This window comes from Cupressus sempervirens, chromosome 1 (genome assembly GCF_028749045.1).
Source record: "Cupressus sempervirens isolate cs-2001-9-10 chromosome 1, ASM2874904v1, whole genome shotgun sequence".
NCBI lineage: Eukaryota > Viridiplantae > Streptophyta > Pinopsida > Cupressales > Cupressaceae > Cupressus > Cupressus sempervirens.
The window spans coordinates 295,845,490-295,917,578 of NC_143118.1; the positions used below are offsets into that span (position 1 = coordinate 295,845,490).

The 72,089-nt window shown below is 33.8% G+C and overlaps 1 pseudogene; it reads left to right on the forward strand.

Annotated features, from left to right (window-relative positions):
* The first annotated feature begins 28,230 nt into the window (after nucleotides 1-28,230).
* On the forward strand, nucleotides 28,231-29,728 carry LOC149577280 (uncharacterized; annotated as a pseudogene).
* The last annotated feature ends 42,361 nt before the right edge of the window (nucleotides 29,729-72,089 follow it).

The following is a 72,089-nucleotide window of genomic DNA, read 5'->3' on the forward strand; positions in this document are numbered from 1 at the left end:
AAGCTATAAGGACAACTATCTATACCTTGAATTGATCATAAGTCAAGAAAGGTAAAAAATCCACACCTTTTGAACTATAGTATGGAGAATTGCCTAATGTAAAATATTTTAAAGTATTTGGAAGAAAGCGTTACATTCTTAAGGACAACAAAAATGGTAAATTTGATGCTAAAAGTGAAGAAGGTATATTCCTAGGCTATTCCACAAGAAGTAAAGCTTACAAGTGTTTAAATACTAATACTAACAAAGTTGTGGAAAGTAAAAATATAAAATTTGATGAATATACATAGGTACATGAATTTGAACCTAAGAAGGAACTTGAAGAGTAAAAAACCTTGATATACTAATATGAAGACATGAATGTTGATGAAGCTATGAACCAAATTGTAAATAAAAAACAATAAGTATTAGTGATTGTCGAGTCACATACAATGGATGTCAAGTTGCATTTAGAAACTAAGTTGTATTTAGGAATCGAGTTGCATTCAGGAGCCGAGTTGCAAATAAAAGCCAAGGTATATTTTGATATTGAGATTAGTGTACATGAAAGGAATGTCAAGTTACCTAATAGAGAAGTTCATAGTGACTCTAAAGTTGACAGACCCATTGAAGAAAGAAGAGCAAAACCAAGATTGTCAAAGTATGTTAGAAGACATCACCCTGCTGGACAAATTATTGGAGATAAAGAAGCCAAACTTATGATAAGGAATAGGTTGAGAATTAATACATGTTTTTCAAGCATGCATGAGCCTAAGTTAGTGAAGGATGCATTAGAGAATGAAGATTATAGTAAAGTCATGAATGAAGAGATTGATCGTATTGAGAATAATAAAACATGCACTCTAGTACCCAGATTAGAGAACATGAATGTGATTGGAACCAAGTGGGTGTATAGAAAAAAACTAGATCAAAATGGTGAAGACACAAGGAATAAGGCAATATTAGTTTGCAAGGGATATACACAAGAAGAGGGAATTGACCATGGAGAGACATTTGCCCCAGTTGCAAGATTGGAAGGACTAAGAACTCTACTTGCTTACTCTACATAAAAAGGTTTCAAAGTTAATCAAATAAATGTGAAGTCAACATTTCTTAATGGTATACTAAAAGAGGAGGTTTACATAGAATGACCAAAAGGATTTGTTGATCCAAACAACAAAAACATGGTGTGTAGATTGCACAAAAATTTATATGGTTTAAAGCAAGATCCAAGAGCACAGTATGAAACACTTCACAACTATCTTGTGAAGATTGATTTTGCAAAAACTGATGAAAACAATAATTTGTACTTGAAAAAAAAATGAGGTAAAGGGATTTTAATAGCTGAAGTATTTGTTGATGATATTATATTTGGAGGACCAAATGCATTGTGTAGGACATTTGCAAGTGAAATGAAGAAAGAGTTTGAGATGTCTATGTTTGGAGAGATAAAGTTATTTGTTAGATTACATGTACATTAGATGAAATATGGTATTTACATCACCTAGTCCCAGTATTTGAAGGAAATATTGAAAATTTTTAGTATGGAAGATTCAAGACCTATTAGTACTCCTATAGTGATAGGACACAAACTATCCAAAAATGATGATTGTGATGAAGTAAATCAAACATTATATAGGTCTATGATTGACAAATTGCAATATGTAGTTCATAGCATACCTAACATTGCATTAGTTATTGGGATTGTTGCAAGGTTTTCTGCAAACCCTAAGGAGAATCATTTGATGGTTGTTAAAGAGATCATGAGATACTTTAAATGAACAAAAGACTATGGTCTATACTATAAGAAGAATGATAAGTTTGAATTAAGAACCTATACAGACATTGATTGGGTTGGAAACATTGATGATAGTAAGCATACAAGTGGTGAAGCATTTTTCTTAAGAAAGAGATTGGACATCTGGACTATTAAGAAATAAAATTTTATATCACAATCTACTATTGAAGCTAAATATGTGGCCATTGTAGTGAATTGCACAAATATGATATGGATCAAACAATTATTCAAAGGAATGAAGGAGGAAATTACTAACCCTGTGGTACTTTATTGTGACAATACAATTGTTATAAACATATAAAAGAACCTTGTGATGCACACAAAGACAAAGCACATTGAAATCATGTATTATTACTTGAGAGAGCTGGTTCAAGACAAAGAAGTAAGAATGGAATATGTGAGTACAAAAGAACAAATAGATGATATATTCACCAAAGATTTACCTAAGGATGCAAATAAATATCTCAGAGGTAAACTAAGGGTGATACCCCTATCAAAAGCTACTTAAGAAGTAAGAGTAGTGCCCTGCATCAACTGAGTTCAATGTCATATTTTAAAATATGATGCAGTGGATCTTACTTTAGGAGATGCCTAAAGTAATGAAGGAGTTAAATCAGAAGATTTATAGTCACATTTAAGGTGATAGAAGGAGAACCTAAATTCATTATATCTACATGAATAAATGACAAGTCTTTGGCATAGTTGTCAAAAAGGGAGATATAAGGTTAACAAAGATATCAGAGAGATCATATCAAAGAAAGAAAGAGACACATATATTGATAGAGGGAGAAATTTCATTACAAGGTATTAATTTCTTTTCAGTATTATTGTTGGTATTGGTTTGCCATATATGCCAAAGAGGGAGATTATTGAAAAGAGGTTGTTTGAAGTGTGAAACCTATCATGGAAAAATCATTATTTTGTCAATGATGTCAAGCTTGCTACTTGCTAGTGAGACAACTACTTTTTGGTTTGAATGCTATCATTTGTTTGATTGATGAAGAGGATTTGAAAAGATAAGATAATAAGAGAACCTAGAGAAAGGTTAAGTTATTTGGTTTATGAAGGAGCACTGTGACCAAGTAAAACATTGATGATATTATGTATTGTTGATCTACTTAAGGATAGAGTAAATGGTTACTTAAGCTAAGCCTAGAAGAAGAGTTTTCATAAAAATTGTATGCCAATCTTGGTCGAGAAAATAGTATAAGCTGAGCAAACTTAGTTTAGGACAAGCAAAATTTCCCAAGTGTCAAAAAAATATAGTAAATGTCGAGCATCAAGTAAATAAAAATGGTTACTAAGAAAGGAAGACTTAGTTGATTTCAAGAAAACCTAGTGTTGGTCGAGCATCATAAGACTCTTATTGTTGAGTGAATAGTGTGGATGTCGAGTGATAGTAAAAAGAGTTTAATCAAAGATTTGATGAATCTGAGATGACAAAGTTGATTTCTTGAATTGTTTGAAGCATGTGGAAGATTTCTATGATGAGTTGGTGGCATAAAATTCAAGATAAACCATTTTGAGGTGAATTAAAAGAGGATTATAGAAGAATTTTCTAGAAGAGACTAAAATAAAAAGTGGGTAGATTCATTGAATCTTACCTAACCCTAAAATAGATGATTGTGGTTAAATAGAAAAAGACCTAAATTCTCTCTTTATAGAGATAGAAGGGTAGAAGCAATAGTTTTTATGTGTGAGAATATAAGTAAGACAAGAAGTCTAGGGTGTTGCTTCATTTGGTGGCCGAATAGAAGAGTTTACAATTGGCATACAATGCAAGAAGGCTTCAGAGGATGAATTCTTGAAGGGTGAACAAGCTATCAATGATGAAGAGTATGAATGCCAAGAAGAATGAAGGATTGAACTAGAGATTTGTAATCTACAAGTGAATTGTGTTTATTATTAGATCAAGTCCTACTATTACTTTCTAACAACTGTATCAGTCTAAATAAATCATTTGAATTAACGTTGACCTAACATTCATTTGTAAATCCTTTAACTAGGTGATATTCTAATGAAATTTTCTAAAGTTCTCTAACAAGGCTTACTCCTAATAGGGTGATTAAAATCCTTCGGCTAGGTAACATTTAATAGTGTATATTGTAACCTTTAACCAAGTTGGCCTTTAAAAGGGCATCACTTCATAAGAGTGAAAATTGGTAGCATGTTAATGGTGGTTTTTCCCAAATTGGGTTTCCACATAAAATCCTTGTGTCAAATTGTGTGGATGAGTTTATGGTATTTCATGCTTACATTCTGGTAAATATATTTTGACCTAGGATTATGAGCTACTAAGTTAAGGTATTGGATGTTCTAGTGGATGCATGCATAATATGGTTTTATGGATATGAACCAGTTATGTACTAAATTTTTTTATTTATACATTTGGTCATTGGATAACTAATTCACCCATGTCTTAATTATTCTAAACATTCCAACACAAACTTAATTCTTCACTGATTTTGTTTCATGTCATAACTCCTTTGTTTACACTCCCAATCATTTTATCCATAGGGTGATTCTTTTTAAGTCTTTTTAATGTGTTCCTTGTTTAATTCTAATATCTTCTCTAGGTTTTGATCTGGGTTAAGTTCTTGGTTCTTCTCTCCAATATTCCCTTTATAGTTCAATTTGCAAATTTGTGTTAGTTTCATAAAATAATTCCTACTCAATATTTTCATTGTTAGTTCTTTGATTAGTCTATTCATTATAATTACAATCAAGTATCCTATCTTGAATTCTAAACTTTTCATCAACTCTCACATTTTCAATTTCAACAATAGTCTTCAATCTCTAATTAAAACATATATATCCTTAACTCTTCAATATCCAAGAAATATTCCTTCATTTCTTCTAGAATCAAAATTTCCAATATCATCATCTCTCTTAATATAGAATTTACTTCCAAAGATTCTAAAGCATTTCACAGTAGGTATATGTCCAAACCAAATTTCGTAAGGTGTCTTACTAGTTCCTTGCCCAATTTAAACTCTATTCATTGTGTATGCTATGGTGTTCATTGTTTCTCTCCAAATATATGTTATAAATTACTCTCAAACATCATTACTAAAGCAAGGAGCTAGATAGTGAATACTATAACAACAGGTGGAAAAGACTCAACTTAAAAATTCACCACTCCCTGCTTAGTGTAACACGTGGAAGCTAGGCATTAATTAAAGAAAAACCACAGAGAACCCAAGGATAGATGCAACATATGTGTAGGTTTAATTATTTCACTTTACATATAGAGAAATCATAACATGCCTAGTTGTGAGGCCTTTTGGGTTGCAACCTTATAAAAACAAGAAATATACAATTAAAAAACTATATCACATCTTCTATCTTCTATTCTCTAAGAATGTTACTTTCCTACGTCTAACCAAGCTTCTTTTATAGCCAACTAAGTCATATATTGGCTAGTCAAGCATTTATTTACAATTTAATTCAATACTTGGAAGAGTAAACAAAAACCTATGCAAATGGTCATATGAAGTGAAGAAAACTTGATGATAGGTCTACATGTGTGTTAACAGTCAACTCCTAACTACACAAGATGCCATGTAATCAACCAAAATTGTGTCAACTGAAATAATGCACTACACAAGGTGGAAACAAAGTGTATGCACACTATAATGGTCGCTTAGACTATGGGTCCCCATCCTTCAATTTATCAATTTCCTAAATCAATGCATTGTAATATTTTATTGAATCAATTCTAATCATTATTCTTGATCAAATTGCAATTAATTTAATTGTTTCAATATTTCCTAAGGTCTGATCATTTCATCAATAAATTTATTTAATTAACTCAAAACATCATTTTAAATAAATAAAATAATCTTATTTAATTAAAAGAAAATCTCTCTTTTAATTAAATAATTTTATCTTATTTAATTAAAATCTCTCTTTTTATTAAATAATATTATCTTATTTAATTAAAAGAAAAAATACCTTTTAAATAAATAAAACTTATTTAATTGAAATATCTCTTTTAATTAAATAATCTTATCTTATTTAATTAAAAAAAATCTCTCTTTTAATTAAATAAATAAATCTCCACTTAAAGCTCTCTTTTTGGTGAAAAAGGGAAATATATCAAATAAAATCGTATAAAGATTCCTTCTTTCTACACATATCTCTAAGTGGTGGGCTTTTTCCTCTTACTTGCCTTTTTAAGGATTTATCCCACATTGCTCTTATGAGAAGCCTCCCACCTCCACACTTTTCTTTATAAGAAGCCCTCTCCTTTTTATTTAGATAGATGTTTCTTACTATAGTATTGTTATGTTGCAGATTTGGAGAATGATTTTGGAGGAGTTTGAGCATTAGGGTTTGGACATTGGAGCTTCATTGGAACTTCTCTCTTCTTATCTTCTTCTCTCATGCATCCATGGTTTCCATCATCATGCTTCATCCTTGCATTTTCATATCAGTTTAGAGTTATATTTGCTTTCATAGATTAATCTTACATTGTTATTTCCTTTCATAGATTAGATTTCCTTTCTTGCATTGCTTTTCATTGTTATCATTTAGATTAGCTTGCATCTTCATTTGCATACATATTTGATGGTCATGGAGGCTAGCACTCTTGCTTTTCCTCTTTGAATCTCTCATTTTATGGTGTACTTGCATGGTGGGCACAAACTAGGTCAAATTGAGGCCTCCATTACAAACCCTTGAACTACATGAATAGAGAGCTACAAGTCACCATTTGATACCTCATTCTTGAGAAATCTTGGCTATAATGACTCATAGAAGTGTGTCAATATTTTAACACACTTTTTTGGCACTAAGTAGTGGGCACCTCTGTGGTAGTGTTGGTTTATGCCTATTGCAAAAATTCTATCTTATCATCTTTCTTTTGGACAAGTGAGTATTTTTACTATCCTAGTTTGGTACTAATGTTTCTTAGGGTTGTCCTATCACTTGATATCTTTTCTTTCATGTTGGTAACAACAAGATATCTTGTAGACCAATGAAAGTGACCTCAAGTTGTTTTTAGCCAATTACCCTTAGTTTGAACTCACCAAAGAATTAATAAAATTAAGTGTGAAAATAAGGCCTTCCTAGATGAACAAGTTGCAAAGGAAGAGAAATTTAGACTCCTAGAGTTGGAGAGACTAGCCTTGTTGGAGATATAAGAGATAAATGATCCTATTGACCTTTATCTTAGTAATCACTTAATGGGAATGCAATTTGAATTTGAAAAATTATTAGACGAGAAGATTACATCATTACATTAATCATCTTCTTTAAGGTCTAAATATTCTACTCCAAGACATCAATTGTCTTCATCTTCTAGATCCAAAGACCTCTTAAGAGAGAAAGCGAGTAATAACTTCTTTGAGTATATGCCAATATTTCATGATGGACCTATCTTTGACCAAGATGAGAATGGAAAAAATGGTCCTAGACATACTTTTGAGAGAAATTTTACTCCTTTGGGATTTTCATATGACATGGTGCTTGAGACCTTAGTTGTAAACAAGATAATTACTTTACCAAACAAATCTAGACCTTATGAACCTGAGGTTAAACCTGTATGGTGAAGAGATGATCACTATTGTGGCTACCATAGAAGAAAAGGTCATAAAAATGAAGATTTTATTGTATTGAAATATATAATTCAAAATTTTATTGATGAAAAAATTATTGATGTTGAAATTCCTAATGACTAATTTAATGAGGATTTTTCTCTTGAGAAAGATCATGTTGATGAACCTATGTCTAGTGATGGTCTCATTGACATCTCCACTTCTTCCAATACTTATGCATCTCCCAAAACTTCAAAGCTATCCAACATTCTTCCATGAAACAAAGATTCTAATGGTTTCCACACTAATTATGTGTATCCTCAAGGGCTACCTCTAAAAGAAACTCAAGGTAATATACACTTGGTTGCAAACCTTTTTCATGCTACTAGGACTAAATATACTCAAACTTCATGTGATGTTGTGCCTACTATGCCCACTTCAACTAGTCATTCACTATCTCCTCAAGATACTATCATCCAAACCTCATATTATCCCTTGTCCTTAGAAGTGGCTCCATGTCAAAAGGACTCTCAAAAGGATAAAGATAAAAATGTCAAGAAAGATCACTTGAGATCAAGCACCCTTTCATCTCCTTCAAGATGTCACTCTTCCATATCCTATGTCTTATCCACCTCCTAAGTATAATGAAGACACTACTTCCACTATTTATCTCAAGCTTATTGAAAATAGTGAACAAATTTCTATGCCTATTCTATCCAAAGAAACTTATCAAGATCAAAGTATTCCATCTTCTTGTTCTACCACTCCATGTTCACTTCCACTTTCTACTCTTCCTAAGTCTTTTGAAGCTCCAACCAATCCTATCAAATAAGTTTCTCCTATTCAAGATGATCATGATCCTATTGGAAATCCTAATGCTCACTCTAAAGATGTTGATGTCCTTGGTTGTCATATAGATGTTGATGGACTTATTGATTATCCTTTCTCATTTTCCATGTCCATCCTTGGACTTCCTCCACCAATACCAAGGACTTCATGTATTCCTTCCATCTTAGGTCCTTATGTCCCTTCATTTTCCCCTACTAACTTTTCTAATTCTTCATCCATCTCCTATCTTTCATCACGATCAATATAGATACATATCCTTGAATCAATTTCATCCACTCACCCATTTCAACCAGTCATATCCTCATTCTTCTTCCACAAGTCCCAAGTCTTTTGGAAGTAACTTGAATGTTCAATACAAGAAAAAGAAGAAATATAAGAATCCATCTAAAAAAGAAGATAAACATGTCTCCTCTAATTGACATAGGGACATAAAGTCAAAAGAGATATCTAAGAAGAGAACTAAAAAAACAAGTATGGGTTCCAAAAAGCCATCATTGAAGATATTCTCTCCAAACCATCAAAAAGAAATGAAAAACCTACAACTATATGGATTCTAAAGCCTCTCTTGAAAGAGTCTAATATTGAGCAACAAGTGAAGTTGACATTCAAGCTTCCAAAGACTTCCACTTCATCTTCTTCCAAAAGTATTCTTCCATTCCATGTGCCTAAACCACAACCTCTTTTATCCATTCACTATATTCCTTCATTTATGTTTCCTCCATCCTCTCACCACCCTTCAAGGTGTGTGTTGATGTTGATCTTGCCTTCCTTTCTATCTACACTTTCGCAATCCTTCCATTCGCTATCCTTCTACCTTCTATCTTTTTTCATCATCTTTAAATTCCTCCTATCTTCCAACCTCACTCGCTTTGCATAAAAAATTATCCTCCATTTTTCTCTTCTATCTTCCTTTCCCTATCAACATATTTGAGCATATCATTTTGAATCCTTTGAATATCATATTTTATCCTTTCAAGGAGCATTATCTAAAAAGGCTTTCCTTCTTCCAAAAAAATCAAAGAGAGAGAGAGAGAGAGAGAGAGAGAGAGAGAGAGAGAGAGAGAGAGAGAGAGAGAGAGAGAGAGAGAGAGAGAGAGAGAGAGAGAGAGAGAGAGAGAATTAAAAAAATTAAAAGTGTACCTTGGCAAAAACCTGGTAATAAGGTGCTTGGTAGAAAAACTAAAGAGAAATAAATTCTTCCTATGGTGAAAAACACTCACTTGTGGCACCTAGGATAAGTACCATGATGAAAACCTGACAATCAGGCATCATGCATAGTTCTTCTACATCTTTCATCAGTTCTATCATTTTTCTTTGATCTTGAAAATATTGACCTATACACAAACATTTGGCTATCTTGTGAGATATCTTACGATGATCTTGCTTTAATTCCTTTCATGTTTAGCCTTCATATCTATCTTCCTCCATTAATTCAAGCCTTTTGTTGTCCTTTTCTCATTTGGTCTTCATCTGATAAAAAAGAGTAAAACACGATGCCATGAAGTCTCTTCACATTTTTACTCCTTTGTACTACATCCTTTCCTTATTTTACATTACACTTTTGTGACTTATTCTATGCTAGCCTTTCATGGGGACTTGGGACATGAGGCATGATTTTATTTTATTTTCTTTCTACTTTGTGGGTGTGTTCTTGAAACTCTAGAGTGTCTATTCTTGTCCCCTTGAAACACTTAGGAGATTTGAGGCATCATCCTTGACTATTTTTGCACAATTGTTCTTATGGTCATTCCAACATTTGTGCCTTGATGCAAGCATATTTTTGCTACATTAAATTGGGTAAGTTAACATCGGAGTCATCTTGACCTTTATGTCTATGATTCTTATGTTAGAATCTTTCCACATTCTAATCTGATATAAATCACATTCATATCTTCATAGTTGCACTTGTGACTAGTGATGATTGCATGATTTTCCTATGTCTACTAATAATGGCCCAATGATGAAAATAAGTTTCTTAACATTCTCTAATGAATGATGAACACAAAATCCTATGTTATAGTTTCTCTATTACAAGTACACCTTTGCATTTTCATGTAGCTTGCATTGTTAGACTTTTTTTTTTTAGGTTGCATTACGAGTTTGAGAGGGTTTTACTTCATCTTTCTTGTGGACTTTTAATCAACTTTGGTCATGTCTTGATCTTCATTTCCTTATCTTCTTTCGTGATCTCAATCAAAAATTTCTATCTTAAACAGTTGATTGATTTTGAGGCATTCTTTTTCTTGAGGCAAATTTTATTTCTTCTTTCCATTTCTTTCCACCTCTTCTAAACTTCTATCCTCCATTTGCTTTCACCCTACTTCTTTTCTTCTAATTCAACTTTGGGGCATAATTTTTCATGCTTGATGATCTACCTTGGTTTTGTGATCATTATATTTTTTATTTTACATCAAGAACCTTATCTTTAGTTCAATTTGATCAAATTTATCAATTTTTTATTTCTCCTCTATTTCATTTTGATTTCGATCACGAGGGCGAAATACCTATCAAACTTCAATCCTTGATTCAACTTCATCAATATTTGTTCCACAGAGGACAACGTTGTCTTTGTCAAGACAAAATTGTTATCAAAATTTGTATTCTTTGTCTTGATGTGTTCCTAAGTTGACCACACATATGTGTTGTTTTGTGATCCCATATCAACTTGAATTCTTTGACTACATGTGTTCCCAAAATGATCATACATTAGTCAAAGAGGGGCAAATGTATGCACCCTAAAATGGTCGCTTAGACTATGGATCCCCATCCTTCAATTTATCAATTTCCTGAATCAATGCATTGCAATTAATTTAATTATTTCAATATTTCCTAAGGTTTGATCATTTCATCAATAGTCTTATTTAATTAAAAAAAAATCATTTTAAATAAATAAAATAATCTTATTTAATTAAAAGAAAATCTCTATTTTAGTTAAATAGTTTTATCTTATTTAATTAGAATTTCCCTTTTTATTAAATAATCTTCTCTTATTTAATTTAAAAAAATCATCCCTCTTTAATAAATAAAAATTATTTAATTAGAATCTCTCTTTTAATTAAATAATCTTATCTTATTTAATTAAAAGAAAATCCCTTTTTTAATTAAATTAATCAATCCCCACTTAAAGCTCTCTTTTTGATGAAAAAAGGAAATAAATCAAATAAAATCTTATAAATATTCCTTTTCTTTTTGCACATATCTCTAAGTGGTGAGCTTTTCCTCTTACTTACCTTTTTAGGGATTTATCCCACATTGCTCTTATGAGAAACCTCCCACCTCCACACTTTCCTTTATACGAAGCCCTCTCCTTCTCATTTAGATAGATGTTTCTTGCTATAGTATTTTTATGCTTGAGGTTTGGAGAGTGATTTTGGAGGAGTTTGAGCATTAGGGTTTGGACATTGGAGATTCATTGCAACTTCTCTCTTCTTGTCTTCTTCTCTCATGCATCTATGGCTTCCATCATCATGCTTCATCCTTTCATTTTCATATTAGCTTAGAGTCATATTTTCTTTCATAGATCAATCTTGTATTGTTATTTCTTTTCATAGAGTAGATTTCCTTTCTTGCATTACTTTGCATTGTTATCATTTAGATTAGCTTGCATCTTTATTTGAATGCATATTTGATGATCATGGAGACTAGCACTCTTGCTTTTCCTCTTAGAATCTTTCATTTTATGGTGCACTTGCATGGGCACAAAATAGGTCTAACTAAGGTCCTCCATCACAAACCCTTGCACTACATGAATAGAGAGCTATGAGTTTCCATTTAAGACCTCATTCTTGAGAAATCTTGGATGTAACGACTCATAGAAGTGTGTCAACATTTTAACACACACAAAGTATAGAACTCAAAATATATATAACATAGGAATTCATGTAATTAGGAAAAGGATCTAGGAAGGATCCTTGAAATGATGACAAGTGTACATAATATGAAAAAAAAAAGGTACTTCATGAACAACATAGTGGTATAGAAAACTTGAACTATTTTTGGTTGATGCAAGATTGTTGAAATGCCCAAGATGTTCTTGCATCAATTACTCTAGCTACTTCAGCCATTGATATATTCCCTCTTTTGCTTATCCTATTTTGTCATGTTGTCTTAAGGAATGAAAGCTATCTCTTTATACCATTGCCCTGACTAAAGATCTTAAATTCATTTGAAATAAATTATCCACCTCTATATAATCCCAAACACTTAATCTTCAAACCAGATTTTCTCTCTCCTCTACTCTTGAATATCTTTAGTTTCTCAATTGCTTCATATTTATCTCTAATAAATGCTACCCACATTATTCTATTAAATCATCAAAAAGAAGCATAAATTACCTTTCACCATTAAATTCTCTTTTTCTTGTAGGAGTACTCAAGATTGTGTGCACAATCTTCAACTTCATCAAAGTGGTAAACATTTTTCTTCAAAAAAAAATTTCTTCTAATTTTTCATCACACCTTGTTTGCAAATCATGTTTGAAGGTTTCATAATCTTAGGCAAATATCTTACTGCAAGTGTTCTACTGGTCTTCACAATCTTATCAAAGATAGTGTGACAAAATCTCTTATGTCATCCAATTTTCATCAACTTTAGAAAATAAACATGTTATCTTAATAAGACAACTGAAAAACATTCCTCTTGTCCTTGTACCTATTCCAATAAATGCACCATATTTATCCTTGATAATGCAAGTCTTCTCTGTAAATTACAACTAATATCCCTTTTTAGAAAGTTGATCATCACTCAAAAGACTATATTTCAATCCATCCACAAAGTAAACATCCTCATTGTTTGTCTTTCCATCAAGAGTAATAGATCATTTTCCTTTATTGTGACATTATGCATTATTTCCAACTCTAAATTTTACTCCATCATAACTATTGAATTCAACAAAAAAAATCATACCTCTCGTCATATAAGAGAGAATCCACTATCTATAATCCAATCAAACTTTTTATTCTCAACATGTGACATTAATATTTTTTCTTTACTTATTTTACTTCTTTTTTAGGACTTTTTTCCTTAACAAAAAAAATCCCATCTCATCGTCCTGATCATTTCTATCATCTAGGAAATCTACCATATTAAAATTAAGCTCATCATCTTCATTAACAAAGAAGCATTCTTTCAAAATTCTAGGCTTGCAAAGCTTCCTATGTTGGAATATTCAAATGGGAAGAGTACTTCTGAGAGGGGGGGTGAATCAGAAGTACCAATTGTTATCCTTTCAAACCCTTAATAACATGCATGCAAGTAAACAAACATAAAATGAGAGCATGCATCAAAAAATAACACAAGAGATTTTGGTGACTTAGAAATCCTCTAGGAATAAGAAGGTAAAACTGGGGTGGGGATGACACCCACAAAAATTACTGCAACAATGAGTTCAACCACTTCTGATGGTTTGCCCTATTAAAGGCTTTACACTATGTCAATAGTGACCTGTTGAAAGGATTTACAAACACTTTACAAGAAGTGTCACCCTGTTAAAGGATTTACATAAAGGCTGTTAAACCCACCTAATACATAGGATTTTCTTAACCTTCTCCAAAGGATTTCCTACCTAGCTATTAAGCTAACCTATCACCATAGGATTTCAACCTCTAATAGAATTATGAGAGAGTATTAGAACATTTGACCTGATTGAATGCAATCTCAAATTGCTAGGTTCAGGCACTTGATCTAATCTTTCTCTTATGATCCTTGCTTGATCTGATCTCTGAATATGTCCACTATTTTATTCTAATTAACTAGATGTATAAATGTTGTTCTTTCCACTAAGTCTTTTACTCTTCATACTAATTTTTTTCTATAATCTTCCCTTATGCTACTTTTCTTTCTTGCATACGATGGTACATTCATCCTCCTTATAAAGAATGCAAAGACTTAGGGTTAAGTATGGATCTGTGATCCAAATTGAATTTCAAATTCTTGCTCATACTACACATTTTTCTTATTGGTTGCATGCCTTCACCATTTTTCTAATTGGTTGCATGCAGATTGCATAGGGAATGTAAATGATTCATCCTTATCCTTTTTCTCCTTCAAAATTTTTCTAAGTCAGCTCCAAAAATGGTTTACATCTTAGTTTGTGCAAATACAAACTCTTATGTTGATCCTGCATTGCTCAACACATGAAGTATTACTAATGCTCGACACATGCTATTTTTGGATTTCTTGGCATCAACTACATTTCTTGGTTTACTTAGCACCTATTGTATCCTATATTGTTCAACATATGTTGTTCTAATTTGCTCGACATCTAAATGATTCTATTACTCAACACATAAAAAATTCTTGGATCACTCAGCACATACTATATATTGTAATCTGCTCGGCACTAACTATGACTCGACACCTATTAAAATTCTGGCTCATCATCTATTGTGTACTCGGCATAGATAGTCAAATGGTTACATGTGTTGACACTCATTTGTTAATACTATTTATTTGACCAACAATCTCCCCCTTTGACACAAGTGTCAAAAACACTTAACTAAGCATTGATGATCCTAACCTTATTAAGTACATTCTTTACTCACTCAACTTACATGCAAAATTTCAAAAATTTGTGATCCTTTCTATCCTTTGACTTGTTTCTGCATTCTAAGCCTAAATGTTGTATCTGATCTATGTGATGTCCCTATATTCCATGTGATTATCAAAAATTTTACATCTCTCCTTCACTTCTTTATTCCTTGTCTCCCCCTTTTTGGCTATATACAATCATTCCACTTTATTTTCAAAATGAATGAATGATAAAAATTTATCAAAATTTGGTAATTACCCATTATTTCTCCCCCTATTTATCTCCCCCTTTTTTGACACTGATGTCAAAGGGTACTATGGAGTAATTCCATGTTTAGCCAAAAATGAGCTATTAACCTCTAGAAGTATCTTTAGAGCTACATCCCAGTTGTTTAATGCAATATCCAATGACTTGTGTTGGATTGCAAGCTCTGCTGCTAGGTCTACAAGTCCTTCATGTGTAGAAAGATTGGGATCTTTCTTTAGGACTGTCTTTGCATACATTTGCTCCTTGTGAAGTACCTCCAAGTGAGGGGTGATGGAGGATTGAATTTGCATTAACTTAGCTTCTATATTAGCCTCCTCTACTGATCATACAACTAGTTCCCTTGAGTGTGAAGTGCTTGAGAAAAATGCTTCTCACTTTGAGCTGGATTGGTTGGGAGTTGCGTACTAGAAATCTTTAGATTTCTCTCCAAGCTCATTATTTTCTGGCTAATCTCTTGTGTGAAATTGGAAAAATCACACAATTTATTGTAAAGGTAGAATATGTTTCCAAGTACAATTTTAACTCTGTCTATTTTCTTAGCCAAGTGAACATGTCCCAAAAATGATAGTATTTGATATCTTCTCATTGACCTTACCTTGGAATTTCTTCTTTGACCATTCCATTAGTTTGGCATTGGTATCATGGTCCTCATTTGTTACTTGATCAACTATATCTGATAGTTTCTCTATAATTGGTCTTGATTCATCTGGAGACTGTAGGCTAAAGGCATCCATGAATATGTCCTTGATTTCATTTAATGCTTGCCTATATTTGTAGTCCCTTCTAAGTGCCTCTTGTCTCCTTCTTCTATCCAATGTACTCTGAATTGCATTCATCTTCTCCTCAACGAGAGTACTGGATTCATAATAGGGTATCTTTATTTCTTCATCAAGCTCAGGAATTCCATAATGAATTGTCCTGGCTACCCTAGTGGAGCTCGAGCCTAGTGTTCTAATTTGTAATTTTAGCATTCCAGTGCTCGAATGCTGAAGAGTTTTTTTAGGAGTACCTATTTTGGGTAGTTCAACCAAAGTTTGTATTGTAGATTCCTCCTTATCTTTTGTCTCTTCTTTCTCTTTAGTTTGTTTCTCTTTTTCTATAATTCTAGTTTGAGGTGTACCTAATGATTATATAGATTTAACTTTATCACTCCCTGCTATTACACTCAGCTCCTGAAGTGCAACTATGACTTCTTTTGGTGGAGATGGTGGTGGAAGAAGTATAAGTCTAGTAGATTGTGTGGTCATAGGTGGTTCTTGTGTTTGCACCTTGACTTCCTTTAATTTCCCTACTACCTTTTGGAGTTCATCAACACTAACCAATATTGGGCTTGAACATAGCCTAGTTGGTTGTGTTGATTGGTCAAGGATCTTTTCTATATCCTTTGAAGTTAATGGATTGATGTTTTGACCAGAAGTGTCAATGACATCCTTTATCTTGATTGTCTCTGTAGGTGTGATGGTAGAATGAGGAGGGCTAGGAGGTGGCAATTGTGTGTCCTATACACTCTATTCTTGTTGCTCACCTATCCCCTTTTTCTCTTCTTTACTTATTTCCTCCTTCTCCTCTTCATATTTTTCTTCTTCATCCTTTTCTTCCTCCACTTTCTTGTCTTCTACGTTCTTCTCCTCTACCTTCTTTCTTCTTACTTCTTTTATTTCCTTTGTTTTGGCACTTGCTTCTGCCTTGTATTCTTCATCAAATACATCATCAATTTTCTTGGAAATAATTTTCCACACTTTTGTGGTTTTGCACACAACCTCTTAAATTTTATTTTGTAGAATACTAAATGCCATGTATTTGGGAGTAAATCTACTATTGTGTCTTTTGACTGCATTTATTATTTGACTTTTAGTCAAATTAGGCAACATCCTTGCTAAGGTAGACTCCCTTATTTCTTTCTTAGTTTGTAGACAAAAATTCCATTTTCCCTCTACAATCTTATATAATTCCTTTGGCAATGAACTATCCAGTTCAAGAGGTGTATATTTATATTCTGCCATCATATTATAGACAAATTTCTCTATTTTATTTTGCTCATCTTTTGTGAGTTTATTAAAATTTACATTCTTCAAATCATTTAAGTCTCCATTCCTAATCTTAGGACATAAGTTATCAATAGAAGACTTTGGTGGATGACTTACCACTTTAAATTGACTATGGTCTTCTAATTTTGTCGTCTCTTCATTTGAATCAGATTGAGCCACAAATTTTCTTCTTTTCTTTGGCTCTTCTTAAGTCTTCTTAGTGGATTCCTTCCTCTTAGCTACCTCTTCCTTTTCCTTTTGTATAGTAGCACTTGTAGTAGCTCTAGTAGTAGGCTTCCTAGGTGTAGGCTTTGCCACTTTCTTTGTCTTTGATTGAGGAGTAGGTGGTGCTTTTTCCTTTCTCTTGGTGATCTTGGTTTGAGTGGATGATTCCTTGGCTTGACCTTCCTTGTCACTTTCATCCTCATCTTCACCTAGGCCTTGTGTTAACTAAAGTGGCCCTTTCTTTGGCTCATCCTCATTGTCATCTTCTTCTTTATCATCACTTATTTCTTTTGCTTCTTCTGCAATACCTATCTCTCCGATATCTACCCCAAATTTCTTTTTGATCTTCTTGACCAATTTATCCTTCTTCTTTACTATTAAGGTTGCTTTGAGGTTTGTTACCACCCTTGATTTAACAATGTCATAGGTTCCAAAATATTTTTTAGTTTTATCAATTTTTTCTTCAAACAATTTTGTAATAGTTGCTGAAGCCTGATCCACATCAAGTTCATAGCCCAGTGGTCTAAGCCATATGACTCTAGAGATGACTGATTGTATGTAGGTATAGTCAATATCCACTAGAAAAAAAATGTCCTTTTCATGTTGCTCCACTAATGAGATTGAAATTCTCATTCTTTGTTTCATGGATTGTTTGAAATATTCAAAATAACTAGTCATTTGGGCATCAAAATTCTCACCCATTTGATCAATGAATCCATTTATTTGTTCAACAATAGTCTTATCTAGATCCTAACTCACTTTTCTTATTGAGGGGAATTCTTTCATAATATAGAAGAACATGCAAATCAATATTGTGCCAAATTTTCATTGAGCCCCTTTAGATTTCCTTATGGCTCCCAAGTTTTCATTGATTTGTTGCATCATCAATTCTGCAAGATCATAAGTGTGATCCTTTTTCACTAGCTTGTAGGCAACATATATAGCTATGCAAGGTATGCTATTTAACCTATTGGATTGATAAAATGTGAGATATAATCCTGATAGCAAAATCTAGTAGGGGGTCTTTGATGGTGTCAATTGTCATACCCCTATTGTTCCACTTGGCACCAATGTTTTTCTCAATTGCCTCCCTCTTATCACTCCTTAGGGTTTTGGGCTGATCTAGTGTTGGGATACTAGTAACCCTATGTACAATTTTCTTTGTGAACTTTACTAGCCCAGTTTCTAGCCAAAAAGCTCCATCATAGATATTGCTCAGCACAATGCATATCCATTCTGTTTTAAAGACAATAGGAAAAACTAGGGTTTTGGTTAAACCCTTCTTCTCAACTATGGAGAATTCATCCTTCAGTTTCCCATTTTCAAAAAGCTTATCAAATGCATTGAAAATATCCAAATCTCGTATGGCTCCTATCTTGCACTTGTAGCATTTGCGTACATCCTAAACCATAACTACTTTATCAAGAATCATGGATAGGGCACTAGCAAGATCATTTTTGTAAGTAACTTTAGGGATGGGTCTGAACTCTGGTTGTCTAACTTCATTGCTAACTAGTTGAATTTCCAACCCTTCCTTTTCTTTTTCAGATTTAGAACCAAATGCCATCTTTAACCTAACTAGGGTTTACTATTTACCAATTTTTCAAACTGCATAACTCAACACTTGAATGAAATACCTGGTAAATCAACTAAATAGAGTTGTGTTGCTGTTGAATTGTTGTAAATTGCCTTTTGATTGCTAGGAAATTGCTTGATCTCTCTTCTCTTCTTTGCTCTTTATTTGAATGAACAAAAAATGAACAATTTTTACTTTTATTAGGCTTGAAACCTAGCATTTATTGCATTCATCCTTTACAGTTGTACACTCAGCTTCTAAAGGATTTTCCAACTCAGCATCAACTATATTTCACTTACTTAGTAGCTACTATCATCTCTTTACTCAGCATCCACTAGACTATTCAACTCGGCCTATATTGGAGTTTTACTCGACAACCAAAGGTAGCTCAACATCATCTTCCAACTTTTATCTTGACATCTTAACTTATGTAGATTTCTTCTTTGCAGTGTTCCTATGTTCTTTTGGGCTGATGTATGATACATCTTTATATGTATCAGCCCCATGTGCCTTTCTAGTGCTTAATTTGATGAGGTGTGATCACTTGACCTCTTGGGTGAAGTGATCTCTCCATTTGATGTGTTGCATTCACCTTTCTTCTTCCATGTCTTCTTCATATCTTCGCTGATGTGTTCCACATTAAATTTTTCTTTTCCCTTATCAACTTCAATCTTGGGTGCTTTGACCTTTTTTGGATAGTTCCTACTAATATGACCAGTCTTCAAGCAACTAAAACAAGTAGTTTGATTTAACCATCTACTGTAGTTTCCCTTAAAATGTGTCCTTATGCAATTTTCAGGAATGTGTTCATACTCTTGGCAATAGTGACAACTATACCTAGTGTTGTAATCCCAATTGTAGTGATGTGCATGATTGATTCCTCTTGAAGGTTGATTAGGTTTCCACATAGGCTTTGATCTGCATTCAAATGCTCTATGTCCATAATTTTTGTAGTTGTAGTAGTGGTCCTCAAATCTTGGTGTGCTCATGGTCTTGGTTCTACAGTCTTGTGCTAAATGTCCTTGCTTTTTGCATTTGTGACAAAAGTTTTCATTTTTAGGCTTATCATGCTGATGACTATTCTTGCTTTTGTATACATTGGAGGTATGCCCCTTTTTACCATAGAAATGACAAGTAGGTTTAGTGTTCTTACCTTTGTTGCTTCTTTGTTCTGGAGTCTTGAATGATTCTCCTTGTTCAGTGCTAATATATCCAAGTCTTGTAGTGTCATTACTTGCCCATGGTGATTTTAGCAATTGCTCAAAGTACTTGATGGCCTCATTTAGTATATTGTAGCTTTCTACTATTTCCTTTTGTCTCTTCAATTCATTCTGTAATAGTTCAGTATGCATCTTCAAGGTGGATATCTCAATGTCCTTCATGTTCAACTCATGATGAGCATTCATCATCTGGCTCAAGGTGTCTAATTGCATGTTTGAAATCTTTTCAAATTCAATTGTCTTCTCTTCCTATCTATTGATGAGATTTCTCTTGTCATCTTCTACCATGACCTTGTCTTCAATAACTCTTTTCTTTTGTTCAGTTACTTCACAAAGCAACATGGCTTGTGAATCTTGTTCAAGCTTGAGTAATCTAATTTCTTTAGCTTGTGCTCTATTTTTCTCCATTAATTCTACTATTGCTACATCAAATTCCTTGGAGTCTTCATTGGAAAATACATGTGTGGTGTCAATCTCCTTGTAGTGTATGTCATTTTCAGCTATGGCTATCTCCTTTCTTCTTTTCAAAGATTTTCTTAGTTCCTCCCTGGCTTCCTCTACTTTGTGTAGAGCTAGTTGCACATCAATCACTTGATTGTCAATGATCTTCCCAAGTTTGAAAACTTCCATCTTCTGACCTTTTTCTCCAAGTTTTTAGGCTTCTCCTTGCGAGAATCTAGCTCTAATACCAATTGTTGGAATATTCAAATGGGAAGAGTACTTTTGAGAGAGGGGGTGAATCAGAAGTACCAATTGTTATCCTTTCAAACCCTTAATAACATGCATGCAAGTAAACAAACATAAAATGAGAGCATGCATCAACACATAACACAAGAGATTTTGGTGACCCAGAAACCCTCTAGGAATAAGAAGCTAAAACTGGTGTGGGGATGACACCCACAAAAAATACTGCAGCAATGAGTTCAACCACTTCTGATGGTTTGCCCTGTTAAAGGCTTTACACTATGTCAATAGTGACTTGTTGAAAGGATTTACAAACACTTTACAAGAAGTGTCACCTTGTTAAAGGATTTACATAAAGGTTGTTAAACCCACCTAATACATAGGATTTTCTTAACGTTCTCCAAAGGCTCTCCTACCTAGCTATTAAGCTAACCTATCACCATAGGATTTCAACCTCTAATACAATTGTGATAGATTATTAGAACATTTGACTTGATTGAATGCAATCTTGAATTGCTAGGTTCCAGCACTTGATCTGCTCTTTCTCTTCTGATCCTTTCTTGATCTGATCTCTAAATATGTCTCCTATTCTATTATGATTAACTGGATGTATAAATGTTGTTCTTTCCACTAAATCTTTTCCTTCACGCTGAAATTTTTCTATAATCTTCCCTTATGTTTCTTTTCTTTCTTACATACAATGGTACATTTGTCCTCCTTATAAAGAATGCAAAGACTTAGGGTTAGGTATGGATCTACAATCCAAATTGAATCTCAAATTCTTGCTCATACTTTGCATTTTTCTTATTGGTTGCATGCCTTCACCATTTTTCTAATTGGTTAAATTAAGATTGCACAAGATATGTAAATGATTCATCCTTATCCTTTTTCTCCTTCAAAATTTGTCTAAGTTGGCTCCAAAAATGGTTTACATCTTAGTTTGTGCAAATATAAACTCTTATGTTGATCCTGCATTGCTCGGCACATGAAGTATTATTGATGCTCAACACATACTGTTTTTGGATTGTGTTAGGATAAACCACGGACAGAAATAAAAAACTACATGCAAATATAACCAATAACAAAAATAATAGAACACACAGAAATGAACACAAGGCACCAAGATTTAATGTGGTTCACCCAATCCCTGGGCTACGTCCACCAAACAGCAAGTTCGATCTTATTACAATCCAGTGATTACAACCTGATTACAATCCGTAATCCCTTACAGCTCAATACCGCCGCAAGAACCAATTTCGTATCACACCACATATAAAAATACCCAACCCTAAGCCCTTTTTATACAAGTATTAAACCGCTTTAGGGTTATAACATGTCAGCCATATGTCGGCCATAATATGTCGGCTACTTTTGAATTTTTTTTTTTTCGGGGCGATGCCTCGAACCCCACTATTTATGAAGTATGTACAGTACTTTCCTGATCAGTCACCACAATCTAACAATCTCCCACTTGGGGACTAATCAGGCTCCACACTAAACAACAATAATCTCCCACTTGGAGACTGATCCGGTAGCAATACAACTACCACATGGGGCTCCCACTGGATCAAACCACCCTGGACTCTGCCGTTCTTTTATTCTCATTTAGTCTAAAAGACCAATTGAAGCTAAAGAGGAGTTCAGCTTCTCCCTTGTGACAACCTTTGTCAACATATCTGCTGGATTTTCATTGGTATGTATCTTCTCCAGCTTTAACTGTCCATCCTCCAAAACTAACCGAATGAAATGGTACCGCAACTGTATGTGTTTGGTCTTAGAATGCAGAGCTAAATTCTTAGCAAGATGAATGGCACTCTGACTATTTGTGAACAAAAAATTATCCTTCTGAGGATGTCCCAATTCTTCCAAGAAGAACTGAAGCCATATCATCTCTTTGGCTGCCTCTGTAGCAGCAACATACTCTGCCTCTGTAGTGGAGAGAGCATTAATCTTCTATAGCCTAGAAACCCAGCTCACGGCTGCCCCACCAACAGTAAAGACATAACCTGTAGTACTCCGCCTGGTATCAATATCCCCAGCCAAATCTGAGTCAACATAGCCCTGTAAATCAGTAGTAGAGCCCCCAAAGTGTAAACACTTATTGGATGTTCCTCTCAAATATCTGAGAATCCACTTGACAGCATTCCAATGCTCAAAACCTGGATGACTCATATACCTGCTAACGACTCCCACTGCATGTGCAATATCTGGCCTAGTGCATACCATAGCATACATCAAACTTCCTACAACTGAAGCATAGGGTACCTTGGACATCTTATCCTCCTCTTCCTGTGTCTTGGGACACATCTCCTTAGTCAATTTCAAATGACCAGGTAAAGGTGTGCTGACAGCTTTAGCATTCTCCATAGAGAAACGTTGTAGCACCTTCTCAACATAATCAGCTTGAGATAGCGTCAATGTTCTGTTCTTCCTATCTTTGCAAATCTTCATACCAAGGATTTGTTTGGCTGCCCCCAAATCCTTCATAGCAAATGCATGTGCTAATTGGCATTTCAGCCCCTTAATATGATCCATGTTAGACCCAGCTACAAGCATATCATCAACATATAAACATAAAATAATGTAGCTATCATCATCCAACCTCTTAAAATAAACACAGTAATCTGAATGACACCTATTATATCCATGCTCATGCATAAAACTGTCAAATTTCAGATACCATTGCCGAGGTGCTTGCTTCAAGCCATATAAACTTTTCTTCAATTTGCACACTAAGTTCTCCTTACCTTTGACCTCAAAACCTTGTGGCTGAGCCATATATATTTCTTCATCCAAACCACCATGAAGAAAGGCTGTTTTAACATCCATCTGCTCTAAATGCAAATCTTCAGTAGCCACAAGACTTAAAACAGTATGAATAGAAGTCATTTTAACAACAGGAGAAAATATCTCATCAAAATCAATTCCCTTTTTCTATGCAAATCCTTTTACAACTAACCTGGCCTTAAATCTTTTCTTACCTCCTTCCTCTTCTTTCAACCTGTAAACCCATTTATTCTGTAAAGCCTTTTTACCTGCAGGCAACTTGCACAAATCCCATGTCTTATTTTTCAGCAAAAAGTCCATTTCATCTTTCATTGCAGACTCCCACTGAATCTTAGTATCCACCTGCATAGCTTCATCATAACTTTCAGGTTCACCAGCATCAGTAAGTAAAATAGAATACAAAGATGGAGAAAACCTTTGTGGAGGTCTAATTGGCCTTGTTGATCGTCTAACATTCACTGGTGTGTGTGGTATTTGTTGTTGCAGTTGTTGCACATCATGAGGAATGGCTGAAATATCAGCTTTTGGAGTATCATCCAACACTACATAATCATCTTCTTTCTTCTCATGTTGCTGCAACAGATCTTTGTACAACACTTTTTCATTGAATATGACATCCCGGCTTCTTATAATTTTATGATTTTCAAAATCCCAAAGCCTATAGCCAAATTCATTAATGCCATATCCAACAAAGACACATTTCTTTGATTTCGCTTCTAGCTTGGTTCTATTTTCAGAGTCTATATGAGCAAAAGCTTCACAACCGAAGGTCTTGAGAAAAGAATAACTCACCTTCTTACCAGTCCATGCTTCTTCTGGAATACCACAGCCCAAAGGAGTAGAGGGACCTCTATTAATCAAATATACTACAGTATTGATAGCCTCCACCCACATGTGTAAGGGCAACCCAGCATGCAACCTCATGCTCCTTGCGCGCTCCATTATAGTCCTGTTCATGCGTTCAAGCACTCCATTTTCCTGTGGAGTCCTTGGAACAGTTTTTTTTCTACGAATACCATTAGTGGAGCAATAATCTTCAAAGTCATGACTGCAATACTCACCACCATTATCAGATCTGAGACATTTTTAATTTCTTACTAGTCTCATTTTCAACCAAGCATTTCCATTTCTTAAAAGTTTGAAATACATCAGATTTCTGTCTAAGGAAATAAACCCATACTTTTCTAGTTGTGTCATCAATAAATGTAACATAATAATGAGAGCCACCAAGGGAAGATACCTGAGCCGGTCCCCATACATCTGTATGCACAAGCTCTAATTTCTCCTTTTTGTTTTCCTTCCCTGTCTTTACAAAATTCACTCTCTTTTGTTTTCCATACACACAACTTTCACAGAAATCCATATTCACACATTTTAGACCTGGTAAAACTTTCATTGAATGAAGTAATTTCATACCTTTCTCACTCATGTGCCCAAGTCTATTGTGCCACAGCGCTGTATCAGAATCTAGAGCAGCTATTTGTTCTCCCTACTCAACTGCAGTAATTGTTCCTGAATATTCATTTTTCTCTGAAACAATCAAAGTAGAAGGAACAATATGACCTGTACAAAGATATAAGGTGCCTACTTTCACACTTTTTTCTACTACAAGGGAACCTTTTGAAACCTTCCAATTTTTATCATTAAAAGTAATTACACAACCCTCATTACCGAGTTGCCCTGCTGAAATTAAATTCCTACTCAGCTTTGGAACATGTCTTACCTCATGTAGTAGCCAATGATTCCCATTCTGCAACTTAATCTTAATTTTTCCCTTTCCAACAATCTGACAGGGTTCATTATCCCCCAAATAAACAAGCCCAAAATCCCCTTGGACATAATCAATGAAATAACCTCTATGAGGTGTAGCATGAAAAGAAGCACCAGAATCTAAAACCCATGAATCATCAACATTCTCTAAAGACAGAAGCAAAGCATCCTCTTCAGATTTATTACTTACCACATTTGCCTCTTTGTCTCCATCTGATTTATCTCCTTCATTTTTCTTTCGAGTCCAGCAATCTTTCTTTTTGTGCCCTGGTTTCCCACAGTACCAGCAATCATTTGGTCCTCTCGATTAAGACCTCCTCCCCTTTGACTTTCCTCTTGATTTCCCACGATTTGCAGAGTTACTTCCTCTTTCAGTCGTTCTGCCCCTGCTTTGTGCATTTAAAGCACTTCCTGATGTAGATCCACCTGAGGATTTTCTATGAGTTTCCTCACTTAAAATAACACCGATCACATCATCATATTTTAGGGTACTTGATCCAGGAACAGAATTACTCACCGCCATTACCAAGCCATTCCAGCTTTCAGGCAAAGAACACAAAATCAAGAGAGCCCTAATTTCTTCATCAAAATTGATACCCACAGAAGATAATTGACTAGTAATAGTATTAAACTCATTTAAATGATCTGCAACAGATCCACCTTCTGCGATTTTCATATTAAATAAATGCTTCATGAGAAATACCTTATTTGAAGCGGAGGGCTTTTCATACAGTGTCGCTAGGGTTTTCATCAAATCTTCTGTCGTCTTTGCTTTTATAATATTAAATGCCACCGATGGTGCCAAGAATAACCGAATGCTTTCGAGTGCCTTTCTATCCAAAAGATCCCATTCAGCCTCTGACATAGTTCCCTGATTCTTGGCTTTTCCTTCCAACGGCTTCCACAAATCCTTCTGATATAAATAGTCTTCCATTTGCATCTTCCATAATTGGAAGTTCTGCCCATTAAACCTGTCAACCCTCAACTTACCCTCATCTGCCATCGCTGCCACTCAACTGTGAGACTCCCACTTAACCGTGAGACTTTCCTGCAGAGGATAACTGAAAGACAACCTTGCTCTGATACCACTTGTTAGGATAAACCACAGACAGAAATAAAAAACTACATGCAAATATAACCAATAACAAAAATAATAGAACACACAGAAATGAACACAAGGCACCAAGATTTAACGTGGTTCACCCAATCCCTGGGTTACGTCCACCAAACAGCAAGTCCGATCTTATTACAATCCAGTGATTACAACCTGATTACAATCTGTAATCCCTTACAGCTCAATACCGCCGCAAGAACCAATTTCGTATCACACCACATATAAAAATACCCAACCCTAAGCCCTTTTTATACAAGTATTAAACCGCTTTAGGGTTATAACATGTCGGCCATATGTCAGCCATAATATGTCGGCTACCATGTTGGCTACCATATCGGCTACTTCCAAATTTTATTTTATTTTCAAGGTGATGCCCCGAACCCCACTATTTATGAAGTATGTACAATACTTTCCTGATCAGTCACCACAATCTAACAATCTCCCACTTGGGGACTGATCAGGCTCCACACTAAACAACAGATTGCTCAGCATCAACTATGTTTTCTAGTTTTCTTGGAACCTATTGTATCCTGTATTGCTTGGCATATGTTGTTCTGAGTTGGTCGACATCTGAATGATTCTATTACTCATCACATGAACAATTCTTGGATCACTCAACACATACTATACTATAATCTGCTCAGCATTAATTGTGACTCGACACCTATTAAAATTCTAGCTCAGCATCTATTGTGTACTCAGCATACATAGTGAAAATGGTTACGTGTGTTGACAATCATTTTTCAATACTATTTATTTGACCAACATTCTATGCTTTTTCTTTTTTTCTCTCTTAGGACATTTTTAGATGAATGGTGACCAAGTTCTTTACATGTCTAATAAACAAGAATTTTTTTACCTTTAGGTTCTCTCTTCATAACAAATGAAATTCCTTTACCAATATTCATATCTTGCTCTTATTTTGTTGTTAATTCTCTAGCATAATCTCCACATGTACTCACACTCCTTGTCAATGTAGGTTTGTATCTATGTATGCTAAAAGAATTATCAATGCTAGGTAGTCCATTTTGTTTCATCCATAACTTAGATGCCTAAAACTTTCCAAAAATATTCTCTTTGGTAAAGTTATGTGTTGAAGGAATAAGTTCTTCCATCATATGTCCCTTCTGAGGATAAATAGGTGTCAAAGTCTTCAAAATCTTCCACACAATCGCATCCTCTATCTTAGTTCCACCACAAATTCTAATTCTTGCAACAATATCAGTTATTCTACCAAAGTATCCATTAATAGTTTCATCTTCTAGCATTTTAGCACCTTGAAACATACATATCTAACTTTGGAATCTTGACATATTTTCATACTCACCAACTTCAAATATACTTTGCTATCTAGTCCAAATATCATGTGCAAGCTTAAGGTTTTTACCTCTATATATTCAAATTCAAGAAGAGATGACAATCATTCCTCTTTAGCAAGCATGCTCTACATGAATAAATCTTTTTCCATATGTTCAAAAAAGTCCAAATTATCTTCATCTACTATATCCATCCACTAGTACATTTGCACTTGTTTTTCTACCAAATTTTTTTACCAAAGCCATCATTTCATCTTTTTTTTTGTTTAATCCTTGTGTTGGTCAAAATCTCCTAAGTTTTCCCAAGTTGATTGAAATTTTGATCAACTCAGATCATAACAAAAAAAGAAAAAAAGTATATGCATTTATATTTTGAATGAAACTAGCAAAATTGGGGATTTAATTCACACAAGTAATGTTTTCCTGATTCAATTTCATGGGTACGGATGCACCTACCTTGCTCTTGTGCGAAGTGATATTTCAAGGATGAGTAAAGTGTCCTTTTTGGAATCCAGTACTTACTCATAGCATTGGCTCTAGTGTGAGCAAGCTATGGTGCCATGTACAATGTTTGCAGAGGTTGTAACAAGGTATGGAAGGTTGTTATGGATGACACCATTCCATTCATGGTGTTCTTGGTTGTAGACATTTTGACCTTTCTAACCTTGATTCGTATATGGAAAGTGTTTGATTTGGTGTATTTTCCCTGAGATTGAGAGATCTTTCATTAAATGTATTGTTTTAACTCGAAAGAAATTGCATACAAAATGGCACTTTGGACCCTTATTTTGGTACAATTATGGGGCATGTAGTGAATAGAATCAAGGATGTAGAGTTCACTCTAGATAGAAAAGTGTACCATTTTCCTACCAATAATGGGAATAATACACTCCATGGTCAATTATTTCCTTACTGCATTCTCCTTTCATATATTAAAGTGATTTGCAGTTTAAATTCTTTTATCTAGGCAGATTCTATTTTCTGATTTATTTTAATAGGGGAAAAATTGGATTTGACAAGGTTATATGGAAGGTAGAAAAAATTATAGGAGGGGATCGACCTTCTATTTAGTTTAGTTACCACAGCTATGATGGAGAGCAAGGTAAAAATTAGATGGATTTTTCCAAAGACCAATAGTTTTCATCTCTTTTAACAAATGCATCTTTGATTACACAAAACTAAATAAGTGAGTCCTATGGATGTCTGCCATTGAGTTACTTTGAAGTTGTTCCTCTTACAACATAATTGGAGAATCATATGGCTATCTGCCATTGAGTTAGTTTGTAAAAAATTCCCAACTTTGACTATTTAACACTTTTAGGTATATTTAGAGAGGCTCTAGTATGCATTATAAAGGAAAATTGGTTCTTTTCCACACAGATTTCTATATTTTGAATGTGAATTCTATTGGTTTTTGGTTGATAGGATTCCCTAGTGATCTTGATGTATCTATTACTTATACTATAACTAGAAAAAAGGAGTTAGTAGTTGTTATGAAGGTGAAACCTGTGAATAAGGCCACCCTATGTGCTTGGCCTAGCATACTTATTGGAACCTTATAGGGCACAACAGTGGGAGGACCATACTTGATAACAAAGTGAAAATATGGGCTCAGAATAATACTCCAATGGACCAACAACTTCTTCCAACTGGGGCTATCACCCCCGTACAAGGAACCCCCTATGATTTTAACAGGGAAACTACTATTGGGAGTAGAATCCAAAATGTGCCCGAGGGTTATGATATAAATATGGTTCTAGATCCTCCAAAACAAAATCATCTGAGACATGCTAGGAGAGTCCAAGATGATTTTAGTGGTATGATACTTAATATCTGGACAAATGCACTGGGCTTGCAATTTCATAGTTCCAATATGCTCAAGAGAACTATTGGAAAAGGAGGTTCAATTTATGGGCAATATTTAGTCTTGGCCTTGGAGACTTAGACCTTCCCTGATGGTGTCCACCACCCTAACTTTCCAAATATAGTTTACTACCCAGGGCATACCTATAGTCACACCATGGTGCATAGATTTTCAAGGCAAAAATAGGTATCACTTTTAAATGTGATGGAGACATAATAGGGCTTGCCAGTCTATGTATATCCAATAAATTTAATTTTTGAAATGTTGTAGATGAGAATTACAATCATTGTCATTGAAAGTGACTTTTCAAAAAAAAAGTTGGGAAGAAAATGTTTGTGGATTTGCTTTCATGAAATAATATTTATTTGTTTTTCTCAATGTTTTCAAATTTTCATCGCATGGTACATGCTGGGAAGAAAATTATGGCTCATCTTTTGTGTTATAACTTTGCTTTGGTTCTTTTCATTTTGTCAACAAATGATTTCTTCATTCTATACATCGCTTTTGTAATGCTAATAGATGACATGTTCTCATTACATAGGAACATATAAAACCTAAAAACATTTTAAAATAAGACATGTTATCATTATATAATAGCACAATGTAAAGCTATAAAACTCCAATATTTTCTAGGTTTTCTTTTATTTGTTTGCAACTTCATTTGCTGTAACTTAGGATAGTATTCCTTTAATGTGCCAATTATCATTCAAACAATTACTATAGCTTATGATAATGGCTTACATCTTAAGATGACAACCATCAAAAGGTTATTCGAGATTGAGAGCATCCAAAATGTATCTGAAGAAAGGGCATGGAATTTCCAGTGGCTATTTCTCATATCATATGACTATAAAAGGTTGGACATTGTCTTGTGATTGAAATGGTAAGCTCATTTTAGTGTTCCTGCATTTTTGTTTCTATTATTAGATCTAGAACTTTAAGTTTCTATAAAATGATATCATATTTCTTTTTTCAATTTTATGCATACCTATGTAACATTTTTGGAGCATAGATCAATCAAATTTTAAAATAGTACATAAATTACAAATATGATATCTCATAGTAAATTATAAAATGAATTTTAGAGTATTGCAATCTATTGCAGTGAAGGAACTGTTAGAGTATACATCAATCAAGATTTAAAAAATGTAAGGATAAATTGAATAATTACATTTCTCACATTATTGGTAGAAAGGGTGGTTAATTATACTATCCCACCAAACCAACCATAAGGACATCAGCAAAGTAGTGCATCTAAAAGAAGAATGATATATTTTGTGCCAGTGCACAAGCTTTTGGTTATGTTGCACTTCTTGTTAAAATCTAGATGAATGCAAGGCATCAAGTTACCAACAAAGGTTGTTTGGTATGTGAAACCTTCCCATTACCCTCCTTCCTTTTTTCCTCACTCTCTTCTATCTTCACTTGCTCTCCCCTTAGAAGATCTTCAGGTTCTTTCAATGCCTTGGTATTTTTTCTTCCATTCTCTTCCTATACTTTGATCTCATTCTTAGTTCAATCATTTTTGCATTAATCTTTGTAATATTTTCATCATTGTTTTAAGTAAAGATTTTTTTACTAAATATGTTCTTTTTTAGTAGTTGGTTTTCTTGATCAATTTTAAGGGTTTCCTATTTCAATCTTCTATTCTATGTAACTAGATTTTTCGTCACTTTAGCATTGGTTTCTGATAGGGATGTAACTGCCTCTTACTAAAAAAAGCATATCATCAATAGAAACCCTTTTACAAGTATCATCCCACATATTTTTTTTTGAAGTGCATAGACTACTTGTTTCAATGAAACATTTTCTTGAATTAAATCTTGATTTTGTTGACCAAGTTGAAGGGCTTCCTTTTTCACTATTGTGCTCTCTGTAACTAGATCTTCCAATACTAGTATGCACCTCAAGCAGTGTACTCAATTGTAACTTGCAACATTTTTCTTTGTTTTAGACTATAATCTCTAAAAACAAAAAAAAATCTTGTTTGATTGTAGGCGAGATGATTATTGGCCCAACAACTACTCTTTTGATGGATAGAATATCCATAGGCCTAGATAGTTCTATAGTGTATCAAATTGTGAAGTGCCTACAACAATTTTGTACCCATTTGAATGCAACTACTCTCAACTTCAGCCTACTTTAGAAACATATGAATTATCTAATGAAATTATGCTCCTTTCAGAAAGTCAAATTGTCTATTATGGACCAAGAGAAAATGTGCTTGAGTTTTTGAAAGTTGTGAATTTAAATGCCCTGAAAGAAAGGGTACAACAGACTTTTTCCATGAGGTATACATATTTTTAGAACCTCGGTATAGTAAAATTTGAAATTCATAAAGAATGGATTTTTTAAAGATCTTCTTCTATCTAATTTGGTGATGGATTTCAATATCCTAGATCAGATTTTCTTTGTCTGTGGATTGTGTGCCTTTTTCACTATGGATATGGATGGTTAACCAAAAGATCAAACTAAACCTTTGCAAGGTTTTCACTTCCATTATCCTTCTCCAAGGTGTGTATACATGACATACATGAACTTTTCAAGTAACTTCATTAAAGGACCAAGAGTAATTTTGGGTGGATAGAGATATACCATATCGTTATATCTCATTATAGTAGACACCCTGGTTAGCAATAAATGTAGCAGTCACACATCATTTTCTTGATTTATTAAGAGGAAAAAAACAATGCTCATGAAGCCCTAAGATAGAGTTTTCATAGCATTCAATCAAGACATGATGTCAAAATCTGATCAAGTTGAGGGAACTTGATGGAAACCTCCTTAAATTTGGGTTCGAATGGTATCCAAAAGAAAATTTAAAATTTTGTAATTTATTTTAAAAAGACATTTAGACAATTCTCATGGTTTGCAGTCCTTGTGGTAACATTTCTATGATTTCATCAAATCCAATCTTGACCTATGCCTCCACCTCATCTTGCTTAACTAATCATTGTTTTTTGTTCAAATTCATCAACATGTAGATTGATTTGATCAAGCACACATGTGCACTACATAGATGTTTAGTGCACACTATTCTTGTGAACCTTCATAGTGAAGGAGGCCATTGAGTGTTGCACCTGCTATCTTTGCCAATGTAATATTTTCTTTGGAAAACCACCAATGTTGAGAATCCTTTGGGTTATTTAAAACTTCCATTTGCCCCCATTTTCAAGCTTCTTGGTCATTTAAATTGTTTTTGGAGTTATCTCTACAAATTTCTTGACAATTTTTGGTATTTTCATAACTCTTTGTTCATCTTGCATCGTTGCTTCACCCTCCATTGCACAGTAACACATATTGACCTTTATTCCAACAAGATTTGACTTCTTGGCTTTGGAGGGGAGTTATCCTTGCACTAAGTCTTGTAGATTTGAATAAGAATATCATAGTGCCATCATCTTTTCTTTGCATATCTATAATTGTTTATCTAATCATCTTTATCTTGGCTTCCATGTATTTGGAATCACTGAAACATGGGTTTGACTTTGGCATGCTTCTTTAAAAAAAAAACTGCAAGCTTTTCCTCATGTGTGTGTAGGTTTGAGGAGTGGACTAAAGTGGTACATTGGGAGTTTCCATTGGAGGGTTTAAATTCCTCTCTCCTTTCTCTTGTCTTTAAATCATATACTTTTAGTTTGTACTTTGCTTTTTGTTTCATGTTCTTAGTTGCTGATTTATATTGAACTTACCATTTACAATAGATGCCCTTATCAATCACAAACCATTTTAATGTATATGCAAGATAGTTTTAAAACCAACAATATATTGAAAACTTATGTTCATGTTGATTCATTTTTTGGGTGAGGCACACTATCTACAATGTTTTTATACAAAATTGAAGGCAACAAGAAATGTGGGAAAGGATAAGATTGGTTTGCACTAAAACAATGCCTTTAAACAAATTTTAGATATATACAACCATATACTCCATATGATGTTGGCATTTTTTTTTTCTTTTATTCTATATAGGGTTCCTTGAAAGGAAAAGCACCACACCCCTTCTCCCAAAGTTTTGGGGTCATTTTGCCAAATTCCTTCAACTTAGTTCTCTCAAGTGCCCTAGGGTGCTCTACTCATTCACTTGTGTCTATTTGGGGTATAGTTAGTTCATCAATAGGATCTCCCTCACAATTCAAAGTTTTTTCTTGGAAGTTTTAATCCTAACAAAGATGATTCAGCTATAGTACCTATGGTACTTATTTAGTGTGGAAGTTCAACATTATCCTTAATGCTAACTTAGCTCAACTCTTCTAAAAAATATAATCTATTACCACTTAAAGGTACTGGCTTTATTGTCATGTAGAATGTAGATGAAATGCCAAACTATTATAAGGTAGACTGGTATTTCACCCACTTGAATGAGGGGTGATGTTACAATCCTTCTTTACACCTTGGGGTTACAATGAGTTGTATATGCATTTATGACTATATTATTTTTATGATGCATATTAGGAGGCAAAAGAAACAAGGGTTATGGATAGTGCTTTTCTTTTTATGTCACTATTAGTTTTTTTTTGTGGGAGTTAGAAGGTATTAATGCTATTATCTTTATGTGAATAATAGGGTTTGTTATTATTTTGACATGATTGGTTTTTGAGCATTGTTGTGAAGATTTTTCCAAGCACCTATCATTGGACTTCTTGGATCAAGTCATGCGTTGGGCTATTTTACTAAGTCAAATCTATGGAATACCTCAGCTGGTCTTTTCTACTTTACTCTCATAATTTACATAAAGCTAGTTTTGAGTTCAGTGAAACCCACTTAAATAATTTCCATAGATATTTGGGGTGGAAAGAGATGGTCTATAACAAACATGATAGAAACCAACTTATGGAGGCTCAATAAAATCCTATGATGGTTAGCTTGCACATTTTAAGAGTTTCTTTGTCTGTGGTTTACATTTAGGACCCCTTCAAAATTCATTATAGATGGATTTTGTTTGCAAGTTAGTTTTCTTATACATTATCAAAAAAATAGCATTCAGATATAAGGGCAATTAGAGTCGATTGCAATGTTTAACTATTGCAATCATCAGGACACTAGTTAGGATTTTTCTTGGGTATAAATTTCAGGAGTGGTTGAGGGTGCTTAGAGGTTGAGGGTTCTTAGAGCCTAGAAAATGTTGTGTCCTAATTGTTACAAAATGTGGTCAGAGAATCTCAATTGACCCTTGCAAAGCAGCTAGAAGCTTTCCAAAAATGTGAAGGGGGAAGTAATACCTGATCATTGTGTTCTCCTAAGAGTTCTAGTTTTGGCTTTTCTAGTGATAAATCTTTGTTTTGGAGCTGATATTCTTCTAGTTTATAGGTAAAAATCTTGTATGGTTGTGGTAGAAATATGGTGCTCCAAACATAGGGAAGAGTAGTTTCTTAATCTCTATGGAGATCTAGTGATGTAGTGGAAGAATGGAAACTATTCAAAACATAATAAGAGTTGCAAGTTTCAAAGATTTAGGCACTTGGCCTATCCAAAAACCTTAAATGCTTTAGGAACTTAACTTGCTAAAGAATTCTACAATACTCCTAATTGATGATTGTGATCTTACAAACTCCCAATTACTTGGATTCAAGGGATTCCAGGGCTTTGACTTCAATTTCCACTTCCCAGTTCAAGAAACTCTCACAAATTGACCCAAAAAGCCTAAAGGTTGTCTAAAAGCCTTGTAGCAAACTTGGAGTGAAAATAACCTTGGCGTTTCTCACAACACTTGATCAACCATTGCCATTTAAAAACACCCTTTATAGAGTTCCATAACATATCAAAAACTTTTATATGACTACTTTGGACAAATGCTGCTATACCTAACTAGTACCCTATTTTAATGCACAAAATTGCTCAAATTAACAAAAGAAGTATCCCCTGGTGACCTCCTATCAAACCCAACTTCTAGATAGTGTCTAGCTATGCCTTAAAATGGCCATATGCAAAAATAATTAACTCTAAAGGCTCTACAACATCAAAACCCCCAATTTGTGCGTTCAAACCCTTGTTATCTAGGGCTTTGTTAATCTCTATCTTCAAATACCTTTTGGATATAATTGATGATTGAATCACATTCACTCCAATCTCCTAAGGTGATCCCAACCATAAAAACTACTCCTTGTTTGACCAAATTAGCCACTGCTATACCCTATCCACCATTTTTGTTGTTTTTCCTTCACTCTGTTTAGACTGCAATCATCTTTATCTCACCCAACTCTACATATGCATAGTTAATGAAATAAAATACAAGATAGATCAATTTATTCCATGAATATAAGGCCTCTATACTCATGGAATGATTCCCATTTTCTTAGAACCCTACTGCGTCAATAAAACAAATTAAGGAAAGGTTATTATTCCTCAACTAGCGCAACAGTAAATCCAAGGTAATATGAAATTCATCAGCTAAGAAATTAAATAGTTAAGGAATCCCTGTCAGTACATGCTAATATCAAACACAATCAAATTGAGATTCAAGTGGAATCAAATTGCAAAAAAAATAGAAAGGCTTTTATTTGTTGTTTTGTTCACCAGTACATAACCCCGACTCTTCTTCTAATAGATACTTTCACATATATAAAAGGCTTTATAATAACTTCTCTAAACTATTTCCACCAACATTAAAAAAAAGAACTTAACAATACACTACTTTATATTAGCACAACTTATTAGATATTAGTTTATTTATTCTTTATTCCCCCCTTTTATGTTAAGTGGTACTGTTAGAGAAATATATTTTTATGAGTATATTATCAATTTCAAACAAGCATATGAGCATATGCAAGCAAAGAGTGCAAAAGGAAAATCTAATACTGGTAAAGGGGAAATATTTACCTCTGAACATTTGTAGTCAGCTATAGAGGACAATGAGAATGAGATGACACTCCTTGTTCTTCGATTGAAGTCTTTGAAGCAAGGCAATCTCACAGTCTTTTAACCCAAGCTACTTGCCACTATACCAGTCAGGTTTATAACCACAATGCTTGCACTCTTCCCTCACTCTATCTTTTTAAGTTTCAAGAAATCAATTTGTGGTACCTTTCTCACCAATTATTTCCTTTTCTTGATGGAATAGTTTCATTTATATAGAAAGGGGCTTGCTACTCATCAAGCACTTGAAGCTCATGTAAAGAAGATTGTTGAGGAGTAGCATATTGAATATCAACTTAATGAGCTAGAGGAAGATGATGGAGAAGTGAGTTTTGAATTCGATCCAGAATATAATGAATCTACCACCAATTCCGATAATTCTATGGAGGTACATTGCATTTCTCTTTTCTTTTTAACATAAAAAAAGGGTCTACTATAAATCCTTACTTTATTCCTATCTAAACATGTTTATCATATGAAAGTCGGCCATGAGATTATTTTTGTATGGATTTTAAGATGTTATCATATTTCTACTAAAGATAAAGTGAGATTTACACTCATCATAGCTTTGTAGACTATTCTTAAAAGACAATTATAGTTTAATAGTTTATTATGCTCAAAATGCTTTCAATAGAAAGCACTAGCTTATTTAGTTGGAATATTTGGATTTTATGTTGGCAAATCTTTGACTTAATGGATCTGTATTAATGGCTATTTTTAGTTGTATGCTTGATATCAAGGTGCTTTTTGTTAATTTTCTTAATGTCAAATATAATTATCCAAAGAATGCTTTTGTTTGTATGCTAGTTATCATATACTAGATTCAATTTTGATGTACTTTTATAGCAATCATATTTTGCAGTTAGACAGATTTGAGTCATCTTCTCTACATTCATCTCTACAAGTTGAACCTGCCCAATCAAATGTATTTAAGAATTCCCTTACTTGGAAGGAGGATACTATAAAATATAAATGAAGATAGCAAAAGATTTAGCTTAAGATTAATTTTTTTTTCAATTGATACTTTGAATTTGTCTGGCTAGTATTTTATAGGTGAGTTCTTCATTTGGTCTTTGCTATTGAAACTATGATTATCATGAATTTCAAGCACGGACATGGTCACTTTACTATTTTCCAATTTACTTCATAAATTGCAAATTTTATTCGCATAAATTTATAGAATTATGTAAGGATGGTGCATTATAGATTCACACTGTAGAAAAAAATGTTGCTTTTAGTTCCATGCTTGGGAGTCTAGTCATCAACTAAAATTTTAGACATTGTAGTGTCTCTCCCATTTGACTTTTGTAATTCATCCTGTTGGATGCAACCTTGTTGATCTATTGTTGTGTAGGATCATGATTGTGACCATGAGTGGTTTACACCATAGAGGTGATTTGATGTATGTTTCTGTATCTATTGCTTTGATTATTGCTCTTGACTGATTTATGAGATTATGATGTGATTTCTAGTTCACTAAGGTTTGTGCCAATGGTTACCAGGATCGATGTGGTATCATGAGTTTGTTCCATGATTACCCTAAGATGTGTGTAGAGATTGCACTGTGTACTATTACCATGCTACATTGGACTAGGTTCTTGTAGCAATGGTTAGTCATGTTTATGACTATGTTCACTTATGTGTTTGAAGTGTCTTTTTATGTTGTTTTTTCAACCATTATTAAATGCTTAAATGATTACAAATGGTTTTTCCATGTTGGATTATTTGGTTATGTTTTGTGGACATTTATCTTGTTATATTTTGATCTAAGAGATATTTGTTACTTATGTTATGTTTTACATTCGAGAGGACCTGAGGGTCAGATGTTATACTTTGATTTGAGTATCATATATGTTAGACTAATATGTTGTTTAGTTGATCATATTTTATGATGATGCCATTTTGAGATGATAGTGTGTTTTATGATGATAACTGGTTATCTAGTATTTGGACATATCTTTGATTATGGTATGTGGTGGATTTAATGCTATGGTTATTTACTCCATTCCTACATTTTTATGCTTTATACAAATGTGATTGATGTAAATAGATTATTTTAATATAATTAAATAAATGGTTAAATTAGGTGATTTAATGCATTTATTGTTTTGGCTGTGTTATTATATGCAATTACACTTGATCGTGTTGTTTAGTGTGCAGGATTTATATCCCTGGCAGTGGCACATGGAGTTAGTGATTCAACCATTCATATTTTACTAATGTCATCCCTATATGGTCGACGTATCCTTAATTAAATGTTTAAATTAAATTTTTTAATAATTATTAAATCTGAACTCATTTGCATTATATGATTAGACTAGTGAGTGTGTCTATGCATTTAGAGGTTCGCTTTGTCGCAAAATTTGTTAAGGAAATTTATGTGTTTTTGGATTTTTGGGCTTTTTAATTGATTTATTTTAGTTTTTAGCAGATTTTCCATAGATGAATTCCTATTTATAGGAATAGCCTATTTTCATTTGGGTCGATTCAGGGTTTAACTAGTGATGACGGGCCACACACCCGTACCAACTCACAACCAAAAATGCAATAATATGGAGACAAGAGAGATGACAAAATGCTTCATAAAACTTCTATTAATACTTGAAATTCATTAGAATATTCTCCAAATGGAAAAAACCCCAAATTCTTACAATATAAGAGAGATGGCTCACTAAGAGCTTCTACAAGAAATTACATCCGAAGAGCTTCTACTTGAAGAGCTTGTCTTGAAGAGCTTCTATTTACCACTTCCATAAGAAGAGCTTCCATTTCTCCAACTTGATTACAAATGATAATAGGCCTTTCTTAAATAGGCACTTCTAACCCAAGACATTACAAACACAACCAATGTGGGATAAAAGGTAAATACAACTACCTTTAAATAAATATTAAATTCCCACCCAAATACAACTAAGCACCCAACAAATATTAAATGCATGATTTAAGGAACTTTCCACAAACTTCTAAGATGCAACCTATACACCTTGATTAATGGAATGACAACTATTTTTATTATTTTTTTTTTACGCCACCTATGCGCCTCGAAAATAGAAATCTCCTTTTCTTTTCTTTTCTCCTTTTTATTTTTTTATTATTTCTCCTCTAATTTTCGTCACTTTTCTCTCTCCAAAAAAAAAAAAATTTTTTTTTTTTTTTTTTCAATTTCTTTTTTTTTTTTTTTTCTAATAATTTAATTTTCCCATGCAAGATGCTCCTGCATCAGACTCCCTTGGTAGATAGAAAAGTGTGTCCCACACTTTGATGTCAAAAGAAAGATATAGAACCATCTTCATCTCCACCACAAGCTTCCACCTCAATAGGGACAAGAAAACCAACATACAAATCTTCCACATTTTTTTTTTTTGCACTAGGTTGGCTAGTTATTTTCCCTAATCGATTATTCACTCAAAAAGTGAATAAATATCCAAAAAGGAATTTAATTCCTCACTTCTCACTTTTGAATTAGAAAGTTAGAGAGTAAAACCCAAAATCCTCTTCATGAGTATTTACTATTTTGTTCATTGTGAGAGCCACGGGCATGGGATGGTCGCGAGGTTAAGCTCGTTAGATCCAACTCAGGGAAATCTTAGATTGCTGCAATTTTTGGGTATTTTTGCGAACTATTTATTTTATGGTTCATATTCTCGTTTTGCCCTTTTGGCTATGAGGTAGGGTTTTCCTGTTTTATTGTTTCGGCTCCATTTCTGCTTCTATTTTTGGTAGCCATTTGTTTGGAGGTTGAGAACTAGTGTTCCCCTCTATTTCCATATGTTTGTTCTACCCAGTTGACTGGCTACAAACATTTCCCTATTTTTTGGGATGAGGGTTTGGGTTTTTACGTCATTATGCTAGCCATTTTTGCATATAGTGTTTGAACTTGATTATTTTTGGATTTTTGGGGTTTTTGTACCCAAAGGTCAAATGGGTTTTAATTTCAAAGATTTTCTTAAATTTGGAGTTTTTACCTCGTTTTGTGTGCTGCCCTATTTTCTCAAATTTTTATGGCATGAGTTGGGTCATGGACTTGGATCATCTATTTGGATGTTAGTTAGACCTTTATTGCACTTTTTTGTTTGCATTGGGATGCATGTCACATTTGTACTCCCGACATTATGTTTGGTTGAGTGATTTTATACCTGTTATTTTGGTTCTTTGGACCTTTGTTATTGTTTTGTGGACATTAGGATTCATGTAGAATCCATACTCCTGGATTGAGGCCAGTTGAGTGAGTTCATAATGTTTGGTCTTGTTGCATCATTGGGATTTTTGTAGAATCCATACTCCCGAATTGAGGCCGATTGAGTGATTTCATGATGTATGGTTTTATTGGCTTTAGGATTCGTGTAGAATCTATCCTCCCATGTTGCTTTTAGTTGGGTTTTATCTTTTGCATTATGTTCTCATCTAGTCCTTGTTTTATGATCTTCATGATGGTGGTGCACCACACATGAGTATGTGCATGTACATTTGTCAAGTGACTTGCTAGGTCCAATCTTTCGTGGTACTTTCAAAAGTTATGATCATTGGGTTTGGGATGGAAGTATGCATGCCCATGGGAACTTGTCATAGGATGAGCATGGGTAGTGTAGGGTAGCATATGGAGGGGGATTCTATCTCGCAGCCTAGTGTCATGATGCCATAGGGTTGGTAAAGGAAGTTTTAAGTAAGTGATAGCTAAATGAAATGTGTGAGTGTTAATAAAACTAAAGATAATAAAATAGTGCTTCAATGTATGAGCCTTCTGTTAAGGGAGTTGAGTCTACACAGTGTATGAGCCTTCTATTGAGGGAGTTGAGTCTACATAGATCTGAGCTTGGGCTTGTTGATGCCAAGCGACTCTCCATGATGTTAGCCCCTACTTAGTAACCTTTTGAGTGTCTGACCAGGACCTGTACTACTTACATTGTCTTAGGTTCTTGGTTATAGCCATCAGACTATCTAGCATGAGTGATTTCCTTGGATGTTGTGCTTTATGTGTGTTTGTGGTTGGATCATTATCTCCATCAGCATGGTAGGTGTGGACCTATGAGTGCCACATGGTTGGGAGGCATAGCTACCTTCACCACTACTAGGGACCGGTGTAGAGAGACGATCTTTTATCCTAGTGCAATCGTTGTTGGATGTTTTCACTTGATACTTCAAGATCCAGAGTATACTTTCTTGTGATTTATGCTTTCATTGGAATGCTTAGATATCATGTTTAGATGATGTTAGTTTATTTAATGCATTCCCATACTATAATGTTTAGCATATGACTAGATGATGTGAATTGTTGTATTGGATTATCTATTGCTAATTGGTTTAGCATGTTAGATTTTCTTATATTGATGATTAGCATGTGATAGGTGATGTTATCTACTGGTAGGATTATCTTATGATTCACTACTAGCATGTTAGATTTCCTTATGTTTATATTGTAGCATGTTTTATTAGTGATGTCCTTATGTACTAACGATCTAGTCGATAGCTTGGGATGTTACATGCAAGGGATGGCTATGATCCATGATGGTCTTATGATGCTATTGATAGTTGGGAGGAACCGTGTACTTAGTTTGGTTGTTCGGTTACTATGATGTTGCTTTCAGTACATTTTTTACTGCTTTGGTTTAGATGGATATATGTTCATCTTCACTATTTCATGGCATCTTATTATTTTTGCACTCGATTGTTCACTCCTCAATCTATGTTGATCTAGTACTCCTGGGTGTGGAGGTTTTTTTTCCCATTTCATTCCTTGTTTAAACCTTAGAGTGGTTTTCTTGAGTTTCTTGGGTGACCATTTATTAGCATGGTGTGATACAATGTTGTATTGCATGCCCATTGAAACTGTATCATATGTCCCCTGATTCTATCACACACCTCTTGGAGAAATATCATGTGATACTTTCCAATATAACACATCCTTGTAAGAACTACTGTACAATGCCCTTAAAGTATCACACGCCTTCAAGAGAAGTATCACCCAGTGCTGTATTAAAGTATCACCTGGACTTTTGCAAAGACCTGTGCAGGTGGGCAGAGAACACTTTTCAATTTGATTTGAACTTTTTGAGAGTTTTTTGGGGTACCATCTTAGGTGTTCTTCAGTCCTTTAGTGTCACATTTTGAATTTGGAATGTGTTCGATTCAAATTCAGCTATGCATTTTTTGTCATCAGTCATTTTGTTCAGTAGTGGCATTTGGAGATTTGTTGGTTGCTCAGATTATTGGTGAAGTCTTCCATTGAAATCTATGTGATCCTTGTATGATGTTGACATGTGTATTCATAGTTGTAAGAAAATAAAATTATCTTGGCTTGTATTGAATCCTTGTTCAAAGGATCTCTAGGCAGGGCATTACATCTGGTATCAGAGCTCGTGTTCAAACATTGGGATCTCTGTGTATATGTTGCCCATATGGTTGTTGCTGAATTTTTTAAGTGCGAGTGTCTTGGTGAGAACTCATGATCTTTGTTGCTTTGGTATCTACTTGGGATGGACTTGCTTGTCTAGTAGATGCAACTAGATCAGTGTGTGGAGAAGGAAGTGAGTCTTCCTGGTTTTGTTAGCGGAATAGATATGCCTTTGTTTGGTTGGTTGTGTGTGTGACCTTTTTAGATGGAACCACTTATTGGTGTCCATGTGTTGGCTTTGAGTGCCTCTTTTGTTTCTCCTTGTGGAGAAAGGTACATTGTTTCCCTATTTTCTTCTAATTGTAAGTAAATAAATGAATCTTATTTGTGATTCCATGTTATATCATTATAGTAATGAAATGGTTCCTTTCATTGAGAAATGAGTTCTTATTTTAAATCATTGCAAGTAAGTGTTGTATTAGATCTTTTGGGTTAATGACTTAAGTCCCCAATCTGATTTCTTTTTAAGCTCATGGAAATTTACATTAAATTGATGAATATTTAAATATTGCATTGCATGGAAAAATAATAATTAAGGAAATTATTATTTTCTGCATATGTATGAGATTACTAATGGTTTACTACTTGATGTGTGTGAGTGTGTTCTCTAATGTTGCTAGGATGATGTATTCCTTAGCATTGTGTGGTGATCTATCACTCTTGTGTGATTGTTCTTAGTCATCACATGTAATGTGATTTAATTGATTCCATATTTTATTTGACTAGAGGTATTTTCCTCATGTTGTTGGGCTAGCATTGTTTTTCAGTATTTTCCTCTCTAGGAGTAGTCATCAAATTTTATCTATTGCTCTTTTTGTGACAGTTGTCACATTTGACTTATTGTTGAAATGAGCTCTTTTGTGATTTACTGTTGGAATTGACAATTTCCCCATCTGGTATTTTTGTTTTGGTTCTTGATGACTATTTTGAATGTGTTTTAACTATAGCCCAGTTGTGTGTTGGGACTCTATCATGTTCATCTTGAACCTTTGGTAGTACATTTTTGGGATAATATCATGGAGAACATGCTAGTGTTTCTTTTCTAGATTTAAAGTTGTCACTGTAATTGGATGGTTTAAAAGATGAGTAAATGTAATGTTAATTCTTGAAAATAAATTGAAAGATATGTACTTAATTTATGGTGACTCTTGAACCCTTGCTTTGAAAACCTTTCAATTTCATTGTGCATTAGTGATCATGTTATGTTTAAGTAATGAAATTATGAAAGATAAGTAATGATGGTTTTTAGTGTGTGAGCTACCTTTCCTTCCATGTCTTATTTTTTTTGGGCATGTGTGTTCTTGAGTGGTTTTGGATGTTTCGTCCTTTTCTTGTCTTGGTAACCAAGACTATTGTTTTGTCTTGAATGGTGACTCAACTCTTAGATCTTAGGACTCTCTAAGCTCCATCATTTCATAGGCCTCGTTGATATCTTTTTGAAACTTTTTGAATGGAGTCAATTTGAGTCTAAATGTGAAAGTTATGGTCTCTAGAGTGAAGGTATTTTTGTGTTGATTTGAAATTTTGTGTGAGAAACTGGTGGTCATGCACTTTATCGCCTAGTTCATTGCACTTTCTCACCTATTTTGTTGAGAAACTTTGTGTGAGACTGTGCTAATGTAAATTTTTCTTGGGGAACAACAAGCATCTTGTTCACACTTTGGAGTTGCCAGTCGATGTTTCGAGTATCCTTTATCAAGTAGAGGCCAATTCAATCATGACTTATCACATTTATGGCCATTGGAGAAGTTTAACTCTTCATGTTTTTTTTTAATGGAAGAGTTATTTAGTCTTCATAATCTACTAAGTACTTGTTGGGATTTGTACTTGGGTTTGTGTGTTTCCTATAGCACCGACCCACCCTTGTGGGGTGAAGTGTAGATTGTGAGAGTTCCTTGCTCAAGGTTGATGTTGTTGTGTCATTTGTGAGTGACTCAATCTTTTGATAAGTCTAGATCCACCCTTTGGATGTTGACCTTGGTGCATCTCTATATTCTTTTCTCTCTTGAGAGAGTGGACTAGCATGGTTATGCTACTAGCTCAGTTAGTGTTTTCATATGAGTATTTGGATGGTTGATGGAATTGTGAGATTCCCTAATGCATCTTGGGTTGTTTTAGTGTAGAGGTTGAGAAAGACTCCCTCTTAGTCCTAATAATCTATAGATCTTTCTCGCTAAACTTGTTTCTTCAAGAGGATTGTCTCAATAAAGTCTTTTCATTAACCATTGACTTGAGGTTGAATATTGAGTTTAGTGGTAGGTTGGGTTTGGTATTCCCAGAATGGTGTTGGAGGGACATGGTATCGTTGGACACATGTAACCATCTTATGTGTTGGTATGAGGATTTTACATGATTGTGTCCACTAATGAAAGTCTTTGGAACCTTGTGGAAAGGTGATATATTGTCTAGTTGGGTTGTGTAACCCTAGTTCCCAGTGATAGTTGAGCTTTTGTACCTTGGAGAGGTCTTGTGCTCCTACACTTGGTCATGAGTAGTATTTTGGAGTGTGTAATTTTTTTGGTAAACTATCATCCACTTTGTTCAAAGAGTGAGTTTATGTGGATTCAAGGATGCCCATGTGTCACATGGTAGTATTCTTGAGAATTTTGGGATGGTTATTCCCCAAGATTCCAACTCTTTTGGGAGTGCATAATGTGTTGACCTAGTTTTGTGGTCATGTGGTAGGTGAATATTTAGTTTGGGAACCTGTTGATGAGGTAGAGTGGGATTTTCCTTATTGTATTATTGACTTTATGGCTAGATGGGTTTTTCCTAGCACATAGAAGGTTCCTTGTTGGAGGACCTTGTGTTTGTGTGACACCTATTCTTTTATGGTTAACCTATTTGGGGGTTAATGAAATGGTTTGATAATGTGGGAGTGATTTGGTTGGAATTGTAAAGGAGTCAGTGAGTCATCCCTATTGTTTGGTTTTGATTTTGTTCTTGGTGTGTTTCGATTTCTATTCTTGGATTGCAGGCTTCCAGGAGTAAACCTAGTCTTTGGGGGGGATGATGTAGTGCCTCTCCCATTTGACTTCTATAAGTCATACTGATGGGTGCAACCTTGTTGATCTATTATTGTGCAGTATCATGATTGTGACAATGAGTGGTTTACACCATAGAGGTGATTTGATGTATGTTTCTATATTTGTTGCTTTGATTATTGCTCTTGGCTGATTTATGAGATTATGATGTGGTTTCTAGTTCATTGAGGTTTGTGCCAGTGGTTACCAAGATCGATGTGGTATCATGAGGTTGTTCTATGATTACCCTAAGATGTGTACAGAGATTGCACTATGTACTATTACCATGCTACACTAGACTAGGTTCTTGTAGCAGTGGTTAGTCATGTTTATGACTGTGTTCACTTATGTGTTTTAAGTGTCTTTTTGTGTTGTTTATTCAACCATTATTAAATGATTAAATGATTAGAAATGGTTATTCCATGTTGGATTATTTGGTTATGTGCTACATACATTTATCTTGTTATATTTTGATCTGAGAGATATTTGTTACTTATGTTTTACATTTGAGAGGACCTGAGGGTCAGATGTTATACTTTGATTTCAGTATCATAGATGTTAGACTGCTATGTTGTTTAGTTGATCATATTGTATGATGATGTCATTTTGAGATGATACTTTGTTTTATGATGATAACTAGTTATCCGGTATTTGGACATATCATTGATTATGTTATGTGATGGATTTAATGCTATGGTTATTTACTTCATTCCTACATTATTATGCTTTATGCGAACATGAGTGATGTAAATAGATTATTTTAATATAATTAAATAAATCATTAAATTAGGTGATTTAAGGCATTTATTTCTTCGGCTATGTTATTATATGCAATTGCACTTGATTGTGTTGTTTACTGTGCAAGATTTATATCCTTGGAAATGGCACATAGAGTTAGTGATTCAACCATTCATATTTTACTAATGTTGTCCCTATATGGTTTACGTATCCTTAATTAAATGTTTAAATTAAACCTTTCGATGATTATTAAATCTGAATTCATTTGCATTATGTAATTAGACTAGTGAGCGTGTCTGTGCATTTAGAGGTTCGCTTTGTCGCAAAAGTTGTTAAGGAAATTTATGTGTTTTTGGGATTTCAGGCTTTTTAATTGTTTTATTTTAGTTTTTGGCAGCTTTTCCATAGATGAATTCCTATTTATAGGAATAGCCTATTTTCATTTGGGTCGATTTGGGGTTTAACTAGGTTGGCTAGTTATTTGCCCTAATTGATTATTCACTCAAAAAGTGAATAAATATCCAAAAAAGAATTTAATTCCTTACTTCTCACTTTTGAATTAGAAAATTGGAGAGTAAAACCCAAAATCCTCTTCATGAGGATTTACTATTTTGTTCATTGTGGGAGCGATGGGTGTGGGATTGTCGTGAGGTTGACCTTATTGGATCCAGCTTGAGGAAACCTTAGATTGCCATGATTTTGGGGTACTTCTGCAGGCTATTTATTTTATGGTTCATATTCCCATTTTTCCATTTTGGCTATGAGGTAGGGTTTTCCTATTTTATTGTTCTGGCTTCATTTCTGCTTCTATTTTTGGTAGTCATTTGTTTGGAGGCTAAGAACTAGTGTTCCCCTCCATTTCTGTATGTTAGTTCTACCTAGTTGGGAAAGTACGAACATTTCCCTATTTTTTGGGATGAGGGTTTTGAGTTTTACACTGTTATGCTGGCCATTTTTTCATACAGTGTCTAAACTTGATTATTTTTTGATTTTTGGGGTTTTTGTAGCCAAAGGTCAAATGGGTTTTAATTTCAAAGTTTTTCTTAAATTTGGGGTTTTTAACTTGTTTTGCTTGTCACCCTATTTTCTCAGGTTTTCTTGGCATGAGTTGGGTCATGGACCTAGATCATCCATTTGGATGTCAGTCATACCTTTATTGCACTTTTATGTTTGCATTGTCACATTCATACTCTTGACATTGTGTTCAGTTAAGTGATTCTATAGCTGTTGTTTTGGTTCTTTGGACCTTTGCTATTGTTTCGTGGACATTAAGATTCATGTAGAATCCATACTCGTGGATTGAGGCTAGTTGAGTGAGTTCATCATGTTTGGTCTTGTTGCATCATTCGGATTTCTATAGAATCTGTACTCCCAAATTGACCCCGATTGAATGATTTCATGATGTATGGTTTTATTGGATTTAGGATTCATGTAGAATCCATCCTCTCATGTTGCTTTCAATTGGGTGTTACCTTTTGCATTTTGTTCTCATCCAGTCCTTGTTTTATGATCTTCGTGATGGTGGTGCACCATACACAAGTACCTGTGTGTACATTTTTCAAGTGACTTGCAAGGCCTGATCTTCTGTGGTACTTCCAAAAGTTATGATCATTGGGGTTGGGATGGGATTATGCATGCCCACAGGCACTTGTCATAGGATGAGCATGGGTAGGGTAGAGTAGCATATGGAGGGGGCTTCTATCTCACAACCTAGTGTCATGAAACCATAGGGTTAGCAAAGGAAGTTTTAAGTAAGTGATAACTAAATAAAATGTGAGTGTTAATAAAACTAAAGATAATAAAATAGTGCTTTAGTGTATGAGCCTTCTGTTGAGGGAGTTGAGTCTACACAGTGTATGAGCCTTCCATTGAGGGAGTTGAGTTTGCACATATCTGAGCTTGGGCTTGTTGATACCAAGTGACTCTCCATGATGTCATCCCCTACTTAGTAGCCTTTTGAGTGTCTGACTAGGACCTATACTACTTGCATTGTCTTAGGTTCTTGGTTACAACCATCATACTATCTACCATGAGTGATTGCCTTGGATGTTGTGCTTTACATGTGTTTGTGGTTGGATCATTATCTCCATCAGCACGGGTGTGGACCTATAGGTGCCACATGGTTGGGAGGCATGGCTACCTTCACCACTGCTAGGGACTGGTGTAGAGAGATGGTCTTTTACTACTAGCATGTTAGATTTCCTCATGCTTATATTGTAGCATATTTTAGTAGTGATTTCCCTATTATGATAGTAATGATGATCTGGTTAGTGGCTTGGGATGTTACGCACAGGGGATGGCTAGGATCCATGATGGTCTTATGCTGCCATTGACAATTGAGAGGAACTACATACTTAGTTTGGTTTTTTGATTACTGTAATGTTGCTTTCAATACATTATTTACTACTTTGGTTTAGATGGATATATTTTCCTCTTCCCCATTTCATGGCATCTTGTTATTTTTGCACTCGAGTGTTTGCTCCTCGATCTATGTGGATCTGGTACTCCCTAGTGTGGAAGTTTGTTTTCCCATTTCATTCCTCATTTAACCCTTAGAGTGGTTTTCTTGAGTTTCTTGGGAAACCATTTATCAGCATGGTATGATACAATATTGTATCGCACACCCATTGAAACTGTATTGTGCATCCCCTAATTCTATTGCATGCCTCTTGGAGAAATATCGTGTGATACTTTCCAGTATCGCACCTCCTTGTAAGAACTATCATACGATACCCTTAAAGTATAGCACACCTTTCAGAGAAGTATCACCCAGTCCCTAAAAGTGTCACCCTCCTTCTTTAGGAATGTCGCACGATACTTTCCAATGTTGTATTAAAGTATAGCCTGAATTTTTTCAAAAACCTGTACGGGGAGGCAATAGGAACTTTTCAGTTTGATCTAAACTTTTTGGGAGTTGTTTGGGGTACCCTCTTAGGTGTTCTTCAGTCCTTTCATGTCACATTTTGAATTTGGAATGTGTTCGATTCGAATTCGGTTATGCATTCTTTGGCATTAGTCATTTTTTTGGTAGTGGCATTTGAAGATTTGTTGGTTGCTCAGATTGTTGGTGAAGTCTTCCATTGTGATCTGTGTGATCCTTGTATGATGTTGACATGTGCATTCATACTTGTAAAAAGTAAAATATCTTGGCTTGTATTAAATCCTTGTTCCGAGGATCTTCATGTGGGGCATTATAGACATCGAGTCATGTCTATATCAATCTATCTCATCCATCTTGGGAAGGAAAGAATGACAGAATACTAAAGGATATTTATGCAAAGTTTTTAGTACAGTGAGATAGAGATTTTACTGTTTTCCAATTTACTTCATGAACTTCAAATTTTATTAACTTAAATTTATTAAATTATGTGAGGATGCTACATTATAGATTGACCATGTAGACAAAATTGTCTTTAGATCCATGTTTGGGAGTCTATTCTTCAAGAAAAAGCTTAGGCATGGAGTCACATCTTTAATAATCTATGTGATCCTACTTGAAAAGTGAAAAATGACAAAATAGTAAGGATATTTATGCAGAATTTCATAGAATAGTGAAAAATAGATCTTTCTTATAACTATTGTTATTAGCAAATGCCAAGTAGAATGCATAGTTTTGTAAACATTTTATTTTACATTTGCTCATAGTTAAATGCTATAGGTCATCTTACAAAGCAAAGCATAGTCAACACACACAATAGGGCATATGCTATATTTTAATGAAATTTTGTTATCTCTTTTCTATATAAATGTTATGCCTATTCATTTTTCGTAAACGTCAAAAGTAGTTGTTCTAGTTCTAAAATTCTTATGGGATAAAATGCATAATTTTCATAATGCAACCAACAACCTATTTCCTCCTAGGGAAATACATGTAATAGTTAAAAAGGATGCAATGCTACCCCTAATTAGATATTGAAAATTTTTCCGTCCATAGCCCTTAAATCAACAATGTTGACCAAGTCGAGATTAGAAACTTTATTCAACACACTTTCACTTATTTTTCCACTTTGGCTTCTACATCAGCACTCACATAGGGGATAGGAGCCCACAACAAAGATGAAGATCATCGGTCTATGGTGCAAGTTAATTAGTGATGAAGTGGACAATGAAGAAGTGCCCTCTCCACAAACCTTACAACCACAATGTTGACCCCATGGAGATTAGAAACCTTATATTAATTGGTGGCTTTGACCTCAAAAAATTTGGTTGCATCTACATCACTCACATAATTGATGTTGCCCTATGTATAAATGTCCAATTTTTCCATGTTGTATCAAGCAATTGTTTCTTATCCAAGCCATTTAATTTGCAACCTTTTAAATCTCTAGAAAGACAAAGTTGGAGCAGGAGAATTTTTCTTCTCAAAGGTGTCCTCTTATTGTAAAGTGTCCATTCCATTATTTATCGACACTTTACAATAAGAGGAGACCTTTGAGAAGAAAAATTCTCCTGATCCAATTTTATTTTTGCAGAGATTTAAAAGGTTGCAAATTAAATGGCTTGGATAAGAAACAACTTCTTGATACAAAATTTTTTAAAAATTGACCAAACATTGGTGGAAATTTCAAACAATTCTTGATAGTTTTCTACCAAGAATTGGTCAAAATTTTCACCAATTATTAAAAAAAATTGACCAAACATTAGGGGAAATTTTGACCAATTCTTGATAGTTTTCTACCAAGAATTGGTCAAAATTTCCACCAATTCTAACAAAATTTTGACCAAACGTTAGTGTGAAATTTGACCAACAATGACAAATCAGAGCTAGCAAAAATTAAAAAATTTCGATGAATGTATTGGTCAAAATTTTGACCAACTAGCAAGTTAGTCAAAATCTTGACAAGAAAAATTACCACAAACTACTTGATCAAAATTTTGACCAAAATTTGTGGAAAATTGAGTTCAAATTTACTAGTGTTCCATTTCAATGTATTCCAACCTTGTTAGGAGTTGTGCTAACCCTGTTAGGAATTAAAAAGAGGGCAACTAAATCCATTGTTCTAGTGGCCTCATACTATTTTCACTAAACAATCTTCAGGATAACATATCAAATTTCTTAAACTGACTAAACTAAAATTCATTTTCCAATATAGTTCCTTTGAAGATCATTGTACATCAACAACATAAATCTCTATTCTGATCATACATAATTCACATCCAAAGCTAGAAAAACATAATAACCATCCACACTAGATCACATAGAAATTTTACCACAAAGAAACAAAATTTACTTTATACCAAGTCCTAATAAAAAATTGGGTCATCCTTGTTGCTTTCCCCATTTATAATGAATAATATAGAACCACATTAAGATACTATATTTACAAATTACATTACAAACAACACGTTGAATAGATTTCATAATTCATCGCAAAATGAATATTTGATACTACCATATTAACCATATCATGATGAACATGCCTTCTACCATAATCAAAGAGATGTTGAATGATCCTCAACCCCACTAAAATGATATAACATAAATACAATAGACTATTTAACAAAAACTTGCTCTGAGTGTGGCCTCTACAAAATATTTTGTAACTCATGGAAATCTTCATATTGTTATCGCCAACTAATAATGGCATTAATATATGAAAAATAGTCATTTTAGTTGTTATATTATCATTGATTTCAAGTCTTGGTTAGAAACTATGCTAATTCAATATATTGTCATACTATTTGATTGATGAAGAAGATTTGAAGAAAGTATGATCATGTAAGTGTTGATAAGTATATGGTATTCAATGGGCACTTGAATGAGTTAGAATTTGACAGTATAATGTTTCTTTTATTGTTTTACATGATATGATTAGTTGTTGTAATCATGTATAACAAATAAAATTTAGTTGGTGAATACAAAAACACAATATTAACTAAGCTACTACAATTGTCATCGATCACCTAAAGAAGGCATGAAGAATGTGTAGCATCAACTGAGCAATTTTAGTATTATCTAAGTCCATTTTTGACTAAGCAAGATATAATGTTAACCAAGCATCAAAAAGTATAATAGTTTAAGAAAATATTTAATCTGAGGCTGACATTTGATGATAATAATGATCATTCAAGAAGTTTCAAAGATACGGATGAAGTTTGTTATGACATCAAAGACTGGATAAACTCAAAGGAGATTTGATTAAGAAGATTTAAAATTGGTAATGAAGCACACATTTCAAGTTAAAAGTATTTTTCCTAAGCTTCTATATTCAATGAACATGAACTTGGTGGAGATCTAATGATCATAATTTTTTAAAAAAACCTAAAAGATTCTGAAGGAATAACAAAAAAAATTCTATTTAAATGGCGGACACAATATTTGTTATTGCTCATTAAGTTGATTGTTGTTGATAAAGTTGATAAAGAGAGGACAACCAAGTAAAATAATATTGTGAAGATCAAGAAAAGGAAATGCTAAGTTGACATGAGAAGTGTTTGAGAAACACATAGATCTAAAAAAGTAAGGTAGTTCTAAACCTAATTGATCATTTCATTGCTACTCTTTAACCATCATAGCAGAAAATCTCTTAACAAAGTGGACCTAACAATAGTTTGAGATTCTATATGGTAGCATTCTATTGAGTGTTTTCTAAGTCTTTAGAGTAGGCTATTCTTTAGAATTTTCAAAGAATAAACAAGGTCTAAATGATTGTTGACATGAAATTTTTCACCCTCGCCTAAAGTTTTTACCTAAAGGCAACCTTGTGTAACATGGAAACAATCTCGAAAGTGTGGGACTTTGCAATTAGAGATTGAGTCTCTAAAGAAAGTTGGCTTCCTTACTATCAGGGTGCACCTAACTACACTTGAGAGGAAAAGGGAGAAGGAGATGCATGAAAATCAAACTATCTAGTCTAATCTAAAGGGGGTGATACACCAAAATAGTTTGTTCAGTCTTATCTATGCCTAAAAATGCACTATTCACCAATACACTCTCAAAATACACTAATTCAACCTTTTTCCTTAGTTCAAAAATTACATGCAGATCAAGAACCAAATGAGATGCTATAAGGAAGGAACTTCACTTTATATCATTTAAGGCCAAATAGATATAGTCATGCAAATTGAAGAATGGGAGCAATACACTAACAAAGGCAAGAAGGTTTTACACTTATATCAATGGGAGAATGAGGTACAAAAGTGAGATATATTCATTCATAGGTAAAAGGAAATTACAATAGCAAAGCATATGATACAACTACTATAGAATCAAAGAAAAAAGACTAACCCTTGGAAGGGTTACCAAACTTGCTTTTATAGTTCAAGCATAACTGAGATATTACATTGAGTTCAAACTCTAACTAGGTAGAGTTGAGATTGTAGAAGAGCAATAACTATTGATTGGGGGAGATCATGACCAGATGCACATCCCCATATAGGAAATCAAATCTTTTACATGTAAAAAAAACTCTAAATGGACAGAAACAATGGTCATCACCATTTTGATTAGGTATATGGATAAGCAAGTTATGAGAGGAAGTAAACTACATTATTAGGCATGGGTAACACTAGAGAGTGGTTGTAGGTGATCAAACAAATCTTATTTACCATCAATTGAGCTATTAGTTTCATGTTCTCTATGCCAAATTAGATATATCATTAAGTCAACTAGGGTTAATCCTTAGACCTTTCCATGTGGCCCAATACCCTTGAAGTATCTTTCCATCTAACTATTATGCTTGTGTTGACTAGTTAACTACCCTTCATGTCATGCTTGATTGCTACATCACAACTTATCTATCAATTATCCTCTTAACTATTATGACCCCGCAACATCATAAAATTACCCTCCTCGCATCTTTGTAGTAGCTAAGGTCTTAACATTTTTTTTTCCTACGATGCTAAAAAACCTCTATCTTTGACCATGTCACAAATTCATAGCTATCTTTCACCTTGACCTCTTAACCCTTGTGACCTAGCAACTACCTCCATTCACCACTTCACGGTCAATTTATGCCTTAGCATTTAAAATCAGTGACCAAGCGAACAAGTATCCTTTTTTTTTAGCTAGGTCACAACTTATCTCCTCATTGGCATCAAATATCTATGACCTTATGATCATTGAGAACTTAATTACTAGCATTTCCATTTGTGTCATCATGGCTTGAACCCTGACTAACATGAAATGTCTATGGCCCTATGAAGACAATTGTTCACTGTGATCACCAAGTCACAACTGGAAATAGTTTCCTTCATTTGACCCTGAAAAGTTGTGACCAAAGCAATCATTATATCATATTCCTAATTCTGAGGTAGGCCTAACCTCTTGTGATTGAGTGATCAAGAGAAATTCATAGCATTGACACTCTGACCATGGTTTATCCTTAATCCTCTACGATGATAAAATGAAGAAACTTTGACTATGGCCTCTTGAATTTTTGCACGGTCACAACTAAAAATATTTTCAAGCTCTTCAATGGAATGAGATTAATTAAATTGATCAGCCCTCATTTGATGAGATACTCCTTCAAAACTGACCCTTTCAATGTTGCAACTAAAGGATTTCAAATATGCCTAGCCCATGATGACACGCATCCACTTGTCACAAGCTTACAACCTGCAACTAGGGTTTAGCATTAAACCTTGTGAACATGTGCTCAAAAGTAATTGCAGCTTCGCCACCCTAACCATGAGTTAACCTTAACTCCCTATGAAGCTACAAAATCATATGAGTCTGAACTATTATGGTTAACCTTCCCACAGTTACAACCTCAATCCATTGAATCTTGAAGCTACCTACAAACTCATGACTAACTATGGAAATAACCATGTCATACCTTCACATCCCCCTTGATAGTTAGGCCATAACTCCTTGTGATCATGCAAACAAGCATGAATCACAAGATCACAAATTAAAACTTCTTAGGCATATAACATGTGAATACAAAAGGTCTGAAGACTTAAGGATATAGGAAATATGACTAAGGTTTTTCATGTATCCTTTTCAAGATGCATGGTAGTAAACGAATATTCAAGAATGTGAACATGGTTGTCACCTAAATTCAATGAGTTTGGTCAATGTTGGCATTTAAGAAGGGGGGATAAAATGGTTAATATTTTTGGCAACTCAGAGGGGATGCTTTCCTACTAAGCATAAGATCAATGGCCTTTAAACAATCCATCAAGCTATAGTGTCATAAAAATGAACCCATTCTATGAACAACTAGAAAATTACAACCTCTATAGCTTAAAAAAATTCAAAACTTTGCTATCTCACAAAGAAATAGCTTGTGCTCATGCACTTCTTGGAAAATAGGAAAGCACCTACTCTACTATGGATAGGAATTTATAGATATGAAAGCTAAACAAACCCATTGACTAGCTTGTTGAACTAGCCACCTTTCCTCACAAGTTGGTTTCTTCTCCCATGCATGAGGGAAATTAAAGATAGTAACAATCATGACAATCATGTTGTTGCATGGAGTGCCTCCCTCCCAATGTTAAAAATAAAGAAGCTTCTCTCCAGTACTGGGATGCCTTGTTCTTGACCAAAACATGCTTTCTCTTTCTTGTGTAACTCTCCCTCATGCTCTGGGGTGAGCATGGTTGGGGTAAACCTGCATTTCTATAGAGCTAGATGCCTTCTAGGGAATCCTCTTGATGTTGTAGGGTCAAACAAATCATCCTTGATCACTTGGTTATGATCTACAACCTTTGATCTTCTTGGCTAGCAGGGGCTAGCTCTAATGGTATGGATGTTGGTGTATGTTCTTTCTCATGTTGAGGCTACAATGTGTAGTCCTCCTTGAGCCCATCTAGATCCTTATAGAAAAGAGGTTGCACCTCCTACACTTTTACAAGCTCCTTTGATGTGGGAGGGATGGATGGTTGTGTTTCTTTTGCCTCTGATGTAACACTCATCATGCTCATCAACATCTCTTGTAGTTCCTTCTCACATCATTCCCTTTGTGCAACCAACTCCCTCACAAGTATTACTTCATGCTCTTGTTGTTGGGCCTCTAACCTCTTTGCAAGATTTTCCACAAACTACACCCACTATGCTTCTAGCTATCACAACAAGGTTTCTCCCTCTGGAGTATGTGTTTGATCTTGAGCAACAACTGATATTTTTTGAACTAGATGCAATAGAGGCAAGGCCTCTTCCTTTATCATATCATGAGAATCCTCATGTTACAACACTAGGTCTAGCTTCTTTTCTTTCTACAACAGTTCCTCAAGCTTCTTCTTAGGCTCAAAAGCCAAACATTTTTCCCCAAGGGTGGGAACAACCTTATCCTCATTTTCCTTTTTCTCCTCCACCCTTAGCAAAAACTCAATGTCAAGCTGAGGAGCTACAAGTTTTGACTCTTTGTAGCCAAGAATAGGAGTCTAAAGGGACTCACTCCTTCTAAAATTAGTGAACTTGTATTTGGGTGGCTCTTCTCTAGATGGATTTGGCAATGTTTCTTGTGAGTGGACCTCTAGCTCTTGTGTCTTATTTTGTAGAATAAGAGGGCTACTCTACAAAAAATAAGAAAATTTCCTTCTTGGAGGCTATTCTGATGTAGCAGCCTACATTGTTGTAGCTCTCTGCATTTGAACAAGCTTAAGTCTTGCCTCCTAATACTTCTTCTTTTGTATTAATTCTTCCTCCTCCTTGAATTCTTCCTCTTGCTGCAACTTGAGGAGGACCTGATGAGCTTCATTGAAAATATCAAAAACTTTAGACACCATGCTGCAAAAATGAGGATCATTCCTTCACATCTCCCTATCATCCTACAATTCCTTCATCCAAGAAGTCATAAGGAGCATAACATAAGAAAAATCTCCACAATCCATTTCTAAGTATGAATTTTCCACATAGCTTAAAATCCTTCTAAGGTCAACAAACTTGAACCCCAAACAATTTAAGCGATCATAGAGCTCCTTAAACTTTGACCTATGGTCATGACGAGGTTCTAAGGAAGACTAGGTAGGGCAGGATAAAGGATGAGAGGGATGAGGAATAGATCCTTCATGATATGGGGGAAAGTGGGAGACATTTCTATGAAGAGAATCTATGATAAAGCATTTAGGATGATAACATCATATAAATATTGAGGAAACATGAAAACTAAAAATTATACCAACACTTGGTTTGTTGAAACCAAAAGGTGCCTAGAGTTTCCATGGTTTTAGATGTAATGCCTCCAAGGCTGATTTCACTAAGAACAACACCCAAATTCTCAATGAATAGACTTCAAAATGGCTTCTAGCAAACTTGAGTAGCTAAAACACATGTCCCACTAGGCATGCCAAAAACTCTTGATGTGAAATTTTGCACCCTTGCCTAAAGATTTTACCTAAAGGCAACCTCATGTCACATGGAAACAATCTCAAAAGTGTGGAACTTTGCAATTAGAGATTGAATCTCTAGAGAGGTTGACTTCCTTACTATCAGGGTGCACCTAACTACTCTTGAGAGGAAAAGGGAGAAAGAGATGCATGAAAATCAAACTACCTAATCTAATCTAAAGGGGGTGATACACCAAAATAGTCTATTCATTTTTATCTCTTCCTGATAGTGCACTATTCACCAATACACTCTCAAAATACATTAATTCAAAATTTACCTTATTTCAACAATCACATGAAGATTGGGAACCAAATAAGATGTTATGTAGTGCTTACCCCTAGTTCGCATTTTTGCTATCATTGTCGAACTCTTTTAGGGCTAGTTTTATGTTGATGATTAATAGTGGCATTGTTTTGAGATTATCAGATATTTTTTTACATTCAGTTTATTATATGATGAGATTACTTGGTACTTTATATTTCATGTATGCATGATGATTATTATAGTGTTTTTAGATATTGATGATGAATAGTTAGATGATTTATTATCATATGTGTTTTCTTATGGATACTTACCCGATACTTGCATGTGTATGGTGTGCGTGTTTGTTTCTTATGTATGGAATTTCTAATGTGGTTAAGGAAGGGAGTCGTAGTCACCTGCTAGTCAGGATCTACACGATGCACCACTTCCTACCATTTCTTGTTTAGCTTAGCATATATATATTGTATGTACATGCATAGATTTTATGCAGGTTGCAGGTACCAGGTATCAACTTTTCTGAATTGCCAGGATGAGTGTACCCTATCGCACTATCTCAATGGTAAGAGAGGGGAGATAGTTTCTCAAGTCCAAATCCTAAACCCTTAAACCTTTTTGTCCTAGAGAGGTAGGACAAGTATCTAAGATATTTTACCTTCCGAATGTGTCGGATGACATAATTCATGATTTTAACCCTTTAAACTGATTTTGCATGGATTGTTCTATGATGGGTTTTAATATTTTATCTTGGAGGTCTATGGTGAATTTTCTATTAATTAAGTCTTAAATTAAAAGATTTAATTAATAAATTTAATTATTTTGGAAGAATTAATATTATGTCATGATCTTTAGATATTTAGATTATAATTAATTAAATGGGAAATTAATTAAGATAAAGAATTAAATAAAAGAAATTAAAATTAATAAAAATAATAAAAATAATAATAAAATAATAAATAAATAATAATAATAGAAAAGATAAAAGAATTAAAATAAAATTTATAAGTCTACCTAGGAGTATGTGAGCTCTTGGGAGTTGTCATGTTGACAACACAAGAGTTTGCACTCTAATTATGCACTTGTTGTTTACACTTAGGAGTTAGCACATTATTTGAGCACATGGTGTCTACAACATTCTAGAGACCTCATCATGTCTATCTTCTTGTCGTGGAAGTTACATGCTTAGTTGTCAAGCTTATCTCCTAGTTCTTTCTAGACACATTCTAGATGCATCTTAGAGGCCTTTATATATAGGCTTTCCTAGTGTGCATGGACATCCTCATACACTTCTACAAGCACTCCTAGTCACTCGAGGGGGTTCAGTTCTTGGAGGAATTGCGAATGTTGGAGAAGGAAGGAATTTTTGGAAAAGGAGAAGGTTCTAAGAGGAGGAGCTTCTCTACCATTTTCTGAGGCATAGCGAATTAACATCAGTGTCCAGGTAGGCACTCATGATTACTTCGCATATTTTATTACGCTCTTTCCCTTCCTATCTTCATTGTGTCTATTATGCATGTCTGAATAATTCTCTATGAATGAATCTTCAATTTTGTAATTCGAGCATGCATATTGTTTCATCCAGTTATGGGAATTAAAAATATTATTGCAATCTTCCCTTAGTAGAATCAAGATTTGGAAATTGATTTGGGTTTGGGTTCGAAATAAAATAGAATCTTATTATTATGCATTAGTTTTATTAACTAATCTAATTAAATTAGATTTAATTAAGATTAGTTAATAGTAGAATAAGTGTAATTAATTATTAGTCAATTTAAGTAAATGGATTTTTAAATGAGGGAAAATTAAAAGAAAAGAGATATTAATAAGTGGAATTAAATAATTGAATTATTAATGAGATTGATTTTACTTAAAATCAATGAGGATTATTTTAAATAAATGATTGTCCTTGAAGTGTTTAAAGGAAATTGTAAACTAATTATTTGAAAGTTGATAAGTATTATTCTAATGTTTTGAATAATGTGAATGATTTTATCTAAAAGTCAATGGGAACTAGTTCAATGATTTAAATAAGTAAATGATTATCTTATGATTATTTTAGAAATTGTTTTAAAATAATGGAGGGATAATTCTATAATTTATTCAAAAAGATAAATGGGTTGACCTGGAGATTAAACGGAGAATCTTACACACTTGAAATTTACTTGAAAATGAAAACTAAAACCTATTATTTGGCTTGACCATGTGATTGCAAAAGGAAACTAAAATATGTGTTTGTATCTTGTTCTGTATGTTATCCATGTTTAGGGTTTGGGTGGTCCTAGAGTGTTGACCAGTTAGGATGTCTACCAGAGGCTTGGGAGTTATGTGAATGTGATGGCATGTTGATGTTATTTGGTCTCAATCTTTTTATAACCCAACCATGGTAATGTGATGGCATGCTCTATGAGATATTTGTATTTACTGATTGTTATTGTTTTCCAGTCTTCTTGTGTGAAGCTAAGATGTATGTGTATGAGACACTTGACCTAATCATTTTTTAGTCATCGATCAGTTATCCTTAGATTACTTTCCAGTTGCCATGATGGGACTGAAGTGTTGATTTAATTCTTGATGTTGTCATGTTGTGACATCTTTTCACTCAACTATTTTGGAGTCTTCAATCATTATTATTTTGAGATACTTTTTGGTTGCTTGTTGAGAACCAATGGATATTGTGATACTATACGATTGCTCGATGCAGACCGATAGATATTGTGATTATCATTGATACCCTTAGTTGCTAATAGAGAACTTTTGTGATTATTATGATTATCATTGGATGCTTTTCAGTTGCTCATGGAGATTTGATGTTCTTATTATTTTGATTATCTTTTGGTATTTTTTCAGTCACTTGTATAGGAATGAGGTGATTTTGTGATTTATGATTCCATGAGCCTAGGGTAGGTTATCTACTTGTAGTGTCGAGAAGTGGCTTGCAATGGGGTTTGGGGCCGTAAGTGGCTACTAGGGTAACTCATTGTAAGTTTTATTAATAAGTGAAAACATTTACACTAAATGGGGATTAAATGAACCTAATAAGATAATTTTATGTTCTCGCCCATGCCTCGAGTACTAGTACAGAATAGGATGGGAGTAGAGAGAACGCTTGGTTGCAACCTTGCATTTCGTAGTATGCCTCGTCAGTATGAGAGGATACTAGTGGCCGCATAAAGATCACTAGGGGGCTAGGGTATGTAGAGAGACTACTAGGATAACTCTAGCATGATCTGTGTGATGACACTTTCCCACTTGCATAGTAGGTTTCCTACATGTCTTTGTGGTGCCTCTAGGATTAGATGTCAATCTATGTGTTGGAACCTTTAAGTTAGTATACTTTTAGGATTCCTATACTTAGAGAGTACTTTTGTGATGTGATTTTTTCTCTTGTGTTATGTGATTTGATATCATGTTTGGGACTTGAGACTATCTCCTCAGCATAGTGGGAGTGGGCCATTTAGGTCCCACGCGATTAGGTGGTAGTGCTTTTTCACTCTTATCATTTGAGATCTATTTGAGACATTGTGGTTGATGCATTATTTGTTGGCATCTATCTTCATTCTATTCTTGGATTATGATGATGGACATGTATCCTTATATTTATGATTAGCATATGATAGATGATGTTGTTTACTTATCTTATGCCTTATTTTGCATGATTAGATTTTTGATGCATATGTTGTAGCATGTTAGATTGATTTTTGCATATAATATAGTATGTTTTAGGAGTGGCATTCCTACTGTGATAATACCAATGATATCTTTGCTAACTTGGGATGTTACGCACAAAGGGATGGCTAGGATCCATGATGGTCTAATGATGCTATTTACAGTTGGGAGGAACTGTGCACTTAGATTAGTTGTGTTTATGATTTATGGCTATCTTTTACGATGGTTGTTATATCATTATTGATAGATGGATGTATCATGTATGTTAATAGTTCCATTTAATTTATTGCACTTGTATTATGGATTCGATGAGGATGATATATCTTTACTTTTACATATATATATTCTTTTAAGCCTTTCATACCCTGTGTCATGTACAGTGGATGATTGAGCATTTTGAATTTAATTGCCTAGAGGCATTCGAAACAAATGTGTAATATGAACATTGGACTTTCTATTTATTCTTTCATGTGGATGTGGTAGTGGTTAAACTTAGTATTAATTGAATTAAATGTGACTCAACGTCTTCGGATCCTTAACAAATGTAACTTGTTATGAATGTTTTTAGTTGTATGTATGTTATTACTTCCGCTACTATGTGTTTGATGTGAATGGTTTATCTTTCATGATTAAAAAAAGAATTTTTTTTTGGTAAACTTAGTAAAAATTTAGGTTAATTCTTTTGGATCCTCTGGTGGGGCGTTACATGTTATAAGGAAGGAACTTCATGCTATATCATTCAAGGCCAAATAGATAAAGTCATGTAGATTGAAGAATGGGGGAAATACACTAACAAAGACAAGAAGGTTTTGCACGTATATCAATGGGAAAATGAGGTACAACAAAGAGATATATTCATTCATATCCAAAAGAAAGTTATAGTAGTAGAGCATGTGATACACTACTATAAAATCAAAGAAAAAAGACCGACCCTTGGAAGGGTTACAAAACTTGCTTTTATAGTTCAAGCATAGTTGACATATTACATTGAGTTCAAACTCTAACCAAGTAGAGTTAAGATTGTAGAGGAGAAATAGCTATTGATTAGGGGTGATCATGATTAGATGCACATCTCCATACATAAAATCAAATCTTTTATGTGCAAACTTGGCTTTGAATGGATAGAAATGGTGGTCATCACCATTCTGATTGGGTAGATGGATAAGCAAGAAATGAGAGGAAGAAAAGTGTATTATTATGCATGGGGAACACTAGAGAGTGGTTGTAGGTGATCAAACATGTCTAATTTACAATCAATCAATCTATTGGTTTCATGTTCTCTATACCAAAATAGATATATCATTAAGTCAATTAGAGTTAATCCTTAAACCTTACCACGTGGCCCAATGACCTTGAAGTATCCTACCATCTCATCCAACCATTATCTTTATGTTGACCCGTTGACTACCCTTCATGTCATGCTTGATCGCTACATCACAACTTATCTATTCATTATCCTATTAATTATTATGACCCCACGACATCATAAAATTACCCTTTTCACATCTTCACAGTAGCTAATGTTGGAACAATTATTTTTCTTGTGATGCCATGAGACATCTATCTTTGACCATGTCACACATTCATAGCTAGCTTTCACTTTAACCCATTAACCCTTTCAACCCAATGACTGCCTCCATTCATCACTTCATGGTCAATTTATGCCTTAGCATTTAAACCTAGTGGCTAGGAGAATAATTATCCTTAGTTGTTTTCACCAAGTCATGGCTTATCTCAAGGTTGGCATCAAATGTTTGTGACTCTATGATTGCTGAGAACTTGAATGCTAGCATTGCCATTTGTGTTATTGTAGCTTGAACCCTGATTAACATGAAATACCTATGATCATGCGAAGACAACCCTTAACCATGATCACTCAGTTGCAACTATAAAAAATTTCCTTCATTTGACCTACAAAGTCATGACCAAAGCAATCATTGTATCATAGTCTTAGCCTTGAGTTAGACTTAATCTCCTACGATCGAGCGATCAAGAGCAATTCATAGCATTGCCACTCTAACCATGGTTTATCCTTAATCCTCTGTGATGATGCAATGAAGGAACTTTGAATATGGACTCTTGAATTTTTGCATAGTTGCAACTAAAAATCTTTAAGCTCTTCAATGGAATGAAATCGACTGAATTGATTAGCCCTCATTCGATGAGATACTCCTTTGAAATTTACCCTTGTGACACTGTGACTGAATGATTTAAAATATGCTTGGCCCATCATGACACACATCCACCTATCATATGCTTGCAACTTGCAACTAGTGTTTAGCATTTAACCCTGTGAATGTGTGCCCAAAAGTAATCGCAGCTTTTCTACCTTAACCATTAGTTAAGCTTAACTCCCTATGAAGCTATGAAAGCATATGAGTATGAACTACCGTATTTAACCTTCATGTAGTCACAACATCAATCCATTGAAGCTTTTAGCTACCTATGAACACATGAATGACTATGAAAATAACCACGTTGCACCTTCATGGCCCCCTTGATAGTTAGGCCATAAATGCTTGCAATCATGGGAACAAGCATGAATTACAAGATCACAACTTGAAAATTCTTAAGCATATAACATGCAAATAAAAAAGGTCTGAATACTTAAGGATATAGAAAATGTGACTAAGGTTTTTTATGTATCCTTTTCAAGTTACATGGCAATAAATGAATAGTCAAGAGCATAAACATGGTTGTCACCTAAATTCTATGAGACTTGTGAACTTTGACATTTAAGAAGGTTTGGGGGGGGGGGGGGGGTTGCTAAAATGATTAACAATGATATTTGGTGGAAATCCTCAAACAACATCACATTAACAATCTGTATGTAATCTTTAACAAGGTTGGCTCCTAACATAGCTCATTTTAAAAGAGTGAACATTTTGAGTTGCCGATTCCCATGTAGTTTTTCCCTTTACAAGGTTTCCATGTTAAATACATGTGTTAATTTTTGTGAATGATTATGATGTTGAAAATTTATTTCATGTCTATTATTTATTGTTGCAACTCTATATAAGCTGCAAGATAACTCTGATACTTGGTATATTAAGTTGACAATTTTTTGCAATGTTTATATCGATTTATTTTTTGATATTAGATATTGATACTGAGTTATTTATCTAAAAAATTGAAGTGTTTAAGTTGGTGAAACTTATTTTCAAGCACTATAGGATAACTAGTTATAACTGATTCAACCCCCCCTCTCAATTATCAAACAATTGGTATCAGAGCTAACTTCTTGAAGGAAAAGTTTGAAGGTACTTAAGCTAAAGATCCAAAGATGTATAAGAGAGAGGTACCAAAGCTAAATAAGTAAAACTTCTCCTCATAAAAAAATCAATATGAGTTTGTATCTATCTAGGATCACAGATAATGCACTATATTATATGGACAACTAGTAGACCCCTCCTAACCCTCCTTTGGCAATTGATGAGAGGAACCAAAAGAAAGAACACAATAGTCTGATGATTGAGATTATTTCTACACTAAATGATGTTGAGTTTGATGATGTCAAAGGTTGTGCTACTACTAAGGAAATGTAGGAGAATGTGATACTTGTATGTGGTGGAGGTTAGAATATATTTAGATTCAAAGCAGAAAGTCTAAGAGGAAAGTATGATGAGATGCAAATGAAAGAAGAGGAAAACATTAATCAACATGTCAATCAAATCAAGGAATTTGTAAGTATCATCAAATATTCTTGATGATTCATCAAAAATGAAGAAGTTCATGAGAACATTATTTCCTATTTATGCTATAAGAGTATCTTCTATTAAGGAATTTAGAGCTATGTCTAGTAATTATCTTACTCTTGATGGTTTGGTTAGTAGATTGACTACATTTGAGTTAAGTAACTTTGATAGTGATGTGTTTAAGATTGAAAATTATTTTAAGACATCACTAACCATTGGAATTTCAAAGAATGAAAAGAGTAAAAAGGATGAGAGTGATTCAAATTTAGATTATAGAAAGATGGAAGAGATTTAAGCATTGTTGGAAAGGAGGTTGCCTAGAGGAAAAGGAAGATTAAAAGGTAAACTTCCTCTTATATGTTTTAAATGCAATGAAGTTGGTCATATTATTTCTAGATTTTCTAACATGAACATGAGTGAAAAGAAAGAAAAAAAGGAGAAAAAATAAAGAAAGATAAAGGATTCCTAGGGCTATAAGGATAAAGGGAAGAAGTGATACTATATTGTTGAAGAGAAGCCTGCTGAGTTAGAATCTAATGATGAGAATAAAGGTGAAGAAGTAGTAAATGTTTCCAATAAAGAGGACCTATAAGAGGAAAGGTATGAGGAAGAAAAAGCTATTATCTCTTGTGTTAGTAAAATTGATACATGGATTATTGATAGTGGATGTACACATCAAATGCCTCATGATATTAGTAAGTTTGATAAACTAGAAGAATATGAAGGTGGAACTGTTAAACTTGGAAATGATGTTCCATGTTCTATGAGAGGTAGAGGATCATTGATGCTAAATGATAAAATAGTATGTGATGATCTCTATTGCGTTCAAGGAATAAGATATATTTTTTTGAGTATTGCTAATATAGGTCATAAGTTGGAAGTTCAAAATACAAAGATAAATATCTACAATGATGGAAACTTGAGTGAAAACTAGAGGCAACCTATTTTACCTAGATCCTACAATTAGTATGTGCTTATTTTCTTGAATTGAAGATGTATGGTTGAGGCATAAGAGACTATGTCATGTAATTTTTGACAATATGGTCAAACTAAAAAAAGACAAAAGTGATAGGCTTAGCAAACTTGTATAAACCAAATAATACTATGTGTAAGAAATGTCAACTCTGTAAGATGATCAAGTCTAGTTTTTCAAGAAAGAAACATTCATCTATTCATATTATAGAGTTGTTACATACTAATCTATGGGTTCCTATGAAAGTTGAGAGCTACAATGGAGATAGATATTTCATATTGTTTGTTGATGATTATTCTAGAATGATGAAAATTATGTTTTTGAAGTTGACCTTATTCTTTTCAAATGTTCAAGTTGCATAAATGAATTGGTAAACAATTTAAATGTTTGAGATCTAATAGACAAGATGAGTTAATGTGTAGTGAATTAATTAAATTTTTTGTTGAGCATGGAATTAAGAGATAATTATCTGCATTGAGGATACCATAATAGAATGGGATTTTATGTACTTCTTACACCCTCAACTAATTTCAGTTGAAGAAAGGAACAAAAAAGACACCATATGAACTTTGGTACAATCATACACTAAATGTAAGATATTTCAAAATATTTAGAAGTAGGTATTATATTTATAAAGATACGAGGAATGGGAAGTTTTATTCAATAGGTGATGAAGGTATACTTTGAGGTTACTCTACAAGGATCAAGGCTTACAATTTTTTGAACAAAGAAACTAACACAATGATTAAAATGAAAATGTTAGAATTGGTAAGTTGTAGATAAGAATGATGAGGAGAAAAAAAAGGATTCTAAGGATTACAAGTTTTTTATATGCTACTATACCTGAGTACCAAAATAAGTCATTACAATGGTACATTGATAAATAACAAAGAGTTGATTATCAATAAGTTGCATTACCTAAGCTACAGACATAACAACTTGAGTAGAATTTTGAGCCCCAACTTAGTGAATATAATGTTGGAGATCATAGAGCTAAACTTATCTTAGAAAAGTATTTTAGAAGGAATCATTCATAAGATCAAATAATTGGATACAAGAGTGTTAGAATCATGACAAGAAGTAAGGTGAAGGATAATAAATGTTTAATTTTTAAATTTGAACTAAGAACTATGAAATCCATACTTGATAATGATGACTAGATCAATGCTATGAACAAGGAAATAGATCAAATTGACAAGAACAACACATGACACTTATCTTGAGATCTAAAGACAAGAATGTATTTGGAACCAAGTGGAATTCTAGAAACAAATTGAATGAGAAGAGAGAAGTGAGATACAAAGCCAAACTTGTTTGTAAAGGTTATACCCAAGAAAAAGGTATTGATTATGGTGAGACCTTTGTACTTGGAGCTAGATTGGAAGGAGTCAAAATATTGTTGGATTATAAAATGTGCAAGAGATTTAAAGTCTAACAAATGGATGTTAAGTTTGCATTTCTAAATGGAATTTTGGAAGAAGAGGTATACATTGAACAACCAGAAGGATTTGTGGGACCAAATCAAAAGCACTTGGTATGAAAACTAAAAGATATATCTTATAGCTTGGAAAAAAACACAAAGAGAATGGTATGAAAGGTTACATTCATATCATCTCAAGATTGTATGTGTTAGAACAAGGGAAAATAGTAATATGTACTTGAGAAGTGAAGCTGAAAACTAGGTGCTAATTATTGAGATGTTTTTTAATGATATAATATTTTGTGATAATGATTTTTTATGGAAATCATTTGTTGATCATATGAGAAAATAATTAGAGATGTCTATATTTGGTGTGATCAAGATTTTCATTGGTTTACAAGCTCACTAAATACAAGGTGGTATATATGTGACCCAACCTATGTACATAAAGGAGATATTGAAGATACTTTATATGGATGAGTCAAGGCTAGTTGGAACACATGTGGTCACTGCATGCAAATAATTTAAGGAAGACATCACTGCCGAAGTGAATGAGACATAATATAGATCAATGATTGGGAAGTTTCAATATGTTGTACACAATAGACTAGATATTGCAATTGCAGTTGGAATAGTGGCAATATTTTCATCCAATCCTAAGGAGACACATATGGTTACCGTTGAGAGGATATTTAGACACCTATAGTATTAAATTCTATGGACTATGGTTTAAAAAGAAGATTATTTTGAGCTTAGAGTTTATACTAAAATATTGATGAAACAAAGAGTATTGGTGGTGGAGATTTCTTTTTAGCAGAAAGGATTATAACATGATTGAGAAAGAGACAAAATTGTATTTCCCAATCTATTGTTGAAGATGAGTATGTTATTATTGCAATTAATTATTTAGATATTGTATGAATTAAGTAATTATCAGAAGTTGTGCACGAATAAGTTACTAAACTTGTTAATATCTATTATGAAAATGCAAGTGCTATATATATATATATACATATATATACATATACATATATATATATATACACACATATACATATATATATATACACATATACATATATATATACACATATACATATATATATATATATACACACACACATATACATATATATATATATACACACATATACATACATATATATATCAAATAATCTTGTGATGCATGCAAATTCCAAGAAAATATCTAGCAAAAATCACTACTTGATGGAGCAAGTTCAAGATAAATAAGTAAGACTTGAGAATGTGAAATCTAAAGAGAAATTTTCAAATATATTCACAAAACCATTTCTTAAGGATGATTTTGAGGATATGAAAGGTAAGTTAGGGGTCCTTTGCCTATCTAAGATTCACTAGGAGAAAACGGATGTCGCTTCAACTCATGATTATTAGAATATCTTTGTTGATTTAATGCAAGAGTTCACTCTTTAGGGATTTTTTCTTGAAGTTGTGAAAGTGATTGTAATGAAGCTAATGAAATATATACATCCAAGGTACATAGTATAACTAAAATATTTTATAGGTTTCTCATTGAAACTTATAGCTACCTTTGGCATTGTTGTCAAAGGGGGAGATGACTAAGTAAGTAAGGGAGAAGTAATAAATATGTTTGAAGATTTTCATTAAAGGGAGGAAGAAATATTGAAGATGATATCCTAAGGGGGAGTAATTACATAGTTGATTGAAGATGCTAGTGAACAAGAGGAGTACACCCAAAGGTAGAGAAGATGTCAAAGTGGATATTGAATTGGAGCTTAAAAGCCTGATGTTGAATCTATTGTAGAGAACTTGAATGAAGTCATAGAGTTGAAGATGTATTGGCATTTGATGTTTCATAATGTAATTTTATCTAATGTAATATCTTATGCATTTATGTGTTTCCATCAATTCCAAAGGGGGAGATTAATATCCCCAACTAATAATGTTGTTCATGTGTGTGAAAGATTCATATCATTTTTTATGTTGTTAATGATGTCAAGCCTTATTAATTTAGACTTTGTGTTAATTCAGTAGAGTTCCATATCATTTGATTTATGAAGAGTATTTGAAGAAAGTGTGATGGTGTAAGTGTTGATAAGTGTATGGTATTCAATGATCACTTGAATGAGTTAGACTCTAATAGTATAATGTTCATTTAATTATTTTGTGTTATTTGAATAAGTGTTGGAATCATGTATAAGCAAGATAGTTTGGTCATTGAATGAAGAAACATGGTATTAATAGAGCTATTATAGTTGTCACCAAGCACCTAAAATAGAAATGAAGAATGTGTAGTGTCAACTGAGAAATTCAATGTTAACCAAGTCTAGTGTTTATTGAGCAAAATGTAATGTTAACTGAGCATGAAAAGGAAAAATAGTTCAAGAAGATATTTAATCTAAGGTTGATATTTGATGAAAATAAATATTTCTCAAGAATTTTTGAAGATAAGGATGAAATTTTTTATGAGATCAATGGCTAGAGAAATTCAAAGAAGATCTGATGAAGAAGATTTAACAATTGGAGATGGAGCAAAAGGTTCAAGGTGGAAGTATATTTCTTGAGCATCTAGATTTAATGAACATGAACTTGATGGAGATATAATGATTGTGATTAAGTGGAAAAACCTAGGAGATTCTAGAGCAATGGAAAAAGTGTTCTATTTAAAAGATGAACACAATATTTATTGTTACTAATTTAGTTGATTGTTGTTCATCAAGTTGATAAATATAGAAGGAGAGATGAGCATAACAATATTATGAAGATCAAGCAAAATAAGTGCTAAGTTGATATGTGAAGTGTGTGAATCATCCATTAAGGGATCACAAGAAAAATATTGAGTTACATAGAGATCTAAACATAAAAGGTGGTGCTAAACCTAAAAAATCATTTCATTGTTACTCTCTAGTCATTATAGCGAAAAATCTCTTAACTGAGTAGACCTAATAGTCTTTTGAAATATTATATGGTAACATTCTATTGGGTATTTTGTAAGTCCTCAGAGAAGGCCATTCTATAGAAGTTTCAATGAATGAAAAAGGTCTAGATGATCTTTGGTGAAAATTCTCTAACAATATCATATTAACAATGTGTATGTAACCTTTAAGAAGGTTGGCTTTTAACAAAGCTCACTTCAGAAGAACAAAAATTTTGGATTAATCTGTGTGGATTCTTATGATGTTGCAAGTTTATTTCATATTTACTATTTATTTCTACAACTCGATATAAGCTAGAAGATAACTCTAATACTCGGTATATTAAGTAGACAAATTATTAAAAAGTTTATATCAATTTATATTTTGATGTTAGATCTAGTTAACAAGTTATCAATCTAAAAAATTAAAGTATTTAACTTAGCGAAAAGTATTTTTAAGACCTATAGTATAGTTGTTTATAACTAATTCACGCTCCTCTCAATTATGTAACACATATTTATTTTTGTAAACATAGACACAACATTAGAACACAGTCCTAAATACTCCTCTAAGTGAACACAACACAACTCTCTGACCACAAACTTGTCCAACCAAATCTTCCTTTGCAACTTAGGTTGAGCTATCTAAAAAATTAATATGTCAACATCAATGACAAACATTGTCATGTAGCAAAACATAAGCACTCAATCAAAAGGGGATAGGAGAGAGAGAATAAGAGAGAGAGATAGGTAGATATATATATATATATATATATATAGAGAGAGAGAGAGAGAGAGAGATTAGGGGATAGGAAGAGGAAGAGATGATAGGATAGAGAGAGAGAGCAAAAGATATATCATCATCTCTCTCTATCCTATCATCTCTTCCTCTTCCTATCCCCTAATCTCTCTCTCTCTCTCTCTCTCTCTCTCTCTCTCTCTCTCTCTCTCTCTCTCTCTCTCTCTCACACACACACACACACACACACATTCTCTCTCTCTTATCCCCTTCTGATTGAGTGCTTATGTTTTGCTACATGACAATTTTTTTCATTGATGTTGACATATTAATTTTCTAGATAGCTCAACCTAAGTTACAAAGGAAACATTGTCATGTAGCAAAACATAAGCACTCAATCAGAAGGGGAGAGGAGAGAGACAATGATAGAGAGAGAGAGAGAGGTATATATATGTAAAGATTTTATGAGAGAAATAAGGAGATAGGATAGAGAGAGAGATAGAGGGAGAGGGAGTGATGGAGAGAGAGTGAAAGAGAGATAAGGGGATAGGATAGAGAGAGAGAGAGAGAGAGAGAGAGAGAGAGAGAGAGAGAGAG